The sequence below is a fragment of the Cucumis melo genome, chromosome 4 (assembly GCF_025177605.1).
Source record: "Cucumis melo cultivar AY chromosome 4, USDA_Cmelo_AY_1.0, whole genome shotgun sequence".
In the NCBI taxonomy this organism is placed as follows: Eukaryota; Viridiplantae; Streptophyta; class Magnoliopsida; order Cucurbitales; family Cucurbitaceae; genus Cucumis; species Cucumis melo.
Window position 1 is genome coordinate 4,521,291 of NC_066860.1, and position 67,744 is coordinate 4,589,034.

The 67,744-nt window shown below is 33.8% G+C and overlaps 1 protein-coding gene, 2 long non-coding RNA genes and 1 pseudogene across 4 annotated transcripts; 3 read left to right on the plus strand and 1 right to left on the minus strand.

Moving 5' to 3' along the window:
* The first annotated feature begins 25,814 nt into the window (after nucleotides 1-25,814).
* Nucleotides 25,815-33,541, plus strand: LOC103503915 (AP-4 complex subunit mu). The gene is made up of 13 exons (XM_008468302.3): nucleotides 25,815-25,996; nucleotides 26,260-26,354; nucleotides 26,903-27,106; nucleotides 27,332-27,448; nucleotides 27,534-27,662; nucleotides 29,934-30,060; nucleotides 31,390-31,493; nucleotides 31,584-31,688; nucleotides 31,763-31,857; nucleotides 32,005-32,092; nucleotides 32,743-32,803; nucleotides 32,884-32,957; nucleotides 33,036-33,541. The coding sequence occupies exons 1-13, from the start codon at nucleotides 25,939-25,941 to the stop codon at nucleotides 33,132-33,134; spliced, it is 1,356 nt and encodes a 451-aa protein (XP_008466524.2). The 5' UTR covers nucleotides 25,815-25,938; the 3' UTR covers nucleotides 33,135-33,541.
* Nucleotides 31,215-31,300, plus strand: LOC127149152 (U6atac minor spliceosomal RNA; annotated as a pseudogene).
* A 2,670-nt stretch (nucleotides 33,542-36,211) lies between the features above and the next one.
* LOC107992231 (uncharacterized) lies at nucleotides 36,212-52,887 on the minus strand. 2 transcript variants are annotated; one of them, XR_007820052.1, is made up of 7 exons: nucleotides 52,666-52,887; nucleotides 52,261-52,388; nucleotides 48,776-48,938; nucleotides 41,705-41,799; nucleotides 36,797-36,884; nucleotides 36,486-36,689; nucleotides 36,212-36,408 (listed from the first exon to the last, which is right to left on the minus strand). It is a non-coding gene; the product is annotated as an uncharacterized LOC107992231 (long non-coding RNA). The 2 variants fall into 2 exon arrangements; XR_007820051.1 differs by lacking the exon at nucleotides 41,705-41,799.
* On the plus strand, nucleotides 47,498-52,038 carry LOC127148863 (uncharacterized). The gene is made up of 5 exons (XR_007820053.1): nucleotides 47,498-47,718; nucleotides 47,825-47,909; nucleotides 47,996-48,095; nucleotides 48,342-48,391; nucleotides 49,196-52,038. It is a non-coding gene; the product is annotated as an uncharacterized LOC127148863 (long non-coding RNA).
* Nucleotides 52,888-67,744: the final 14,857 nt, after the last annotated feature.

Sequence of the window (67,744 nt, forward strand, 5' to 3'; positions counted from 1 at the left end):
TCTTCAGAGTGCTCGGCCATCTTCAGATGTAGGCTATCAACAGTTTGATGCAAAGAATGATTGTGTACTTCCAAATCCAGTATTTGCATTTCTCATTTTCCAATTGATGTATTCTAATCATTGACAAGCTCGAGAAAATATTCCTTTTCAATTTCTAAATCTTTAATATATTCATCTTGCGACCCCACTGTTGCTTGTAATGTTGTCTTTTCATTTTTCAAATTTCTATTTGCTTTATTCATTCGCATCATCTCCTTATCTAGCGTCTCAAGATTCTTTTGTAACTTATCTTGATTTCTCAAGAAACTTTTGGTCTTTTCAAGTTCTTTTTGCAAATAAGTCGTATGATCCATCCATTGACTTGTCTCTTTACGAAGTTTCTCGTTCTCTTGCTTTAGCAGTCAATTTTTCTCTTTTAGTTCTATGCTCTTCTCAGCCCACTGTTTTGGTTTTTCGAAGCTTGTCTTTTTTACCCTTTCAACTACTCCCTTGAGATAACTATTATAATCTTCTTTCTATTTGCCTACCTTGCCTCGTACCCACTAGTAACTCCTTCGTAATGTCCTTTGTCTTTTATCTTCCTCACAAATTTCCATGTGCATACTGCTCGACGTTTTTTTCCTTGACAATCTTCAAGATTGTATGAAAAGTCAGACTCTTGTAGATTCTGAGTTGGTGGTATAAACTGTATGAGCCATACTTGATGCAAAACTAACAATTGTGTATAGTTAACACCTCCCCATGGTCCCAACAAAGCACACTGTGAAAATCTCCACATCTATATATCACCCCCTTCTAAGGCATCCATTAAGCCTTCCATATGACATTTTCAAAAGTCATTTTTACAAAGAAAGACACTCAAGCCTCCTTCCTCGGATATGTTGGATCCCAAACTACCACACCAAACTCATTGATTGTGTTGAGCATTAAGTTCCATGGAATACTAAAATCTAACCTTGGACACCTAAACTCTACGAGAAATTTGATATGGCTATGTATCCAAATATATAATAAAGGAAAACAACAATTCAATTTTCCTTCCCCTTTATTTCTAAAATAGTTAAGAGATCAAAAAGTTTAAGCTAGTACAGGTATAGGATTGACTCCTCATTCTATTTCAAAAAACAATTTGACCACTTTCCCATCAACATAACCCTCTGCCTTAGGAAAAATCACCGCTCCATAAATGCAAAATGTCAAGAGAGTAAGACCTTTGTTTTCATCAATGTATGTTTGCGCCATCTTTATTAGATAATCAAATGGCACATTCTCTTCCCCACCCTTAAATTTTATATGCTTTTGAATTTCTGTGGCATGGACGGTTTCTAAAAACTTTGACAAAGTCCTTTTTGTTGTTTGCTTAGGGTTAAAGAAATAAATAATTTCCCTTTCTTTTTTAGGCATGCTAAGCATAGCTTGATATTCTTCTATGGTTAGCAGTAAATCACATGACCCAAATGTGAAACAACCATATGCTGGGTCCCAAAAATTAATTATGGCTCTTAAGGCAAAATGATTCACCGGTATGTACATCAACTCTACTATATGTCCATACTTCTTCGAGAACATGAATCTACGCTGAGGTGTCAATGCTTCTCAGATCATCTTTGGATTCGCTAAATCATTTTGTGTAAAAGAGAGTTAACACCAGGATAGTACTGATACTTGAGAAGAACTGTTTATACTGTCCCCAAAGTTTTGTTGCATCTTTTCAGCCCAGTTAATAACATCACTTGGCTCATCAAACTTAGACTCAAAAGATGAATGCATCGACATAGTGGACATCTTTGTGTTTTCCAATTGTTTCTTTTTTGCACAATTATGACGGAAAGATAAATTGTAAAATCTTAATGTGACTAAAACTATTTTCGATTTAAATAGATCATTATATACCCCTGTATATTTAACATAATATTAGATAACAATGTATGTGTGCGTATATATTTTACATTGTATTTTAATTTTGTAACAAATTTTACATTATATAAAAGTACAAATTTATATCAAGGAAAAGGAAGAGGTTGAATGAGGATAGAACAAGAAAAAAAGAAAATAAATCAAAAAAGAAGGAAACTAAAAGGAAAAAATAAACAAGTGGAAAGAAAGGAGGAAATAGAGAGAGGACTTTAAATCGATCACGAAGAAACTGAATGATATACATCATATACTATATAATATATCATATATTATATTTATCATACTTGTAGATATACTTTGTAATATTTAAAATATATGCGGGTATTATTTAAAAAGCTAAAATTGAGAAGAAAAGTGGGGAAAGCATATCTGCTATGGAGGATATGTATGAGGTATTGCTGATGATATTTTATATATACCATATAATATCATGATATATTATGTGTCTACTGCTTAATGATATATCTTGTGTGTAATGATTAATGCTTAATGCTTAATAATTAATCTTTAGTATATTACGTGTATGTTGCTTAATTATATATTATGTGTGTGATGCTTAAGCTTAATGCTTAATGATATACGATATATACAGTAAACTATATAATTTTTTTTATGTTGTATGTTCGCAGGGTGCATCATTGATCCTAAAAAGGAATAAATGGTTTATAGTCTATATCGCGATGTGATTGCAACGCGGAGTGGCCGGCGTTCTCAATCATTTAATCTTTAATATTTAAAAGGTTCGGAGTTGCCACCAACCATATTAAGGTGTGAGTGGTCACAAAAAACATCGGTCTACGTAAATTCAGATTGAAGGTTCGGAAGTTACTTGTGTGTAGGGAAGGTGTTAGCACCCTACATCACCCATAAAAATGGTTACTAAAATTTTATCTTTTAATCTAAATTAAAGGGGTTCACAAAATAAAGTTCTTTATGTGGTGTTTTTTAAATGTCTCATGGTTGTCAATTCATATTTATAAAAAGAAGCTAAGCATGAATTGATGATTATATAGGTGGTATGAGAACCATTAGAAAAATTGAATTTAATTTTTGTTTAAAAAGATTTTTTATTTACCTCAAGAATATTAAAATATCAAACCTAACAAATTTAGAGCACATTGAAATCAATTAGCCTAAATCTGTTAAATTTGATGCAACAATAAAATCAATTGGCCTAAACCAGCACAGTACAACAAACAAAATTTGATGCACAATACAAGTTAAAACACAGTAAAGTAAAGGCAAAATTTGATGCAACAATACATTCAAATTAAAACAAAAAGCAAAGACATAATTTGATGTGACAGTATTCAATTGGCCTAAACCTAACAAAATTAAAACACATAGCAAAGGCATAATTTGATGCAATATCATTCAATTGGCCTAAACCTAACAAAAATTAAAACATAGTAAAATAGAGCAGAGGTAAAATTTGATGCATCAACACATTCAAATAGACTAAATCTAACAAAAATTTAAGGCACTTAAAATCAATTCAACGAATTAAAAACAAAAACAAATTTGAAAAAAATCTGCAATATAATCAAAAGGGAAAGGAAGGAAAAGAAAAAAAAATACTTTTAAAGACCAAATTGGCAGAATAGTTTATTAGCTTTTCTTTTAACCCTTTCAATTGATCTCCCTTTCTAACGTCTCACAAAAAAAAATCAATCTAACGTACCTTCCAAGAAAATCTCCTCCCAAGGGAAATCTCCTCTTTTGTTTTTATAGGATACTGGGATGGTAGTTTTTTAGACTGCTGAGAAGAAGAGGATCGAGTTTGTGAGAGTGGAGAAGGTGGGGAGAAGTGTACTAAATAATAATTAAATCTAAACGATCGTGTACCGAATATTATGCATGTTGTTGACGGAATGGTTGACAAGACATTTTTGGTATTTTTCATTGTGGGCCTGTGGGCTTTTTCCATCTTCGGAATTGTTCTATACATTGTAAATATTTTACCACTTTGTTATACTTTTGAAAAGACCCCAAAAATTAATTTAATTATGGCTAAGCATGCTGAAAACTAGATTATAGAAAATTACAGATAATTAAGAACACTTACGTAGTTGACGACTCTAAATCTACTAAAACTCCAAATAGAGGCACCACCACTTGGAAATCTCCCTATTCTCCGGGTTGAGATTTTGGCTTGTGGGAACCAAAATTGGAAAGAATTCATTTTTAGAGAGAATTTTTCTGAGAGAAGTCAAAATACGATAATCACATAACTCATTTGTTCTAACGTACCAGTATCTTCGGGAAGTTAGAGAGTGAAATGGGGACCGTAGGAAAATCATCCATGTTCCCTATTAATTTGACCAATTAAATTAATATTAAACTTAAACTTAAAATAATTAATTAATTAAACCAAATTTAATTCTTATTTCATTTAAATCATATTTAAATAAATATCTCTCACATAACATGTAGTTTTAATTTAATTAATTTAATTTAATTAATTTAATTTAATCAAATTAAACTAAACTATTAAGATATTTAATTTAATCCAAATTTAAATCATATTCAAATATAAATTTCTTTCGTAACATATAGTTTTAATATGTATCATATACATATTAAATTTTAACTTATAGTTTTAACATGAATCTAATTCACATTAAATTAATATTTGAACTCATTCAAATATTTTATTCGGTCATAAATTAATTTTGAATCATATCCAGAATTAAATTTATATAATAAAGTTTAATTAAAATATAAACTTTATATTATAATGTATCATCATACATTATATTAATTCTCAAAGTAAATTAGAACATTTCAAATTACAACTAGTACAAATAAATCTAATTACCTTTTACGAGCTAGGAAGGGGACTTAATGGACCTACGGATGAGAAGCTACAACGATATGAAATTAACTGGCTAAACTCATTAATCACATTAATACATATTTGTTAACTGTGTGTACACTCTACTAAAGACTCAGAAGTGAACTCTTCTCACTGTAGATATATTTCTATGTCCACGGATATAGACCAATAACAGTAAGTTCGTTCTTCACAAGTGTTCATAACACCAGTTGGGTCAAATTACTGTTTTACCTCTAGGTTACTTCTAGTCCTTAAATACCAGTGCTTCTCTAATGAACAACCTGTTTATGATCCAACCATTAAACAGAAACCCCTCTCGTGCCATAGAGATGCTACGACCATTGTTCAAGTCCCGGAGACACCATTTAAGGGAATACTTATCTACTTACCCTAAAGTCAGGAAGGAGTGAATTCCATCTTGTGTGATTACGTTCACAGCTCCCCACTCGGTCTTGTCCCCAAAATGAACATATTGAGTCGCCAATCTAGCCACTCTCACCCGTACAAATCAAAAGACAATCTCTTGCGAACAAGAGTTCATAATACACTCAGAATTAAGACTAAGTTACCTAGGTCATCTTAATGAACACTAGAAAAAATCTGGCCTTTAATATCGGTTATAGTGTGTTTTGCAGGTGAAATAGAATGCCTACTACTTGGTGGCAAACCTTATATTTCTATTTCACCTGCAAAGCACACAAGATCCAACACCTAAAATACCAGCATAAACTTTTCCACACTCCCATAAAGAACTACAATAAATACACATCATCTAATACCTATAGATAATCACATATCAATAAGCACAACTATATTCAATACCATAAGACCAACTACTCCAAATCTTCCAATATATCTACCTATATATAATCACATAACAAACAACGCATGTTGTCCTCAATGGCAAACTAATAATAAACACCTGCAATGCCCAAGATCCAACACCTAAAATACCAGTACACTTTGTCACACTTCCATATAGTCTACACAACAAATACAATCATCCAACACCTAAAATACAAGCACACTTGTCCACACTTCCATAGAGTACTACAATAAATACAATCATCCAACACCTATATATAATCACATATTTGAATAAACACACTATATCTAACCACTATAAGTGAAAACTCAAAATCTAAAGATAATATGTAAGATCGTGATTAATAACTAAAGTATATGTACAACAGTAAGTTCCTCCACTAACTAAAGTATAAGTACAAACTATATAACAAAAAACAATTAGTACGGGACCGCCCACCCTTGCAAAAACTATAGGACCGCCCGTCCCTACAAAAACTTAGTTCAAAACTTCAAGTAGAAAAACCCAAAACTGAAGTATATACAACAACCAGTTCCTTCACAAACTAAAGTCAACTACTAACTTAACTCGACAAAAAAAAAAAAAACATGTAAAAGCTTACACAAATCAGGCAACAAAACTTGCCCATTTTGTTCAAATCTCGTCAATCTCCTCTTGCCTATATGCATTTTTTGTATTGAACTACACACAAATAGAAAGATACGGAAAGAATGAGTTTAGATCATAAGTTTAACATATAAAAAGTGAAAGTAGAAACTTACAAGACTAGTAATAGGAAAACTAGAATTATGCACTATCTCGTGTATGTACGTTTGCACATACTACCCACACCCTACAGAATCCAATTGACGAGGGCACTGCATGTATATAAATTGGATACAAATTATTCTTATGTTTCATCAAAAATAATTATGTGTCATATTTGCAGGTTTTCATTTTGGAGTTGACCAATAGCATTGTAGATCATGTTTAGCTTGTCATGTCTTCAACCCTCTAAATATTTTGAAACATTAGAAGACAATAAAGTGAAATAAGAAGTAATAAAGTGAATACACTTCCACATTTATGACTCCATGAATGTCTTCATTGACTTTACTTCGAAGAGAGTCCAAGACATAAACGGAATTTTCTTGAAGATCAATGACATTCAAAATCCAATGAAAACTACAATAAGCAACATCTTCAATGTGAGTACACATTTAAGCTCAATGGAAAAAAAATAATGTGTTCCTCTTATTTATTTACCTGGTATTATATGGAATTAGAATTATATGTTCCAAGCTAGCTGCTTTTAACTGGTTGGCTAGATTTATGTATCGAAGATCACGATCCTTGATTTATGATAATATTTTTGATTGGTCAATAACAAAAAACTTTCTTGCACAGTCACATTCATCCCAAAGATATCTAAGTAAAAGCAACCATAGTTAAAATATGAGCAAAATAACTATAATAGTGGTATTGAAGATAAACATGAGTAAAAGATATTTTATACTGACGTAATGTATGCTAGTATACACATATAGCCTATTGCAACCATGCCGCAGTAATGCAACAAGTCTTCACGAGCTAAATAAACAAATTTGTCTCTTCCAAATATTATCTCGTTCATTAGGATGTAAATCATGTCTACATCCTTCATGTTGTTCACAGTAAGTCTATTTAAGAGCTTAATAGTCCGGTTAACATCCGTGTAATTTGAAGAATACACGACATCCTTCATGGTTGAATGCTTCTACCACAACTAAGGTTATAAATTCAAAATACAACCACAAATAAAATTAAAACTTAAATAGTGAAAAAAAGACACACTTGTTTATCATCGATCATAGAAATAAGTAGATGAGGCCATTCAATAATGTTTACCCAATGCTTGATTTAAGGTCTCTATCTTGCCTTTCATTGATTTGGGTATATTCAAATTTTCTCTCGTAACCACATCTACTAAAACTTTAACATTGGGACAGCCAATGTTATCATCGACTACAGTGGCTACTACGACGATATTATTAATGGATCATATAGCCAATTGGCGTGGTGTTCCATTTTTAAATATTAAAAGCATCATTAAGAACAATTGATCCTATATCGTTAAAAAATTAAAAGTGACAACAAAGTCAATTACCTTCACTCCTTTGCTGCTAGATGTGTTGCCCATATCCTTATCGGCATCACGATCTATGTTATTACTTCCGATGGACGACCTTGAGTGATTACTTCTCTTCTTGTAACGTTTGCATCTTGAGTCACCCTCTTCCTTATGACATATTTCAACTTCAGAAGTTATCATTTTCTCCTTCCTTTTTACTGTGTTGAAATATTGTGATTGAGAGACAAAACCACCCACGCCTTTTACACGTCCATCGTGTTCCTTGGAACCCAATGCTTCAGTCAAGATGTTCTCATATTTAAGTGTTGCAACTAATTTATTCTATAAAACAATACAAGTATTTTCATCACCAGTTGTTTAACAAAAGATTATGTATTGTAATCATAAGTACACTTACAATCTGAGAGGTACAATCTCGAGTAGCATCATCAAAATAATCAATTTCTTTCTTTCTGTGCTTATTTCCAAAGAGTTGAACAATAGGAAACATCACACGTTATATTCTACAACCAAAGATATATATCTAATTAACATAAACATATTAAGATAAATTCTTTAATTTAATTAGAAAGACTCACTAGTTCATTGAGAAGACTCACATATCCCTTACGAGACATGTGGTGATTGTATACTCATTTCAACCTTCTTTCCCTTTGAATACGACTATAATCCTGTACAACGCATTAGTTTGTAGTTAGATACCAAAACAATATTAAAGTGAACATGTAATTAAAATTATTTACCTCTCATTCTTCACTTAGTCTAGCATCCATAAACGATTTTCAATCTTCTTTATTTATATGAGAATAAAGTTTAGGAGGAAACTGCAAGAGTGATGGTTAATCCATAAACGATTCCCAATCTTCTGAGTCAACATGGTCTTGAAAGTTTGAAACTTTCTTAAATAAAATAAAAGATAATTGATGGTAATCCATCTCTCATATCTCTTGTATTACGCCATAAAATGTCATATTTGACATGATAAGGTTTTTGTCTTTAGAACTAGAGACTTGCATCGTAGTGGCTGTTATACTGACTCCACTATTTTGAACTCTCCTAATATCATCACACCTTTTTGTGTGGTAGTAATAATCATTAATCATGTAACTAGAATAAGTTACCACATCTGGAGAATTTCTGTGAGTTATCCATCTTAAAGAAGACATGATGGAATTTTTGGGAACTTCGAGAGCAAGTGTAACCTACAAAATATGTTAGATTTAGTTAGATCTAAAACAAACATTAAAGAGTATGATTCTAATGATTACCTGTATGGACATCCACCGCCTGAATGTGTGATTATGCTATTCTTGAACCTACTTTTTACTTCGAGCTTTACTAGAGTTAAGCTTACGCAAACTCTCCATATGTTATCTGTCATAAATGATAAGTAATTAACTAATTACACAACCAACTTACGTAGTATGGGAATAGATAGGGTTTAGCGCGTACTCGACGTATGTTAGAACATCATTTATATTTTGAATGACGTAAGGATAAGTTTGATCTAACTTCTTCTTCCTTGGTTTGATAAAAGAAGAAGCTGATAATGCTCTATCCACGTTTGAATCCCTTTTTATTGCAGATGAATTAAGTCCAATAGAACCAACTCCAACAATAAATTCATAACTTTATAGCCTCTTCAATATTATAATTTTCTACCATACATCCTTCTGAACAATTTCTATTTTGCATATAAGTTTTCAAGATTTTCATATATCGTTCAAAAGGATACATCCACCTTAGATGAACAGGTCCACAAAACTCAAAGTTTCTTTTGAACACTACAAGGAATACCATTATAGTGAAAAATGATTGTGGAAAATACTTCTCCAATAGGCATAAAGTGACAACTACATCTTCTTGCATTCTTTTTAAGTGTGATGAATCAATTGTCTTCTTACATATAGCATTAAAAAAGAAGCATAACCGAATAATTGCAAGTCTTATATGTTTTGGTAGAATACCAGGAATTGCCACAAGTAGCAATTGTTGCACAAAAACGTGATGGTCATGCGACTTAAGTCCGTACAGTTTCAAATCTGTGAGTGACACTAAACTTTGAATATTTGATGAATAGCCTTCATGTACTTTAAGTTCAGGTGTATTACAAAAACTGAATTTCTCTGCTTGAGATAATGTATAACAGTTAACTTCCTATTAAGGGGTACCCCACATAAAACGGTCTAGTGGTTCCGTAGAGCGCACACATCAATCAGTCTAGCGATTCCGAAGGATACACGTATCAATCTAGTGATCCTATCAGATTCACATATCAGTATAGTGATCCCGTTGAATTCACATATCAATCTAGTGATCCCGTCGGATTCACATATCAGTCTAGTGATCCCGAAGGACACCGTGCCTGCAAGGTACACTACCCCATAGATAAAGTTAACCATTACCCCTCAGTCCATACTAAATCGTCTACAACGGTCACATCACAATATCGTTCAACTAGCAATTCACTTTATAAGCTTAGTCAGTCAGACAATTTAGGTTTAGCCAACAGTCTCATCTGTCACTATACATATATCTAATCCACACAATACTGTTACATTACCTAAATCCAATCAACGAGTCAAATCATCACTTTATAAATCTACTTGACAATCACGTCGTCTCAGTCCAAACCCTAGCACAACTACAAGTAATCTATATGGTGCATAACGTCCATATTCAGTCTACAACACAACCCATCAGCAAATACACAACCTACACATGGGGTCTCGAACCCTTAGTCCATCAACGACATAACTCAATAATATGCAGCCCAACAACATAATTCAGCTATATATAACATCAAGATTTTCTTACTGAAGGAATGGAATTCCTAAAGCGAAAGCTTATGAACGCCCGTGCGAGTGAAATTCAATTTATGAAACCAATAAATTCAAAGAAAAATAATAAACATGCTTTTCATGGAAAAGGTGAAAATAAACTGACCTTTGTAGAACCAATTCTTCTTCCAAGCTTCGTGGCACCACAAAATCTTCCTCGTTATTCTCCAAGTAAAGAATCACAGAGAGTTGTGGGCTTCTGTAATTTTGGTGAGGGAAGAAGCTTTTGAGAGAATTTTGTTTTGTTGGGATACAGAGAGAGTTCGTAAGATTGTGTTGTGTTGTTCTAAAAAAAAAAACTTTCTCCCTTTTTTTTTTCTTTTAAAACAAATCTCAACAATGGAGGGGGAAGTTATCAAATAACTTCCCCATCCTTCCCACGTACAACAAGGGAGTTATTCTATTCTATTTAAATATATTAATATATATATATGTATTAATTAAATTAAATAAAATCAATATAAATTTAATTAATATATATTATATCTCATATAATATAAACTTTATATTATATCATATATAATATAACCAATGATTTAGATCTCTCATATAATCTATAGTTCTAATATGAATCGAATTCAATTTTAACCTATAGTTTATTTATGAATCTCATTCATATTATTATTATTATTTGAATCATATTCAAATATTAACTTCTCTCATAAAAAACTTTACATTATAATGTATCAAATACATTATATTAATTGTATCAAATACATTATATTAATTGTATCATATACAATTTATTCCCTTTAATCAATTTGAACAATTCAAATTAAACCAAAATAAATTTGATTCTCATTTATCCTTATTGAGCTAACAAGGGGACCTTATGGACCTACAGATTGAAGCTCTAATGAAATGAGATTAATTAATTAAACTCTTTAATTAAATTTAATCTCTATTCATTAACTATTAGTCATTCCACTAAAGACTAATAGTTGCACTCTTCTAACTGTAGATATATTTTTGTGTCCATTAGATATAACCAATCAACAGTGCAATGACCCTTCACAAATTGCTCGTAAATACAGCTAGGCCAAAAATTACCGTTTTGCCCCTGTAGTTACATCTAACTCCTTAAGTACCATTGATTCCTCTAATGAACAATAATTATAGTCCTACTATAACTGAACTCCTCTCAGGCCAAGAGAGGGTGTGGCGCCACATTGTTCAAGCCCTGAAATCAACCCTTAAGAGAGCAAAGTCTCTACTTACTCTATCTATAGAGAATGAGTGAATTCCTTCTTGTGTAGCTGCGTTCCCAGCTCCCCAATCAGACGAATCCCCAAAATGGTAGGCATATTGAGTCGGCTACATAGGCCACTCTCACCCATACAAATCAAAGGATCGCCTACATAGGCAGGAGTTCACAACTCACTCAAGATTCAGGTCAAGTCACCTATAGTCATCCTGGTGAAATGTAGTCTCAACTAGTAACGGTGTTAATAAGAGAGACTATTCATTTCATGGTCCGGTCTTATACAAACTCTTTGTATAGAATACCTCCGCTCTAATGTCTCGACATAAATGATTAGGATCAAATCATTTGTAGCACTTTAGAACAATTGTAACAACTACAAAGCAGACCGTATTCGTAGTGTCACCAGGATAAGGTATCCAGCCTTATCCATTTACTACAGACCATTTAGGTTATCACTTAAACATGATCCAGTTGTATGTCTCCACATACATGTTTAGGTTACAGAAGATAACCTTGGATGTTAGTTTATTGGTTTTATGAGTTAATGCAACTAAATATCAAATAAAATAAAACACTTTATTTTATTAGATAAATAAAAAGTTTGTATTATATATACAATTACAAACTACAAGACCACGAGATTTAGGGCATCAACCCCAACATTTACTCCAGCGACCTGACTATTTCAGTTAACAGTACGACCCATCCATATAACTATATTACACAGAACATCCGGGCATCCGTACTCCATCAACAGAACAACCCATTCACATATATATAAACTACGCATAACATTTTAGGCATTCAAGCCTCTTCATCAGAATAACCCATTCACATCTATATATGTATAAGCTACAACTAACAATCATGTCACCTTTAATCAGTCAAGAGTGCATACTAGTGATGTTTTCTAGGCATACATGCATCAATCAATTCAGTATAGTCACTATTGTATAATCTTCATATGAGTTACTACTTTTCTGTCTCAGTTTGGAGTCCAGTAGTAAGAAATCCCTTACCTGAGATTTAGCTACAATCCTTGTTCAAGTCAACGTCCAAACGAATCCACCCAAGTATAGGAGAGTTGACTCCAAACTAAACTTGTTGTATAACCCAAGAATTCGAGTGTCACCTCTTTAACACCGTGAATTATCGTGGAGGGAAACAACTTAAGTGGCTTGGTGAACAGGAAGATCGGCTTGGAAAATCGACTTGGCTTGGGAGGTAACTCGACTCGAGTCAGCTCGGCTCGGCTTGGTTTATAGCTCGGGTCGACTCGCGGCTCAACTCGGTTCATGGCTTAGCTCAGCTTGAAGAAGAACGACGGTTGTGTTCTCGCGAGGCTACAGTGGGCGATCGAAAGAGGGAGACTGAGGTGGTCGGCGACAGGGAAGCAACGTAACCTTGTTGCACTACGTGCGACTGCCAAACTTCGCAACAGAGATTGATCAGGTCGACGGATCTATAGGTGGGGTGGGGCGAGCTTGGTCGACGGTCGATCGAACGTGTGAAATGGAGAGAGAGAGAGAGAGAGAGAAAGAGTCAGAGATGGGCTGCTACGAACGAAAAGATGCTGACGACAGCGGCGGAGCTTGCTAACAGAGGCTGACGTAGCGACTGGCGGTGACTAGGCGGAGAAGAAGAAGAGAAGACGGGCCAGAGTGTGGCGGACGATGTTTGTCGGGAGAAGGAAGAAAGAAAAAGAAAAACTGGGGGGTTGCTGTGCGGCGCGCGATGAGGGGGTTTGAAATTAGGTTAAAAAATATAATAGATAAATAACTAAATAAATGATGATGATGATGATGATGATGATGATGATGATGATGATGATGATGATGATGATGATGATGATGATGATGATGATGATGATGATGATGATGATGATATAATTTATATTCTATTATTACTATATTATATTATATTATATTATTAAAATTTATACCCTTCCTTTTTCTTTTTCTTTTCTCTTCTAAACCAAATAAATTTTAACACCCAATTTTTTTTAAATCCTCAAAATTAATATAAAGTGTTGAAATTTACCTCAAAAATTTGGGGCGTTACAGAAATAAACTCAAAACCTACATTGTCAAAGCTTTATAATGAACTTATCCACAACAATTTGTTTGGTTGCTAAGAAAACTTAAGGAAAAAATTGAGAAAACAAAGGAAATTGAAGATTTAAAATTTTCTATCCAATGAATTAGGAAACATACCCTAAAAACAATTAAAAAAAAAAAAAAAAAAAAAACCTTTAAGACAAACATGAACATTAGACAAAACCAAAAGAAAAGCTTACATTTAACTTCTTTTGTCTCCTAAAACGAAAAACACAAAGAAAAATCTTATGACTTTTTTTCCTTGATAGCCAAATAGAAACTTCCCTAAGAAACTCTTCACACTCTGACAGAAGAAAAATCTGAAGAATTTAGACAAATATAGACAAATGAGTATAAAAGATGTTAAAGAATCATAAGAATCAGATAAAAATAAACAAATGAGAAAAAAAATAGGTCCATATCCCAGTATTTATTAGAATCTTCATAATATCCACAATAAAAACAAAACAAAAAAAGGCTTCTTCTTCTAAAACTTATCAAACAAACAAACAAAAAACAAGAAATATACGCCTCCTCACACCAATTATCCCTCGATAGTTAGTACTATATTCAAGAAAACATTAATCATTTTAGTTTTAATGTTTTCATTTGGGTTGTCTGAACATTGGTGGAAGAAGAAATCAACAAACTAATTATAACAATAATCATGCTAATTTTGAACTTATACTAGATGGGTGAACATAATAAATCAATGAAACAACAAAAAGAGAAAAAGAAAGAAGGAAAACATTAGGGTGGATATGAAAAATGAGCGGTGACACGATCTTACCAACAACAAGGATTAGAGAATGAATAACTGTGATTTCACAAAGAGGTGAGAATGTGAGAGGGAGGGAGATACGGGCGAGTTTGTTTAGAAGTTGAGTGCAGATGTTGTGACTATTTCAGGTAGGAGCGACAGTGGCTAACTATTGCGTGCTGTGGAGGGGATGCAATAGCTGGGGAGGGAGGCTGAAGTAGAAATAGATATAGCCACGAGTAAAGAGATGCGGACGTGCGGTGGTGGTGAGCACAATGACGGTGGTGGCGAGCACAACGATAGTGGTGGCGGCGGTGATGGTTATTCGGAGAAGAAAGGGAAGAGTGAGATGAGATTGAGAAGAAAAGAAGAAATTGGGAGAAAGAAATCTTGTGGGTCATATTGAGAAAGAGCAAAGTATGAGAGAGAAATAGTTATTTTTTTACAAAATAAAAAAATTAAAATTAAAATTAAAAAGGAGCTTTAAAGTCAATTTAAAACCGACATTAAACATCCGCCTTTTGAAAAGCGCATCAATGATCATTTTTTATTTTTTCCAACCGACATTAAAGGCTAAATTTCTTCTAGTGGAAATAGAAACCTAACTAGTTAACGGAGTTACATCTATTGGTTATTATTTCGCTGTCCGATCTTATACAAAGTCATTGCATAGGATACCGTCACTCGCATGTCACCTACAAAAACACGTTGGATCATTGTGTTTGTATCAAATACAAAGTGAGTCGTATCCATAGTATTACCAGGATAAGGTACTCAACCTTATCTCTATACTATAGACCCTTTAAGTTGATCTCGAACATCGATCCCTATATGTCTCTATATACTGTTGAAGACTCATCAAACAATTTAGGATGTTAGTTTGTTGGATTTGAGTTATTAAGACAAAACTAATAATATAATCAATAACACTTATTGAAATTATAATAATAACACTTTATTAATAACGGTCAATGAAATATATTTACTATTTATGAGTTTTAGGATATAAAACTCAAGAGAAATATGCATGAGTATCTAATGATCAATAACAATACTTGAAATTTGCATTGGTATATAATAAATATGTGTCACTACTTATATATTCTTATAAAAATGAAAGTGTACATAATGAGCACAATATAGAATCATTTTAATAATGCAATCATATATGCTAAGAAAGGGACAAGAAGTTCTTTATATACTGTATATTATATTTAAAAAAGAGGTTTATTAACCGTACACAAGTATTTAAATAAAAAAGGGAAAAAAAGTTCATTATATATTGTATACTATATTCCACAATTCAATAAAGAAAATCAATAACATGAAACTAATAGTTTTGAAGGAGATGACTGAAAAGTTCAAGTGAAATTTTTTTATAGGAAACTTGAACGGATAAATAAACTGAAATATGCACTCATTGGATAAGTGGATGGAAAAATGGTGAAGACGTCAAATAGGAGAAGATTGGAAAAATATATATTGATCGGTGAGATATAAATCGAACGAAAATCGGGTGAAAGACAACAAAAAGTAGACGAAAAAATGTTGAAAGACGGCGGAAGTAGTAAACCGTAGATAGAAAACCTTTATTCAATGTACAATTAAGACAAATATGTTACTTTTGTGGAAAATATTCAATATACTATTACTAAATTTGACTAAAATATACATCGTGATTAAATTGCATATTTAATAAATGATATAATATAAGAAAATAAAATAAAATTATTATATATTTAACTTATTAAATAGGTAAGTTTTAAGATTCATGATAAATGTGTGATATAAGTTAACTATGGTATATATTATTATTTAATTTTGAAAATATATATTATTTGTAATTAATGTAAGGGATAAAATGAGCATTAAAGTTCTTGAAATCTTAGTTTAGAAAATTAATGAGATTTTTTAAGATATTTGTATAAATCATGTGTAAAGTGGGTCTTTTGTCTAAATTTTTCTTAATTTTTTAAAGTTTGGTGATCTAAATGTTTTCTTCCTAATGATTTAGTTTGTGGGCTTGTAAATAGTCATTTTCGCAAGTACTTTTCAGTTTAATAGTTTAATTAAATAGGTCAAATTGTAAAAACGGTTAAAATACATCATTTTTTTTCTAGATAGGAATACTTTTCTTTTTTATTGAATGTAAAATTTTTTATTTCTTCCCTAATTGGCCTTACAAATCTTGAATTTTGACTTAAAATTCAAAATCTACGATACAATGAATTGCACTTAATACATAACTATAAGGGAAATTGTGAAAAACAAAACATTTGACAAAATATTTACATTCTACAGAAAAATTAAATGTAATAAATTTTGTCTTTTACTAGTTTTGTTACATTGAGTATAAATTGTTTTTTAATTTTTTCTATTTTCGAAAAAAATCTTTAATTATAATATCAAATCTTTGTTCTTAAATATATACCAGGTTTATTTTAAATATATTCTAAAGTAAACAAGTTTCAAGTATATTTATAACAATCACAAATTTAAGTTTTATATATAATATATACCATATATTATAATTTTGGCTGTTTTTTATTAAAATATATATTGAACTTGGTTTATTACATATATTTAGGTATATTTAGATATTTAGTAAATATATACCCCATATTAGATAATGATAGGACAATGTAAATACAAAGTTGAAATATGGTAATTGAATTTCTAAATTAAAGACATAAATACGATATAAATCAAAGGATAAAATACTAGTAATTTATTCATAACCTCAAATATTAATTAGAAGATATATTGTATTAATTTCTAATTTGAATTTTTTAATATTTAATTAAATTTTCGATCGAATTTTTAATAAAATTAAATTGTAAGAATTTTAAATTTTAAATCTAAGAAAAAATGAATATTAAAGTTAAATTCGTCCAAAAGTTAGGTAAAAATTAAAATAGGTATAGAATAGGTTGCTTTTCATAAATATAATATAACAAAACACCAAAATATTTACAGCCCGTGTAACAATAAAAAAGCTCATCAAGTTGGTAGAAATTTTTCATAAATTCCAGATTTGCCTTTGATATTGCGGACGAATCGTCACTTTTCTTTCTTTTTCTTTGTGATTTATTCATCTTTTCTTCTAGATTTCTGCAGCCCTTTCTTCTTTTATTTTTATTTTTATTCAATATTTCTTTAGCTCCTTCATTCATCTTCTTTTTGGTAAATAAGATACAGATTTCTTCCAAGATTTTCTTTCTTTTATTTTTATTGTTCTTCTTTTTCTTTCTTTCTTTCTTCATCTTCTCTTTCTTTCTTACGGCTCCTCTTCCAAAATATTAAGATTGTTTAAATATCACTTTGATATGATCTAAACGATCGTTTAGATTTGAAGCATTTCCTACACGATCATGTATCAATTTCCTATACGATTGTATAACATGATCATTTTAAAGAAGAATTACACGAAGTATTTTTTTCCATCATTAAAAAGAACTACACGATCGTGTATCATTTCCTACAAGATAGTGTATAATGATGTTTTGAAGAATAATTACACAAAACATTTTTCCCATCGTTAAAAAGAATTACATGATCGTGTATCATTTTCTTGAAGATCGCGTATCATAATCGTTTAGAAAAAGAATTACATACACGTATGTGGCCGATTAATCGAGTGTTGATTGGGACATGGTATTTTTCATTTTGGGCCTATAGGCTTTTTTCGTTTTATCTATTCTGCTTTTGTGTTGTTTCATTGTTCTTATTTAGCTTCTTTGTTGTTTATTGTCTAACACGTGATCAGCATGAGTCTCTACAATTTTATCATTTACAAAAGGTAGGCTATAATATTAGTTGTTTGTTTTTCTGTATTTGTAAACATTGCATGAAATATTCCATGTATAGTTTGAGAATGTAATCTTTTATGTCTATTGACATGTAATTTTACATATTATATTTACAAAATTATTGTTTGTTAAAAATATTGTTACTTCATAATAAGTTTATGGTTTGGTTCATCTTAATTTCTTTATAATTTATGTGTTGTTTACGTTTGGTTCTTATTTCAATTATTTTAAGATCTATGTATAGTTTATGGATTTTTTATTATTTGTGTCTATAATTTAATTGTCTACTTTCTATTAGTATAAGTTTTGTAATTGTTTTTATGATCTAAATGTTTTTATCAATTTACCTAAGCATGTTGTTTTAATATGTTATGTATAAGTATGTTGTAAAATTAACATTTTTGTGTGTATTGTCACTATTTTCCATAATATGTATATATATAATTTTTATTTGTAACTTTAATTATTGTGCATTAATTAACATGCATGTTTTGAATTATTATAACTTGGTCGCATTGAATTTTGTATCATGAGCATAATATGATATTTATCTAAGTTGTTTTAGAATGCATGTTTGACCTATTTATTAAATTTTTAATATAAGTAAATTTCTTTGTTATAGTTTTACCATGTCAAATCTTACTAAATTAGAATTTCTAGCTCTTGATATCAATGGTGATAATTATTTATCATGGGTGTTTGATGCTGAAATTTATTTGGATGCCATGAATCTTGGAGAAACGATTAAATAAGGAAACACGACTTTAAGTCAAGAAAAGGCAAAAACCATGATTCTCCTTCGACATCATCTTCATGAGGGACTAAAAATTAAACATCTCACAGTAAAAAATTCCTATAAACTATGACAAAGTTTAAAAAAAATGTATGATCATAAAAAAAAGTGTGATTCTTTCTAAAATTTGATATGATTAGATGCACTAAATGTTGCAAGATTTTAAATCAGTAAGTGATTCTAATTCCGCATTATTTAAACTTTGTTTAAAAGTATTGTTATGCGGAGAAAAAGTTACTGATGAAGATTTGTTAGAGAAAATCTTTTCAATATTTCATGTCTCGAATATGCTCCTGTAGCAGCAATCACTACAAAAAAATGGAGGTCTTCCGACGCACAAAAGAGTCGAGAGATATATGAAAAGCATCGAAAAATCCTTTTCAGACGCATAAATCTGCGTCAGGAGAAATGAGTCGGGAGAGGCTCTCCTGACGCACAAAATATAGCGTTGGGAGATCCCTTGACATCTTCCGACGCACAAAATAGAGCATCGGGAGATGTCGAGGGATCTCCCGATGCTATATTTGTGTGTCAGAAGATCCTCTATTTTTTTTTTAAAAAAATACCTTCCATTATTAAATGGAATGTTCTTCTTTTTTTTTTTTTTTTTTTGCAAAATCGAGAATGAGATCTAAACAAACGAATGGAAAAATTAGCAATCAACATTATTGATACATAGTTTAAACGTAAAGAACATAAAGAACAATAAAAACAATAACAAAATCAACAACAATAACAAAAAATTACACTAGAAGGGAGGACTTAGAACATAAAGAACAATAACAAAAAATCAACACAATAAAAACAAAATTTATACAATCAACAACAAATCCATAACAAAATGAACATAGTTTAAACATTATTGATACAAATCCATAAAACAATCTCAAGTTTAATTATATTTCTAATACCTAAACCAAAATAAAGAAGAAAAAAAAAAGAGAAGGACGGCGAGGGGCGGCGGGCGAATGTGAAGATTGGACGACCAAGATTGACGGCGAAGACCGAATGGTAGATGGTGACAGAAATCTTCTTCCTCTTTTGGAAGTTTAAAATCTCTCTCTCTCCCTCTCTCATTTTTTGGCTTCCTTTTAGACCAGTCAAACATATCTAAAAAGTGGTTTTAGAGGAGAACTCCCGACGTCATTACTCATGGCATCGGGAGAAGTTAAATATATTTAAATTTTTTTATAAACTTCTTATGATGTTGTTATGTACAGCGTCGAAAGAAGTTAAATATATTTAAAAATTATAAGCCTTTCCCGACGCCGTTATGTACGACGTCGACAAAAGTTAAATAAATTGAAAAAAAATTATAAACGTCTTCTGACGTCATACACAACGACATCAGGAGAAGTTAAATATATTTAAAAAATTATAAACATCTCCCGACGCCATTCTTGATAAATCACCAATGGCGTCGGAATCTCCGATTACTCCCGACGACATCACCATGTAGGATGCATCGAAAAAACCTATATGACATAATTAATGTATGAAAATTTCTGACTGATAGTTCCCGACGCGTGCATGGGGCATTGAGATAAGTTGTTATTCCCGATGCTATTCATCCCGACGTCGAGAAAAGTTCTTTTGCCCGACGTGTAAAAAGTGACATCGGGATAAGGCTTATTTCTCGACGTCGTTTCTTCCATGCCTTTTTGTGCGTCGAAAAAACCTTGATTTCTTGTAGTGAATATCGAGAAAGAGGTTTTAAAAAGTATTCTGAACTCATATCATGTCTTCTTGTAGCTAAACAAAATATAATGAGTTATTAATGAAAAACCATGAATCTCGATGAACTAGAGCAACAGCATTCTCTGAAGTGAATGCTGTAATTTCAAACAATAATGGTCAAGGTTGAAGTCGAAGTCGTGACCTTGGTAAAGGAAGAAGTAATTATACTTTTCGTGGTAATAATAATTCATATTTCAAGAAAATCATAAATGATGATCATAGAGGGAAGACTCCACAAAATAAGAAATTAAAAAGTGGTGAAAATCAATGCTTTCATTGTGGTATGAATGGTCATTGGACTCGTACTTGTCATATATCTAAGCACTTAGTCGACATCTATTAAGCCCCATTAAAGGAAAAAGGGAAGAATGTGGAAGTAAACTTTGCCAATCAAGATGATGTATTTGACCCTTCTAACATGACACACATGTGGATGTTGATGACTTCTTTGAGTCTCCTGAAGAGAAAACTGATGTTAATGAAGAAATAACAAATACATCATTTAATTATGATAATGTCCAAAACTAATATTTATATTATGTTTTAGTATTTTCTTTATTCAACATTTACTAGTTTATTTATATTTCATGGTTAGTTTTGTTTCTTTTTAATCGAGAGACTTGTAATTTTTTTTAATGAAGAGTTATGGACATTCCCCATATTTTCGCGGACTCAAAGATGCATAATGAAGACTTATGATTGACATATAGTGCAACTACGCATACAATACTTAAAAGTAAAAAATATTTTTCTACATTAACAATGGTTAAAGTAAATGTCAATACAATATTAGGTTGTACATACTTGATTGAAGGTTTTGGTAAAGCAAACCTTATTTTACCTAGAGGAACAAAATTCACAATTAATAATGTTTTGTTCTCTAATAAGTAAAAAAGAAACTTATTGAGTTTAAAAGATATATGTCAAAATGGTCATCATGTTGAAACTAATAATAAAAAATAATATAGAATATCTTTATATTACATTTATTGTTTCACATGAAAAACGTATATTGGAAACACTACCTAGTTTTTCTATACGAGTAATTGAAACATTTGTAACCATGAACCGGTAGTTCATGAATTTAAATATGTTTACTGTTTGACATGATCGATTGGGTCATCCTAGGTCAATATTGATGAGAATAATTATTGAAAATTCTCATGGACGGAATCCACTAAAGAACTAGAAAATTCTCCAATCTAATAAATTATAATGTATTACTTGCTCTGAAGGAAAATTGATTATTAGGCTATCACAAGCCAAAGTGGGAGTTGAGTCATCTACGTTTTTTGAACGAATTCATGGTGACATACGTGGATTCATTAATCCACCAAGTGGACCATTCAGAAACTTCATGGTTTTAATCTATGCATTAAGTAGATGGTCACATTGTATTTATTATCAAGTCGAAACCTTGCATTTGCAAGATTACTTATTGAAATAATCAAATTAAGAGCACAGTTTCATGATTATACAATAAAAAACATTCAACTTAATAATGCTGGTGAGTTTACATCCCAAGCATTTAATAATTATTGCATGTCAATTGGGATAAATATTGCACATCCAATAGCTTATGTTCATACACAAAATGGTTTGGCAGAATCATTTATCAAGCGTTTACAATTGATTGCTAGACCATTACTTATGAGAGCAACATTATCTGTATGGGGTTATGATATTCTACATACAGCATCACTTATACGCATAAGACCGACATCTTATCATAAGTACTCCCAAGTATAATTAACTTATGGCCAGGAGCCAAATATTTCTCATTTCTCAAAAGATAATTCATTTACATACTGTAGCAAAGCAAATGTTAGATGCATTTACAAATACTAAGAAAGTGACCAAATCATATATTTCAACTACAAGTGCTCTATCTAAAATTGAAATCCCAACTCAGCAAGTTGCTACAATTAATGAATCAACATTGCACCAAAAGCATGGTAGACCAATAGGTTCAAATGATAAAAATCCTCGAAAAATAAAAGTGATCAATAGTCAAAATGACTTAATTGACAATAGGAACATTCAAGAAGAAGTCATCGACACGACTAATGGTAAAAATATTGAAGAGACTTAAATATATGAATATAAGAATGAGATCTCGAAAAATTATACCATGACAAGAAAAAGATGGAATAAAACTGATGTAGTTGTAGATAACATTTTTGCGTACAATGTTGCACATAATATTATTCATGAAAATGAGGATTCTGAACCTAAATCTGCTGATAAATGTGGTAATAGAAAGGATTGATCCAAGTGGAAAGAAGCCATCCAAACGAAGTTGAACTCACTTTCGAAACATGAAGTTTTTAGACTTGTAGTTCATACACCTAAAGATGTAAAACCTATGAGGTTTAATTGGGTGTTTGTGCGTAAAAGAAATGAAAATAATGAGGTCACTAGATATAAATCACGACTTGTTGCACAAGGAATTTCTCAAAGATCGAGCATTGGTTAGAAGAAACATATTCTTCTATGGTGGTGATGATATTATATTAAGATATTTAATTAGTCCAACTGTATGTAAAAAGCTTGACATGCATCTTATTGATGTAGTTACAACATACTTGTATGGATGGATCTTTGGAAAATGAATCTATATAAAAATCCCTAAAAGATTTAAGATACCTAAATCATATAAATCCCTAAAGGATTTAAGATACCTGAATCATATAATTCAAACCCTAGAGAATTATATTCAATCAAAGTACAAAGTTCATTATATGGATTGAAACAATATAGACGAATGTGGTACAATCGCTTAAGTGAATATTTATTAAAAGAAGGTTATCAAAATAATCCAATTTGTCCCATGTGTTTTTATTAAGAAATCACAAATAGGATTTGATATTATCGCTATATATGTTGATGATTTAAATATAATTGGAAATCCTGAAGAGCTTTCAAAGACAATAGAATATCTCAAAAAAGAATATGAGATGAAAGACATTGACAAAACAAAATTTTATCTTCATTTGCAAATCAAGTATTTAGCCGATGAAATTTTTATTCATCAATCGACATATACGTAAAAGATTTTAAAAAGATTCTACATGGACAAAACACACCCATTGAACATTCCAACGATAGTTCCGATCACTAGATGTGGAAAATGATATCTTTCAACCTCGAGAATATAATGAAGAATTACTTGGTTCTAAAGTACCATACCTTAATGCAATATGTGCATTAATGTATCTTGCTTATAACACGAGACCAGATATAACATTTTTAGTAAATTTATTAGCAAGATATAGTTCTTCTCCAACAAAAAGACATTGGAATGAAGTTAAGCAGATACCTCGTTATCTTCGAGTGATGATTGATATAAGTTTGTTTTATTCAAACAAATCAAACTTTAATCTAGTTGGTTATGCAGATGCTAGATATTTATCTGACCTACACAAAGCGAAATCTCAAACAGGTTATCTGTTTACATGTGAAGAAACTACTACATCTTGGCAGTCTGTAAAGCAAACCATTACGGCCACTTCATCGAATCATGCAGAAATTCTTGCAATTCATGAAACTAGTAGAGAATGTCTATGGTTGAGGTCAATGACTCATCATATTCGAGAAACATGTGTGTTGTCTTTTAGTAAAAATTTACCAACAATATTATTTGAAGACAATACCGCATGTATAGAATAAATCAAATGAGAGTATATAAAAGGAGATCAAGATAGAACAAAACATATCTCACAAAAACTCTTATATACACTTGACCTTGAAGAAAATGGTGACATCAGTGTTCAGTAAATTTTTTCAAAAGACAATTTGGCGGACTTATTCACAAAGGCATTGCCCACTTCAACATTTGAATAGATGATGCACAACATTGCAATGTGACGACTCAGGAAACTCAAATGATGTATTTATAAGGGGAGTAGAAATATTGTCATTAAGAAATAAAAATACTGCATTATTTTTCCCTTGACTATGATTTTTTTATTGGGTTTTCCTAGCAAGGTTTTTAATGAGACAGTTATTAATGTATAAAAACGATGTACTCTTTTTCCTTCACTTGATTTTCGGGTTTTTTCCTAGTAAGGTTTTAACGAGATATTTTTTTTTTATGATATGGATATCTATAGGGGAGTATTGTAAATATAATTACAGATATCCATAACCTATAAATAGGTTACTAATTTTCATATAACTCTCATTCAATTTTATATGTTATCACATTCATTCCATTGAATTCCATAATGTAACCTATACAATGGTATGTCCTATAAATAGAGGTATGTGGTGCCTTTGTAAGATACACCACAATTGAGTTCAATTGTTCTCTACTTCCTCTCTTTTCTATTCTTCTTTTGTGTTGTTTCATTGTTTTTATTTAGCTTGTTTGTTCGTTATATAACATATTACAATTTTGTTAATATTTGTGAAATCACAAATATGATTTGTGAGGTATATATGTTAAATCTTTAAAACTTGGGTAATTATAATAGGTAGCAATTTCTTGAATAATTATTAAGTACATAGCAATATTTTAAAAAAATTGCAAATATAGCAAAATCTATCAGTGATACACTTCTATCGTTGATACTCTTATGATTTATCAGTGATAGACCAACATTTGCTACATAGACTATCAGTGATAGAGCCCTATCATCGATAGATTTTGACAGATTTTGCTATATTTGCAATTTTTTTAAAATGTTGCTATATACTTAATTATTTTGAATATAATTGCTAAATTTGCAACTATCCCTTAAAACTTTCTTCTTGCAAAGTTTTAGTCTAAACGGCCCACAGTGATAAAATGGGCTGGGGAGAGAAAATTTTGGGCCCAATTTTATTTTGTTGGTCACGTGATTTGCACGTGACGTGGCAAACGGTAAGCAGGTTCGAGTCTAATTTCTTCCCGAGGGAGTGCTCGGAAAGTCTCCCATCCGGTTGAGTTCCTTCACGCTCCGTTGTCTCTGTGAATCGGAGACTTACTGGTTTTTTATATTCTCAACAGCCGTTGCAGAGTTATCGGCCATGATTTCCCAGTTCTTCGTGCTCTCGCAGAGAGGCGACAATATCGTATTCCGAGATTGTAAGTTTTTTTTTTCTCCAGATCTGATGTGTTTTAGATTTTTCTCCTCCCGTTCTTTGAATTGCATCGTTTTTCATTTCGATTTTCATACTGCTTTCTTTCACGTTTTGTATTCTAAATCAGAACGGTGTAACGTGCTAAATAAGTCTAAAACCTTGTGGTTAAGGATGCTATTTTTGTTGTTTGAATTGATATTTGTCTACAATCTGATGCGGTGAATCATTTTTCTTCAATATGTCGTGGTTATTGTTAAATGCATGCAGATCGTGGCGAAGTTCCGAAAGGAAGTGCTGAGATCTTTTTCCGGAAAGTGAAATTCTGGAAGGAAGATGGAGAAGGAGATGCGCCACCTGTCTTTGTAGGTATTTTCTTGGGTTGACTGCGTGATAGTCTACTCGCATCTTGTCTGCTGCATACTCACTGGAATATTAGAATTTGGAATTAATTAAAAGCAGTTGTTAAACTTTTTCTGATTTTCTCAATAGGAGGCAGTGTTTCCTACCTTCTGTTTTGTAGCTTTTATGATATCTATGATATACATTCATCTGTTCCCTGCATTCCACCAGCTTTTTTTGTAAGCTATTGACTGTCTTTCGGATCGGACATAGAGTGCAATGTATGTGGAAACGATTGTTGCAACCCATTAGGTTTTATGTTTTACTTAGTAGGCAGTAAATGAATGATATCTTTGTGCATGTAGTTCCTAGATTTCACTAGTTTGTGCAGGCCATGGGCTTTTTGCTTCACACTAGGACATTGTGTTCAATGTATGCCAAAATATTCATTACAATAAACACAGTATTATATATTAAAGCTATTGACTTGTATTAGGTTGATCATACAACTTCTTTCTCATATTTTTTGAGTTTTTACATTTTTTTTGGCATCATCTTTCTTTGATGGCAGAATTTGGATGGTGTAAACTACTTTCACGTGAAGGTTGTAGGACTGTTATTTGTTGCTACAACAAGAATTAATGCATCACCTTCTCTTGTTCTTGAACTTCTTCAAAGAATTGCACGTGTCATCAAAGATTACCTTGGGGTTCTCAATGAAGATTCCCTCAGGAGAAATTTTGTTCTTGTGTACGAGTTGCTAGATGAAGTTATTGTAAGTTTGTTATCCTTTCCCTATTCCTTTTCAGGATTTGACAAATCAACCACTAGATTTGCTCTAGCATATTTTGTTGAAAATCATTTATTTTTTTCTATCTGCTGGTTAAGTTTTTCTTTTAAATGCCTCATGGCCTCATTACAGCTGTTTAGAAAATATGTTCTGTAATAGTAAACACTAATTTTTAAACACGTGCACTGTTATATGGTTTTCAATTGTTAGGATTTTGGTTATGTACAAACAACTTCAACTGAGGTTTTGAAGTCATATGTATTTAATGAGCCAATTGTGGTTGATGCTGCACGCTTGCCTCCCCTTGGTCCTGCTTCCATTTTTGTGGTATTTTCTACACTATGTGACAATCTTTCTCGGTTTTATGCCTTACTGTTTCTTTATTAGTCTTTTTCTACTTGTCTCTTTGAAGCAAGGGAGCAAACGGATGCCAGGTACAGCTGTTACTAAGTCTGTGGTTGCAAATGAGCCTGGAGGTAGAAAAAGAGAGGAAATTTTTGTTGACATAATCGAGAAGATTAGTGTCACATTCAGCTCAAGTGTGAGTATTTCTTGTTATTCCTTTTCAGCTTCAGTTATTCCTGTTTGTTATCTTCAACTCTGTTAAACTTATCAAAATATTCATACGGGTGTTTCCAATATATATATAATGTGGAGTTGTTGACTGGTCTATTTTGAATTACTTTTTGTCTTACGGCATTTGATGCCTGTCTAGTTTTGACTGCTGGAATTGGAGAGAAGGATATTTTTCATGTGTTTTTCTACTCATGTACAATTGAATAGATGGACAATCCCTTATTTTTCGTAACTATTTATTACCTTCTGGACCTCGCCCTGGGGGTAACTCCTTCCCTCCCCTCGACCTCTACAACAGCCCCTGATCCCATAGAAAGAGAAGTGTGTTTGTGTTCTGACTCATGGGTCTTAGGAGTGATTGAAGAGCGAAATCTTGTATGCAAGACCGAAAAAGGAGTTCAAATCATACATTTCCTACTAAACCAGTAAAGTAAGATTACGAGAAGGGCAAGGTGAATCATTAAGCCTTTGAATGAAGAAATACACACCTTGGGACGGAAACAGATGCTAATTCAACCGGAATGGAAGAAGTATGGAATCAGGGTAGCATTCTCATGAGTCACTCTAAGAGTCGGAAAGGGGGAATTTTAAGTGGGGTGAAGCAGCCCATTTGGGTGTGGGGCTCAGTTCTTTGATCAGGTTTCATGATTAGTAGGGGATTCAGAAGATAAAGGAAGAAGTCCCACTCAGTTGAATCAGAGTCCGTGGCAGCCGCTGTATCTGTGAGTCTTGAGTCAGAGTCTGTCTCAGTTGACAAAGCGAGGGAATTACCAGTTTCTTTAGTAGTCTCGATCTCGGGTTTAGAATATGCTCCCCAGAGCAGAGGTCTTATTCCGGTTGGTATTTCATTGTTGAATGAGACACTGAGTAAAGAAATGAGTCACTCATAGAGTAAATCATTTCATTAACTGTTTTGATTCTTCGTTGAGGCAGAAGCTCGGAAGCTAGGGAACGATCATAGGAAGAGGCAGGCAGTTTCTATTGTGAGACAAGGAAAAGACTGAGTCAGTGGTCCCAGTTGAGGATAAGTAGCGTCATGTTCGGGTTGGCTGGTGTAGGGTCGGTGGTATGAGATCTTGCGGGATCGGCAAAAGTCTATTCTGTATTATCACTTTCTCCTGAATGAGCCCCATCCGTTGCTGAAGCTAGGTAAGATCCTGATTTAGTAGGGGCATTCGAGTCAGTAACATCAAGCTACTGAGTTGACAAGAAGAATGAAGAAATCCTTGGGGAAGGTTATCAATAGAAAAAATAGGATAGGAATAAGGGTTTCGGTGAGTAAGGAATTGATTCACTCAATGAGTAACAAGGGTTTGCGGCTGGAAAGGGGAATTCAGAGTTGAGGAGAAAGGAAAGACCAGAGGGAGAGGAGTGAAGAAGCTATTGATAAAGAATGAGATTCTCATCGAGCTAAATCTCTTCCTACGAAAAAAATTCTTTCTATAAAATCACTAAGAAAAGAACAATGAACACAGATTCCCCATTTCCCAATATCGTATATAATGGAACTCGATTCAACTTTAGTCTTTTTTAGTAGTTGCTTTCTTTCTTCCTCTTAGTCATTAGTTTATTGAGAAACGTCCGCCAGATAGTGCTCTCCAATAGTGGACTGTAAAATATAGGTGCCCAGAGAAGCCAGTAACCGGTAGGCTAAGAACTCTGACAATAGGTTGAGGAAAGCATTAACCTTCTCAAAATTTGTGTGAATTAAAGATGCACCCTGCATAATTCTATCTGATTGAAAAGCTTTCCCTGTATTGCTGATACTGGATTTAAATAACATGGTTTGCATGGTGGACAGGTGGAGTAGTTAGTAGTTGGTTAATTTGCGTTGTTGGAGACAGAGCTGGGGTCACTGGGCCAGTTATTGTGGCAGACTATTACTTTTTTAACACTTAAAAGTGGGAGTCATTAGAAAAGCTTTGGGAGGGTTCTAAGATTTATCGATTTCAATGACGACACAAGTTCTTACATGTTTGGAGAAAATGAGGGAGAAAACGTTATTTCTAAGAATTGATATTCTTTAATTTGAATTTGATGGGCACATTTTTTATGCATCTTGCTAAATGCTACCACACTTTGAACTTATAATTCTACTAGGGGAAAGCATCAAACGTCAATAGGATATCTGAAATTATCTGACAATGTGCTGTAATAGTTCTTGTTAAATGCTTATCTTTTTTTTTTTTTTTTTTTGCCTTGGTATTTTCATAATGACTACAATTGTTAACTGCAGGGGTATATACTTACTTCAGAGATTGATGGTACCATTCAAATGAAGAGCTATCTAACGGGTAACCCAGAAATTCGGCTTGCTCTTAATGAGGACTTGAGCATTGGAAGAGGTGGAAGGTCAATCTATGGTAAGAGTCCGTATTTTGTTTGGTCCTTGATGTATATCCAAGAAGTGATTTAAGGCTCCTGAACATCAAGTCTGAGTTACCTTCCATAGATGCTCTCTGTGTGTCTGGGTGAGAGTGGTGGTGTTTGAGGGGGGTTGTAAGTTGTAACTTGATGGCGACTGTTTGGGGAAGTAGAGAAGTCTTGGAGTATATTGGCACGTTTAGTAGGCAATCTGGAAATAGAATTTTGGAAACAAAGGATTTATAGAAACAAAGTTGTATTTTATGTTTTCAGATATGCGTTTGGTAGCATAGTCAGAAATTAAATTCCAATTTAAACAACTTTTCAAAATGTATTTGAATATATATTTATGAACTATCAAACTAATTATACTTGCTCGCTAAATGTTAAGTTAAATATAAATTATTGCTAACTAATTTATGAACTTGTTTTATGTTAAATTTTTTGTATAATTATTATTTTGTGATATCATATAATATATAATATATTACATATTTTAATTTAACCAAAATAATTGGGTTAACATGAAATACAATATTTGTTATTGTTTTTAACCTCTTAAATTTAATTCTGCATTTTTTAGTTTTGAAATCAAAATCTGGATATATTGAAAACATAAAAAGTTGGTTTCCATAATCCATAACAGTCCTTGAAACAGAATCCAAACACATACTCCTTGAACTTAGTGAATCCGATAAACATAAAACAGGATTTCGAGTTGCCTACCTAGCAGCCCTAAGGGTTTGAAACCTTTTGACTACGACATTTGCGAGAGTGGGGGATCAAACCTTTAACCTTTAATGAGAGTTGATGCCAATTAATGTTGAGCTAAGCTTACTTTGGCCAAGGGTTCAAATTTTTATTTTTTATTATATTTTCTAATTAAAGTTGACTTCTATCATGTTTATGGGTTTTCTTTATCATTTCTCTCTTTTATTTGTTTATGGTTCTGTGTGTATTTTAATCATTTATGCTCTCCTGTCGTTGTCTTTTATCTTCTACAAAGATATATTATTGATGATTATATGTGTTCTATAAATTGCTATCTCAATATTTGAATTTGAGTTCTTTTAGTTATTGATATCTATTGGCACCAAAATTTTATGTTTTTGTTCTCTAGAAATAGAAAGTAAGTTGATAAATCCTTTTATTTGTGTTCAATTAAAGGAGAGATGGTTGTCATATACCACAACAGGGTCGGGAACAGCCTTTCCCTGTTAATAATACGGATATTTTTTTTCCCTATTTAGTGTATTTCTTTTGATTTAGTGCTTACTATTTTTCATGACGTAATCTGGGACTCATCCTGATTCAGCCTGTGGTGACAGATTATAGCAGTTCATCTGGTGGAGGGACAGTGATCCTTGATGATTGTAATTTTCACGAATCTGTGCATCTTGATAATTTTGACACTGACAGAACTTTGGTCTTGGTTAGTAAAAGAAAGGAGATATAGACTAGTTATTTTCTTTGGCTTATTTGTGGATTAAATCGAGACTCATTCTTGATTCAATTTTTAAAGGTACCACCAGAAGGTGAATTTCCTGTCATGAATTATCGAATGACTCAAGAATTCAAGCCTCCCTTTCGTATTAATGCCTTAATTGAAGAAGCAGGGTCCCTTAAGGTTGAATGAACTTCCCTCCTGTGTGTTAATGTTCTTTGTGGTTTTTGTTATTAAATAGTACTGATCTCTTGCAGGCTGAAGTAATTCTCAAAGTTCGTGCTGAATTTGCCTCCAGCATCACAGCAAACACAATTATGATTCAGATGCCCCTTCCAACTTTCACAACAAGGTACGTGTAGTGTAGCACAGAAGAAGTCACTAGTAAATGGTTATCGTTTTTGGTTATCGTGTAGACTCATTTCTTGAATTTCAGTTGAATAATCTCTGTTGTCTTTATCACTCTTCTAAACTAAACTTATATTTATGATATTTTCAGGGTCAGTTTTGAATTGGAACCTGGAGCAGTTGGAAATACAACTGATTTTAAAGAGGCGAACAAGAGACTAGAATGGGGTTTGAAGAAGGTAAGTAAGACATTTCCCTCAACTTTTTTCCTCTTTAAGGAGCTGTTGTTTGTCAAGGATTTTCGAGAGGAGTGGCAAGTTATCCTGAGCTTATTAATTTTCTTTACTTTCATCTTTTATCATTGAATTCTCAGTTTATACATTAGCCAACCAACACTTTGTAAGTTAGCTTGCTACCTAGAACTCCTCATTTTTATAGCATGTCTTATATATGTGATTGTGGAGCCCTTAAGTAACCCCTTTCTGTAGTAGGGTATTTCCCTCTTCCATTTCACTAATTCAAAGAAAACTACTTGCCGTTTTTTTTTTTAAAATATTAACTGAATTTGTTAGATATTAATTCTGTATTATTTGACTATCCATTAGCGGGAGAGAGCTACAAGCTCAGTTATGCTCACTAGTCCAATTTGGTAAGATCAGTTTTTCATATCGTAACTTCCACGTCTTATCCTTCCCTCACTTGTGCATCCCTCTCCCATAAAAGTACCTGGAGAACCCAACATAACTAACTGCCTTGCTTTTACCCTTTTCGTCAGTCCTGTCATTTTATCTTTAGCTATTGGGGGCCAGAACAGTATGTCAGTCTCTTATTCTCTTATCATTAGACATCTGCATTAAATTTATTGTTACTAATAGCTGTAACACGGCAGATTGTTGGTGGATCTGAACATACTTTACGTGCGAGGCTCACATTTTCACAAGAATCACATGGTAAATATGTTGTACATCGACGAACCAGATTCTTTTATAAGGAAGTAATGTATGCATTTAAAATATATTTTTCATGGCAGGAAACATCGTGAAAGAAGCTGGACCTGTTAGTATGACATTCACTATTCCAATGTACAACGCTTCAAGGCTCCAGGCATGTTATCTAAACAGCTCCAAGTCATCTTCTTCATTAATCCATTACGTGATGCTAACATCTTCCCTTTACGCTCAGGTTAAGTACTTGCAGATTGCAAAGAAGTCTAAAACCTATAATCCATATAGGTGGGTAAGATATGTGACACAAGCAAATTCATATGTTGCTCGGTTGTGAATGTAGCCTTCCTCGATCTAGTTTCTCTCTTTTATTATTTTGAGCTGCTCTATCAGTAAGCAAAATAAACACTTGTGGGTTGTGGTTTATCTGAGGCTGTGTTTGGTGCATGATATGGAGTTATTTTTATCTTGTGGAGTTTCGAGTGTTGCTTATTCATCCTTCAAGTGCACCTCTCATAATAGCTGTGGTCTACAGTGTTCATAGTGTGGAATGCTTTAAAGTTATCAAAATTGTCAAAAACGGCATTGTAAACTAGTAATTAGGAAACTACGGCATATGGGCTAATAGACATATTCAGTCAGAGTGGTGGTCTACATTCTAGTAGGTCAGGTCGGTGCTTTGAAATTTAATTTCATGTATTTAATTTGAACCTTTGAACTTAATGATGATTAGGTATTAGGATATAGAGTTTTGAGTTCCATCGTTTTATAGTGGTTCTTTCTTTACTCCATAGTGTATTCTATCTGTAGGATTCAAATATTTGGTTTACAAGTTTGAGTTTTGAGAATATGTTTGAAGAGTGGCAATAGAAGAAGATAATGGAATTGGAAAAGAACAATAAAAGGAATAGTAGCGAATTAATGAAATATTTATTGAGGAAAAATGAGAAGGGACGCATTCAATGGTGAATAAAGTGATGGGGAGGTGGGGGATTAATGTTATAAACCTTCTGGTTAGCGTATAAATGCATTGAAGAATATTGGATGATGCGTTTTGAATAGAGCCTAGATTTAAGTTTTGAGAATCCTATATTGATAAAATTGAGGAACTTTGCTTTTCGGTTAATTTTATTGGCAATTGATTTTGAGATGAAATTTTATGCTATTCTATATAGTATTATACCTATATAGTATTATTGGTATAATACTATAACAGAAGAGATGTATATGCAAATGGTAAAATGCTCCATAAAACTGTTTTCATTGTCTTAAATTCTATATGGTTTTCCCTCGTTTCAGACAAATATGATAAGAAATTTTTTTCCACTTCAAGCCAAAAAATGGGTCTTATCATTTCGATCACAAAAAAGTTGATTGTTTTTGAAAAGGTCGATTAGAGATTGAGTGCACATTTGAAGTAAAATGCATCAAATTGGTTTGATTCTTGTTTGATTCTATAGGAAGATGAGCATTTTCCTGAGTGTGAATACACCTTTCAAATCATGAAATTTTATTGTTGGGTAAGGATAAGATTTCATCTCATTGGCCAAACTGTCCTTGGCATCGTAGGCTCGTAGCTTTGGATAAAGAAGGCAAATGAGTTAGCTTGCTAAAATTAGACATTGGTGGCATCCATCGGCAATTACTTAGAAATGGTTAAAAGCAATTCTTAGTGATATAAAATCTACTTTCATGGCATAACAGAGGCTCTTTTTTGGGGGTGAGGTTTATTGAATCTCATATCGTTCCACGTACTTAGATGGGTTTTTGAAAATACTCCGAGTAAAAAATTAGACTATTTTATAATTTATGGGCAAAAGAAAAAAAATGATTTCATCAGATTAAAGAGTTTGTTTATTTATTTTTTCTAGTATAGCAAGTTTTCAAATTATTTAGAGAAACATTATAATTCTTGAAAAAAAAAACATTTTGAAGATGGGACATCCGTAGAAAATTCAAGAGAAAATTTTTGATTCCAACAATAACAATAAGCCTTCACTTGAAAGATAAAAGTATGGACCAAGATGCGTTTGTTTGGTGGTATATGATATTTCAATTTCTGTTTTATTTTATTTTATTTTATTTTTTAAAATAATAGCTAGTTTTCCTTTATTTTTGGGAATGATATTTCTAAAAATATTGCATGTTGAGTACATGCAGCAATAAAATAAAATAAAATAAAATAAAATAAAATAAAATAAAATAAAATAAAATAAAATAAAATAAAACAAAACATGCAACCTTCTTAAAATCTTCTATACTAATTTGAAATAGTATATATGTTTATATACTTTTTAGAATTTGCAATATAAAAAAAAAAATTGATTGAAAGGGGAAAATAAAGGAGTAATAAATGGCCTAAATTAACTAAAGGTTGAATTTGGTTTTAGTCGCTTCTGCAAAAGTTTACTTCTTGAATATCACTGGCAATCTACTTGTTTATTTTAGTTCATTTACCTTTTTTGTTTGTCCAACATAATTTTGTGAAGGAGTTATCCGTTAAGTGAAGTTTGTCATAACTTGTGGCCAAAAATAAAAATTCGTTGCTATAGTAATTAGACAAGGCATCAATCATATAATCATGCAAATCCTTGTGATAAGATTTTACTTTCATTCCATGGAAAGACCAAGGATTTCACTTCAAGTGTGGACCACAATTTGAAACACAAAAAGACTTGCTTTCTTTTATTCGCAATCACGCTGTGTTGTCGTTAAGGTTAAAAAACACTTTTGATTTTGAATGGTTGAACTATTTAAAAAAATAATATATCTTTTTGTAGTAATGATAAAAATAGGGTAGGTTGAAAAGAAATCATAAAAATGGGGTATAACCACTTGAAGGAAATCATATATTGGGTACACAACTTCCATTAATCCTAGTCACCCATTAAAAGAAGTCATGTACTGTACACGAGTTCCTTACAAAAACACATAAAAACAAAAAAGACTATTTTTTTGACTTTCAAGTGTCACATTTTCCAGGACATATTTTTGTAAATATTTGTGACTCTACACATAATCTTTATGATTATGATTTGGTATTAGAGGTGTTTGTGGATCGGGTATAATTTTTTTTTTAGATCCATCCCAATTGTTACATGTGATACTTGGAGTAATAGGTAATACTTTTGCACATTTCTTGACCATTTTTATTTTTAGTACCCGTTACACGACTTCCTTCGAACAAAACTAATTCATTAGAACATTTGGTTGTACATTTTAAGTTATTGGAGTTTAACAAATTTTGAAAAAAAAAGTTTGTATATCTTTAGGTGACCTTTTTCTTTAAGCTTTCAAGGATTATTTTTTACCTTAAGTTTGTACTATGACTATAGTTTTGGTGCAAATAAAAATGCATTTTCGTATAATTGTACATTTAAAATGAAATTTATATGAATTAAAATTTTGATTTATAAACTAATCATTATCCTGATCTCTCTCTGCAATATCATCGTCTTGTCCTCTTGTACATCGAATGCATTTTTCGATCTATCTCTGCAACATTGAGTCATTTGGTCTATTGAATAATCCAAGGTTTGATTACACATTGAGCTAAAATCTTGTAAATTGTGTTCCATCGAGTAAGCATATACGTCTTGAACAAAATTATTCTGGACGATTACAAATAATATAATTAAATAATGTACATGCTATAAAACTATAAAACAAATCATATTATAATGCTTACCATGCAATAATAGTAAGTGTCATCAGGTGTCAATCTTGATTGTGTTTGCATCTTAAATCAATTTGGTGCAGTGTCGGGTCTATAAAGCATAATGATGGTTGGATTTGAAGCACATCGAACTATCGCAACAATACACGATTTGGTAGACGAAACTCAACGATATAGAAGCATATCATAGAACCCACGTAAGTCTAAACCTTTTCACTATTATGACAGCAATCAGGAAGCAATGCCATAATATTAGCTGTGTATGGTATCTAATTAATCTATTAAAAAAATAAACATAAGTACAAAACAAAAAATAAGTATACCTAAGTGTGCGTCAATTGATCAAATATCTGTCGATACTTCAACAATGTAGTTACTGATTGTTCCGATGCAGATGGGACATCACTCCATCTAATGTGTGAAAAATTAATATTAAGTTATATATAGTTCAATTTTTATTAAAAGATAATATATGAATGAAATAATATCTGAAACTCATTGGTCGAGCAGCTGGAGCCTGTAATGAAACTTTTGGTACTATAATAGGAACACTACAAGAATACGGGATATCCCGACGTGTTTTTTTGCATTAGGATAGATAACGTCGGGAATAGAAACTTGCTGACACAGTGATGTCTGTGTCGGTAGTTGTCATCTTTCTTGACGTCTTGAATACAACATTGGGAATGAGTACACCTTTCCCATGTCATGCATGTAAACGTCAAAGAAACATAATATTTAAATAATAATTTCTATTTTTTCAATGCCATGCACACCTACGTCGGGAATGAGGTGGCTATGCCCAACGTGGAAGTCTGTGGCATCGAGGAAAAGGAAAATTATTATTTAAATATTTTGTTTTTCCCAATCTCTTGCATGCACACGTCGGAAATTTGGTCATTATTCTCAACGTCTACATTAGCCACATTAAGGAAGAGGTAACATTTTAGTAATAATTTCACTTTTCCTCGACATCGTAAGTGAAACTACGAGACTGATCCCCACTAATCCCTACATTTCACTTATGGCATCAGGAGAAGTGGGGATCTCGCGATGTTTACAAGTTGTGTCGGGAGATCCCCTATAAATATGACTTCTGTGTTCCCAGAACCCAAAACTCAAAACGAAAGAAAAAGAAAGAGTTAGAGACCAAGAAAGAGATCCATCTGTCCGCCTTTGTCGTCGTTGTCTGTTGTCTATTCATCGTCTCCGCCGGCTTGCTCCATTGCTCACTGTCCTTTGTTCGTTGTCCTATTTCGCCGTCGCCACTCTATGTTTGTCGGTAAACTTTTGTTGTTTTTTTTGTTTTTGTTTTTAAGTTAAATAAATGTATGTTTTAAATGTATATTGATTTTTTTTGCATGGATAGAGTTAAAATTGTTAAAATGTATGTTTAAATGTATTGAAATTGTTTAAATTTTAGGAATTCAATTGTATGTTAAAAATGATTGGTTCCGGGTTGATATTGTTAGAGTTTTAGGGTTGAAATTGTTAGGTTTGTATTTGAAATTGTTGAATTGTTGAAATTGAAAATTTTTAAATTGTTGAAATAGTTTAAATATTTGAAATTGTTGAGAGGAGGGTTCAGTTGAGTCACTTTGATTGATTTGTTGTGGCCATCTTGCAGTTATGTAGCCTTTAGTTTTTAATTTGTTAGAATGCTTTGTTTGTTGGAATCAAGTGTTAGTTAGAATTATGGTAGCCTTTTGTAGTTTATAATTTGTTGGAAGTGTTAGGTACATGTACAAATTTGGGTTTTAATGACACTAGTAATCAAATTATTGTGTTGTTAAAAATAAAAAAAGGGTGGGGTGGAAGAAAAATGTGTCGTTAAAAATGACAAATGCAGAATTTTTAACGACACATTTTTTGCGTCGTTATTTAATGTTTCTTGACAAAAATTTTACGTCGGTAATTAACGACATAATTTATGTCATTAAAAAGTTATTCAAATAAAAAAATAATTTTATTAATTCTTGACACAAATTTCCTTGACAAAAATTTTGCATCGCTAATTAACGACATAATTAAAGTGTCATTAAAAAGTTATTCAAATAAATAAAAAAAAATATTATTTCTTGACATAAATTACAAGTGTAAAAAAAATCCCTAACTTGACCATTTGCGCCACCTCCCTGCCTTCGACGCCGTCTCTCTCAATCCAATCTCTACCGTCGTCTCCCTCCGCCTTCCACCACTTGCATACCTTAGCTGTCGTCTCCGTCCGCCACCCACCACTCAAAGCCCTCCGACCTCAGCCGTTTTCTCCCTCCACCATCCACCATCGTTGCCATTTTCTCCCTCCACCAACCGATCGACCTCAGCCGTTTTCTCCCTCCACCATCCACCATCGTTGCCGTTTTCTCCCTCCACCATCCACCGCTTGCATTTGATTTCCGACTGCCAACGTCGTCTCTCTCAATCCAATCTCTGCCATCGTTCAGCGAGGTAATTCCGTCGTCTGCCTACTGATTTTGTGTTTTTGTTTTTATTCAATTTATGGTGTTTTGGGATATGGGTATTGTTCTTTGACCTCTCTTTTTGGTCTTATGATACGATACCATTTTTTGGGAATTCTAACATGAATTTGATTCTCTGTTTTCCTAATCTATTGGGTTTCTTCTTCCCCTTTGTTGGAATATTGGGAATTTGGTTGGTTGTTATTCAGTTGTTTTTTGGCCCCCTTGTTCAAGAAAATTCTATTGGGTGTAAACTGAAGTTGGTGACTGATCTTGGTTTTTTCTATTTCTTGTTTTGATTGTTTTTCTCCTGTTTATTGAACTTTTTTTAATCCCTTGAATCATGGAGCTATTTTGTTATATAACTACAAAGGAGTGAGCTTATTGTCTATGGAACAATGAAGAATCACTTGGAACCTATACAATTTAGAATTATAGACAGAAAATTTTCAATGTATAATTGAAAAGTGATTGATACTTTTGAGATACAAACTCTTCAAGTGAGGGAAAAAAGAACTTAATGGAACGCAATAAGAGAACCATAAAAAAAGTTGTCTAGTGGAATTGAGAGCTAAGACATTTTTGTGGTGGCCTTTTTCTGTCGTTGAACTTGTTGGGTTTTTTTTTTTTTCTTTTTTAACTTAAGACTGATAGTGTTTGTTTATTTTGGTTGTAACTTTGGGGTTCTTCTCGTTCGAGTTGTTTTTGAAATCTTGTAGATTTGTGTGTATTTACTGCACATTGAGCTGTTAAGGCTTCCTTGGAATGTATAGTGTTTGGTTGCATTAGATCATCACTCATCTTTAGTGGATCAATTGTGGTTGTCATCTCTTATTTTGGCTTCATCCTTTGGGTCTGTTATTTTGTTTTCTATGATCCAAGTTCGAAGATTATGCTAAAGCTTTGTCACACATTCATTGTATTTTGGTTTAATGTGTTATTGAATTTACCATCACCAAAAAGGCAAAAATTTACTTGGTTGTTACATTTGTCAAAGTGTCGTTAAGATGGATATGGTTTTTATGCTTATATAGTGTACAAAAGGGTGTGAGTGGTTCAATTAGCTTGGTTCCTAGCTATAAACTAAAATATTCTCGGTTTAAACTTGTATAGTTAACTTAACCATCACTTATTAACCGTAACTACGCTAATTTGGGGTTTTTTTCAGTTTTAAATTTACCGATCTACTTCTATGGGAACTTTCTTTATATAGTTTCTTATAGTTTCCCAGCATCCAAGGAAACTCTAATTTTCCATCCAAGAGAAAGTAACTGCCAAGATCATGCTCATCAGCTCATGCATTAGACACATTTTTTTTATTTGATGTTATATTGAACTTACCATCTTGGAAACTAATGTGATTGATGCATGCATTGATTATTTTCTCTTCTGTATGAAGAATAAGACTATTGGAACTTTTCTAAACTTTGGTGCTTCAGTGTGAACTTTTCATAGTATTCTAAAATGCGTGTTTTATTTTTCCTTTCATTTTTAAAAGTAAGATGGCAATATGTGAAGGTATAATTGCTATCTTTTAACTTCCTCGCGCTTCATAATCTCATTTGATCTTCCATGTCCAGCTCGTGTTGTGGCGTTTCAACATTATTCTCGCTATTTTCCAAAGCTGCCTTGTTAGAATTCCAAAGGTTAAATGGTTGATATAGATATTGTTTGTAGAATGATTGAAGTCATATCTATATATGATCCTCGATTCCTATGCATGAAACAACAAATACAAAAGGAATATTTTTTATTATACTTTCGATTTCACAGGCTGCACTTGACACAAAAATAGTGAGGAGCGCAAATGTTTCTGCAAAAATAAAACAATCAAGATTCAGTCCGTAATGAAAGCTATTTGAGGTAATTCGTGAGCCCTAACTTATTTGGTTATTTAATTTAGAGGTAGTTAAAGAGTTTTGTATAAGAAATTCGTGTGGTTTTGAGGCTGGATTAGATGAAATGGTTGTTTAAAATTTTGAATGCAACTGCCAAAAAACAGAGTATAACAAAAAGCATAGATAAGTGAGGAAGAAGATGAAGTCTGACATAGTTTTCCGTCATAAAATGCTTATTTTTGGGATTTAAGGTTGTTTAAGCAATTTGAAGCTATTCTTTAACAATATGGGAAGTATTAGATACTTTAACTTGAAAAATGGACACTAAAATGAGTTTGGAGGACTTAAGGTTCGCTATTGACTTTATTAGAATCTCGTTTTTTACACTTGCAAGTCTTTGTGTTATAGGAATAGTTGTTGAAGCGCAGCACATTTGCAACACCATCAAAATAAATTTCTGGTTACCTCCACGAAGTTGTCTTACATTGTTTATTGCTTCTCCTCGCTCCCTCCTCCATTCGCTCCGTTCTCCATTCATTCGTATTCGTTCCTTCTCCAGTTCGCTCCCTTCACTCTCTTTTCTTCCATTCATATTTTTTGGCTAAAATTTGAGTTCTTTGATTGCTATTTTGGATAATGCTCAAATTATAAACTTAAATATATTTGAAGAAATTGATTTTGACTGTAACAGAGAACTTGTGGGATTAACCCAGCATTGCCTGCTTGGAATGTTGCAAAATTGACTTGAAATATTTGGCAATTAGAGCATTTTGAGTACAAAGGTGACATAGTTTATGTGAGGATTAAAGCATGCATGAATACCTTTTCTTTTAAAGTAAAATTCTGAACTGCAATGAAATATAATTTTCAAAAGCAGTTACTGGATATAAACTTCAAGACAAGACAAGGCTCCTAGCTCCTATACAATACTGACCTGGTTCTTTGAAGCTTATTTTAGTGTTCCATCATCACCAGCAACAGTTTTGATGTGACCACATTAGAAACTTAAGTGCAAAATAGCTTAGCAACCTGTTCAGCAAATATTTCTCTGCTTTTCATCATTGATAGCTTTCTCATAAATGTATAAATATTTAAGATAAGACTCATAAGAGGCACCCCTATATTGTTCGTTTTTGCTTAGTCATACATTGAAGTAGAACAAAATCAATAGCTTTGAGTTTGATTGAGTTAACAAAAACTTGGAACAACACCTGAGAACTTCTACCACATCTTCTTTGACAAGATCTAGTGATTATTCATATCATTTTGAATGGTTTATGCACTTCATTTGTGTTTTATGTGGACCAAAGTTATAAATTGAATAGAATAACCTTCTAGACTTGTATCCTAACTTTTACTAGTCAACGTTGAATTTCACTATCAACTATCATCTTTTTAGGGAGCTTTGTCTTGCTCATATTTACATAAAAACACAATAAACTAATCATCATTAGATACAAAAAATCATTCAAACATGTTTCCTATCAGAATACCAAGCTATGTCTAATCGCTTGGATTACTAACTAATACCAAGTTTGCTTGGCTAGTTCATTGTCTGCTTCGTAGGCTGCTTGCATTGTGGTTCTAATTCTTTGAACTGTTTGTTTTGTTTTGTTACTGTTAGATTGAGAGGGATTTTTTCTGTTTTGTTACTGTTAGATTGAGAGAGATACTTTATGGTCGTAGGGCCTGGTTGGAGTTTCTTATCTTTCAGTTTTATGGTTTGTAAGACATGAGTATTCTTTAACGAAGGTTTAAAATATCAAGTTGTATGGTAGCCATTAGTTAGCTCCATTTTGAAACTAATTTTTGACACTTGCAAGTCTTTGTGTTTTAGGAATAGTTGTTGAAGCGCATCACATTTGCAACACCGTCAAAATCAATTTCTGGTTACCTCCGTGAAGTTGTCTTCCACTGTTGATTGATTCTCCTTGCTCCCTCCTTCGTCCGCTTCGTTCTCCGTTCATTCCGGTTCGCTCACTTCACTCTCTTTTCTTCCATTCACATTTTTGGCTGAAATTTGAGTTCTTTGATTGCTATTTTGAATCCTATGTTATTTTTTACTGTCCACTGCTGCCATTCCTTGCAAATTTATCATCCAGTTTAGTTTATCAATGCACACTAATGACAAGCATGCAACCATGTGCATGTTAGCTTACCTTCAGACGAGTAAGATTGAAGATGACTTATTAGTAACAAGGGGTAATCAGTTGTATGTCCCTAGCGTAAGGGACCTAAGGAAGAAATTGTTACACGGGTGTTACGACACTCTGTGAGTTGGCCATCCAGGATGGAAAAGGACGTATGCTTTGTTGAAAAATGGCTACTTTTGGCCAAACATGATAGATGACGTCATGTAGTACACAAAGACATGTCTCATCTGTCAACCGAATAAAATTGAGAAAGCAAATATTATTGGACTTCTCGAACCTCTGCCAGTTCCAACAAGAATTTGGGAGAGTGTTTCTATGGACTTCATCACTCATCTTCCCAAGGTAGGCGACTTTGAGGTCATCTTGGTCATCATTGATCGATTTTCAAAATATGCCACATTCATTCCCATTACCAAGCTGTGTTCAGCTGAATTGACGGCCCAATTGTTCTTCAGACATGTTGTTAATTTGAGAGGAGTTCCAACAAGTATAATGAGCGACAGGGATGGTAAATTCATTTACTCTTTCTGGACAGAGTTATTTACTTTCCTGAGGACGAGTCTGAACAAGTAAACCCGATATTTTCTTGGTTTATTTTCTTTAAATGTGAAAAGAATAAAAGAAAAATGGAAATTAAATATATATATATATATATATATATATAATGTTTTTTTATTAAATAAGATAAAGGGAAGAAACGAAAAGAGAAAGTAATAAGAAAAGAAGAGAAAAAGAAAGGGTGGGTTTTGGTTTTGGTGTTTCAAAACCCACCACCGCTACACCATTTTCTTCAATTTTTGCACCAAAATTTCAGAGGGCTTCCAGGGAAGAAGGTTGAGAAAAGAAGAAGAAGAAGTTCAAGAATTTTTGTTGAAGAAAGACAAGGGAATTGCAAGCAAAGCTTCATCCTTGGCAGAAATTGATTCACATAGCACACCTCTAATGTTCTGTTGTTTTCGAGCTACAAACAAAGAATTAAGAGGTGAGGTTTACATTTACTAAAATCTAATTCATTTTTAAATAAATTTTAAGAAGAAAGCTTGAGCAAATTCTGATGTTCATTTGGTGATTTTTGACGAAGAAAACAGGGCAGCTGGTTTTCACGTAAATTCAGGAGGTCTCTGGTTTTTCTTGTATTGCCGAGAGTATCAGTGGAGTTAGGATCTCTATTTGCTATGGTTGAAAATATTATTTAATTTAATACAATATTCATGATGAAATCATGAACCAAAAACGACTAAAAATAAGTTAAAGGGGTCGTGTGCGCACGATTATTGAAGTTGTTCTATTTCGAGGGTTATCTGAGATTGTTCACAGGGAATTAGATTTACATGTCTTGAGGTAAGTTTTAGAGGACCTAGAAATGAAGATTTTGATATAAAGAAATCTCATATTGGTTAAGTATTGGAAGTGTTATGATCATTTGAATTTCGTGCTGCAAATGTGGGAAATTCTGAGAAGTGTGTGGAGTATGGTTTATTGTTTTTAAAGATGGACTTCTTTAGCATTATCCTTAGTGAGCCATGTTAAGCATAAAATTTAAAAATTGTAATATTTAGGTTTCTAATACTCAGTTCTGGTTGTTTGATAGTGTCACACCCCCTCTCGGACTACCTGTTAGCTTAGACCGAAAGATGGCATGAACCTCCGCTGCTCACGACCTTTAAATCCACTAGCTGTTGAAGTCCCACGACTAAGCTCCACTGCTAATTTGTTATACTCTGCTCCACACGAAGGGCAGTCTCTACTAACTGAGAAAAATTCATCCATTTAGCAATGGCTGTAACTGGGGTACGTATTTCAAAACACAACCCTCTTTCAAACCTTCGGCACCTGTCACTCTCAGAAGACACAATAACGTCAACATACTGTGAAAGCTCGGTATACTTCCTCTCATACTCAGCCACTGAAAGTGATCCTTGTTTCAACCCCAAAAATTCATCCCTCTTGGCTTCGCAGTATGTGTTGGGATAATACTTATCTTCGAATATGCTTTTAAAAGTCTGCTAGTCTAAAGCACGTGCATCATTCCGCCTAGCTAATATAGATTTCCACCATCCTTCAGCCTCCTTTTGCAACAAAAATGTGGCCAATCTAACCTTTCGCTCCTCAGGACAATTCATCACATCAAAACACTTTTCAAGCATATTCAACCAGTTCTTTGCATCAGCTGGATCTGTGGAACCCTCAAACACTGTAGCCCCTAACTTCTTTAGCCGTTCAATTTCGTATGCCTTTTGTGGATCACTAGGCTCTGCTCTCTCAGGCCTTCCTATCTCCTGTGTAGTTCTTGCAAACTGCTTGTTTCCTGTCCCACCTCGAACTCTTAGGGTACTAGATTCCCCTACAGATGGACCTTGGGTAGGACCTTGCATCCCGTCCTGATTCTACCGGCGTCATCTGCCAGTACGTGGTGGCATGACTCCTATAATATGTCAACACATTAGACATAATATAGATACTTAACTCAAATGCATGATACTAAATGTCTACTCACATATTAATAATAATTTGACTTACTTCTACCCTTACCTAGACCATACTCCACTAGTTCCCTTTAAGCTAACTTGACTTTCAATTATTTACTTTCCAGTTTCTTCTTAGAGCTAACCGCTCTACCTTAATTTCCATGTACTCCATACTGACTCACAATCTTATCGACATATAATCTAGCTAGCTGGTCTAATGTAGATGTCACTTTAACCGGTATAAATCGTGCCGTCTTGGTGAGTCTGTCTACTATTACCCATATACCATCATGTCCATTTAATGTACGAGGTAATCCAAACAGAAAATCTATAGTAATATGCTTCTATTTCCACTCTGGCACTGGCAAAGGATTAAGAAATCCTCTTGGCCTCTGTCTTACTGGTTTAACCTGTTGACAAATCAAACATCTATCAACATATTCAGCTATCTCTTGCTTCATTCCAGGCCACCAATAAGTATTCTTTAAAGTTATGTACATCTTGGTGCTACCTGGATGCATAGCGTAACCTGAATTGTGAGCTTCTTCTAGAATAGCATTCTTAAGCTCACTGATATTCGGTACACATTGACAAGTAAAACGTCACCAACTGGAGTGTATATAGCTAACCCTTTAGATAAAGGCTCTAGCATCCTATTCAGCTTAGTCAGAAATATACTAGAAACAAAGGAATGCGTAGCATTTGGATCAAATAAAACATCTGCAGGTACATTACAAATAAGAATCGTACCAGTAATAACGTCTGGTGCATCCTCCGCTTCTTGTTGAGTTATAGAATAGACTTTTCCCTGTTGCCTAGGTCTTCTAACAACTCCATTTTGCCTTGCACTACTGATGCCCTCTGTTGGAACCACTGAAACTCTCGATTGCTCAACTGTCTGGGACCCAACTCCCTGATCTCTCTGAACTGTCATGTTCAACTGTGGACAATCTTTCTTGAAATGTCCTGGCTGTTCGCACTGCTAACATACACCGGCACCCATCAAACACTGACCCCGATGGTTCCTGCCACAACTCGTGCATGGTGTTTGCCTGAGTGTACTAGCAACGGACTCCTGACCTGGTTGCGATCTTACTGTTGATCTAGTGGGTTGACTAGGTATTCTCTGACTTTGTCTTTGAAAAACACTACTATAACTCACGTTCCTCGATGCTTATAATAATAGCTATCAGTCTAGTATCGGTATGGCACCATATGAGGCCTTATATGGGAGACCATGTAGAACTCCTGTATGTTGGAATGCAGTGCGAGAGCGGAAGTTAGTAGGTCCTGAGTTGGTTCAGATTACGACAAACAATATTAAGTTAATCAGAGAAAATCTGAGGATAGCCCAAGATCGACAGAAAAGTTATGCGGATAAGCGACGAAGAAACCTAGAATTCCAAGTTGGAGATCAAGCTTTCTTGAAAATATCTCCATGACAAGGTGTTATTCGTTTTAGAAGAAAAGGTAGGTTAAGTCCTAGATATATTGGGCCATATCAGATAACGGAAGGAGTGGGACCAACAACGTATAAACTCTAGTTACCAATACAACTTGCACGAACACATGATGTTTTCCATGTATCCATGTTAAGAAAATATATACCAAATCCATCACATGTGTTGTAAGAGCAACCAGTTGAATTAAAAGAAGATTTGAGTTATGTTGAAGAACCAGTTCAGATTCTCGACAGAAAGGAACAAGTTTTGAGAAACAAAACGATTCCACTCATAAAGGTTTTGTGGAAACATCATGGAGTGGAGGAGGCAACTTGGGAACCGGAAGATTAGATGAAGAAGAGATACCCGATACTTTTCAGTTAAGGACATTCTAAATTTCGAGGACGAAATTTTCTAAGGGAAGGGTAAGTTATAAACCCGATATTTTCTTGGTTTAATTTCTTTAAATGTGGAAAAAAAAACAAAAGAAAAGAAAATGAAAATCAAGGGTAAATATATATATATATTTATATATTTAATGGTTTTATTAAGTAAAATAAAGGAAAAAAGGAAAAGGAAGGATAAAAGAAAAAAAAAAAGAAGAAGAAAACTTTCATTTTTTTCTTTTCTTCTTCTTCTCTTTCCTTCACTGCCAAACTTTTTCTTCTTAGGTTCTTGTCCATCTTCTTTTTTTTTTCTTTCTTCATTTTATAGAGAACATTTAAGAGAGTGTTTGGAAGGAAGAAGAAGAGGAATTTTACTAGAATTTTGAGGTTGAAGAAGAGAAGGAGAACTCAAGCAAAGTGTATTCATAGCTGAATCTTGGTTCATTCTGCACATCACTGGTTTTTAATTCGGTTTAAACTCTTCAAAAGGAATTAGGAGGTGAGGTTTAAATTTACTGAAAGTTAACTCATTTTCAAACAAATATTATGAAGAAAGTTGGAGCAAACTCTGATATTCATTGGGTGCTTTTTGATGAAGAAAACAGGGCAGTTGAATTTCACGCGAAATCAGAAGGTCTATTGTTTTTCTTGTATTTCAGATTGTACCAGTGGAGTTAGGATCTTTATTTGGTATGGCTGGAAAGATTATTCACTTTACTGCAACTCTTATGAAGAAATTGTAAACTAAAAACGACTAAAAATAAGTTAAATTGTAGGGACAAGTTAAAGAGGTCTTGTGCGCGCGATTCTTGAAGGTTTTCTGTTTCGAGGGTTATCTGAGTTTATTCACAGGGAATCAGATTTACATGTCTTCAGGTATGTTTTAGAGGGCCTCAAAATGAAGATTTTGATATAAAGAACACTCATTTTGGTTAAGTATTGAGGAAGTTATAGTCATTTGAAATTTATGTTAGAAATCTAGAAATTTCAGAGAGTTGTTGAAATAGGATTTTATTTCTTAAGCTTTGTTTTCGTGAGCGTCATCTTTAGTGAAACATGTTATGTATATCTTTAGAAAACCATAATGTTTAGAGATCTAATACTCGATTGGGTTGTTGGCAGGTCGAGAAGAATTAAGCCGAGCTTATAGACCAAGAATCTAGCCCAAGACTGTGAGTGACAAAACCAATTTTGAAATCTTTTCCAAAACTGTTATTTATGATTGGATGCGATAAATGTTTATTTATGAAGCCATGAAAAGTATTTGAATTTCATGACTATTTTCAAGTATACATTTGGAGATTAGATTTCTTAATAAAATTTATGCTAGCACGTGGATATTAAATGTTTGGAAAGTATTTAAACCACAATGTTTTAAGCAAAGCATGAATTAGAAAGAAGTTTTTTTTAAGAACTACAGTTTTCCACGAAAGAGCTGAGTAAAGTTTGATCTCTGTGTAAGATTTATAAGCAGACATGTTTTAATATTTTTAGATGATTTATGAAATTTTCATTAACTACATGACTGAGATCTTGAGCTTGAGACTAGAGATTACCATGTGCACACTGGTTAGATTATGTTGTTGACGTTGAGTGTACTCTGTAACAACGATGTTGTCGTGAGTGCTGAGCGGGCCCCACTACGACAAAGACGATGGGAGTGCTGGGCGGGCCTCACTATATCGTTGAGCTTGTAAACGTTGTTGTACTGGGTGTACCCTACACAACGTAGATTTGTCATGTTAGTTAAAATGCTTCGATATACTTGATATGCCTTGCTAGAATTCAATATCGTACATGCTGAGTATTTGAGAAAGTTATTCTTACTACTACACGTTTACATTTACGACTTGTATAAACAGATTTATATGTGTAAAGTTTTCACCTGCTCTTATCTTTAAATTTATAGTTTTAAATTGAGTCACTCACTAAGCTTTATAGCTCACCCTTTCAAAAATGTTTTACCCATTTTCCAGGTAGAGATCGAGTTTCCAGTGCCTAATAGACTGCCTTAGTCTGCTGAAGCTCCGTTATCGATTGCTAGTACGTGTTTCGAGTTGGGCATAGAGTCTGATGTGTTATGATGTATATACACCCTTGTATGTTATAGATACTCCACAGTTTGTATAAGCTTTAGAAGCTGCAGTTGTGTAAATTTTTGTTGGTTATATTTTGATTAAGGTGTCTTTAGGTTTACTCGTGAAATCAGTTAATTTCGAAGTACACTTCATGTATGTGTTTGACTAGCCTAGGATTCGTTGTGTTTTGTTGCATGTATAATAGTTTATATACTAGATTGGCAAGTTTATCACATTAAAGTTTTAAGCAGAGTCGATAGATACAGGTAAAGAAAAGCATGACAGATAAGCCAAGAGGAAATAGGTTGGATTTACACATCGGGAAACTAGTCCAAGATTGTGAGTGACCAAAACCAGTTTTTAAAAATATTTTCTTTCTCCTAAATATTAACTATGGTTGACTGATCTACACGTTTATTTACAAAGCATTGAAAATCATTTGAAGTCCATGATTATTTTCAAGTATAAGTTTTGAGACTAGAATTCTTACTGAATGTTTATGCTAGCACGTGATTATTGAATGTCTGGAAATTATTTGAACCACTATGTTTCAAACAAAGTATGAGTTACCAAGTTTTGTTTTAAGAACTACAGCTTTTCACGAATAATCTAACTAAGTTTAAGCTTTACGAAAGAAAAGGATAGAAGACATGTTTTAATGTTTTCATACGATTTTTTTGATGTTTCTATTAACTACATGACTGAGGTGTTGAGCCCGAGGCTATATGGTACCGTGTGCACACATGTTAGATTTCGTTGTTGATGTTGAGTGTACTCTGTAACAACGATGCTCGTGAGTGCTGGGCGGACCCCACTACATCGTAGAGCTTGTAAACGTTGTTGTACTGGGTGTACCCTACACAACGTAGATTTGTCATGTTAGTTAAAATATTTCGATATACTTGGTAGGCCTTGCTAGATTTCGATGACATATATACTGAGTATTTAAGCAAGCTATTCTTACTACTATACGTCTATATTTACAACTTATATAAACAGATTTATAAGTGTAAGCTTTCACGTGCTCTTACTTTTAAATTTCTAGTTTTAAACTGAGTCACTCACTGAGCTTTATAGCTTACCCTTCCAAAATGTTTTACACACTTTCCAGGTAGAGATCGAGTTCCTGGTGCTTGATAAACTGCCTTAGTCTACTGAAGCTCTGTTATCGATTGCTAGTACGTGTTTAGAGTTGGGCATAAAATCTGTTGTGTTATGATGTATATACATCCTTGTATGTTATAGATACTCCACAGTTTGTATAAGCTTTAGGAGCTGCGGTTGTGCGAACCTTTGTTGGTTATATTTTGGTTAAGGTGTCTCTAGGTTTACTTGTGAAATTAGTTATTTCCGAGATACATTTCATGCATGTATATGATTAGTCTAGGATTCGCTGTGTTGTGTGCATGTATAATAGTTTATATACTAGATTTGTCACACCCCCTCCCGGACTACTTGCTACCTTAGACTGAAAGATGGCGTGAAGCCGACAAATAACGCTTTTCTGTACCTGTATCTGTCGACTCTGCTTAAAACTTTCATGTGATGAACTTGTCAATCTAGTATATAAACTATTATACATGCAACAAAACACAGCGGATCCCAGGCTAGTCAAACATAGCTTGTCAAACACATACATGAGGTGTACCTCAAAATTTACCGATTTCACGAGTAAACCTAAAGACACCTTAATGAAAATATAACCAACAAAATTTACACAACTACAGCTCCTAAAGCTTATACAAACTGTGGAGTATCTATAACATACAAGGGTGTATATACATCACAACACAACAGACTCTATGCCTAACTCAAAACACGTACTGGCAAGCGATAATGGAGCTTCAGCAGACTAAGGCAGTCTATCAGGCACCGGGAACTCGATCGCTACCTAGAAAATGGGTAAAACATTTTGGAAAGGGTGAGCTATGAAGTTCAGTGAGTGACTCAGTTTAAAACTATGAATTTAAAGATAAGAGCACGTGAAAACTTTACACATATAAATCTGTTTATACAAGTCGTAAATGTAAACGTGTAGTAGTAAGAATAGCTTCCTTAAATACTCAGCATGTTCATCATTGAAATCTAGCAATGCATATCAAGTATATCGAAGAATTTTAACTAACATGACAAATCTACGTTGTGTAGGGTCCACTCAGTACAACAACGTTTACAAGCTCTACGATGTAGTGGGGCCCGCCCAGCACTCCCATCATCTTTGTCGTAGTGGGGCCCGCCCAACACTCATGACGGCATCGTTGTTAGGGAGTACACTCAACGTCAACAACGAAATCTAACCAATGTGCACACGGTAATCTCTAGCCTCAGGCTCAAGATCTCAGTCATGTAGTTAATGAAAATTTCATAAATCATCTAAAAATATTAAAAAATGCTTGCTTATAAATTTTACACAAACCTCGAACTTTACTCAGCTCTTTTGTGGAAAACTGTAGTTCTTAAAACAAAACTTCTTACTAATTCATGCTTTGCTTAAGACATTGTGGTTTAAATACTTTCCAAACATTTAATATCTACGTGCTAGCATAAATTTCTTTAAGAAATCTAGTCTCCAAATGTATACTTGAAAATAGTCATGAAATTCAAATACCTTTCATGGCTTCGTAAATAAACATTTATCGCATTCAATCATAATAACAGTTATGGAAAATATTTCAAAGTTGGTTTTGTCACTCACCGTCTTGGGCTAGATCCTTGGTCTATAAGCTCGGTTTAATTCTTCTCGACCTGCCAACAACCCAACCAAGATTTAAAACTCTAAACATTCTGGTTTCCTAAAGATATACATAACATGTCGCACCAAAGATGACGCTCACGAAAACAAAGCTTAAGAAATAAAATCCTATTTCAACAACTCTCTGAAATTTCCACATATCTAACATAAACTTCAAAGGACTATAACTTTCTCAATACTTAACCAAAATGAGTTTTCTTTATATAAAAACCTTCATTTTGAGATCCTCTAAAAGTTACTTGAAGACATGTAAATCTGATTCTCCGTGCATAAACTCAAATAACCCTCGAAACAGAACCACTTCCAGAATCGCGCGCACACGATCTCTTTAACTTGTCCCTACAATATAACTGATTTTTAGTCATTTTTGGTTCATGATTGCTTCATGAAATTTGTAGTAAATTGAATAAGCTTTCCAACCATATCAAATAGAGATTCTAAGTTCACCGGTACACTCTGAAATACAAGAAAAACCAAAGACCTCCTGATTTCGAGTAAAAACCAACTACCCTATTTTCTTCATCAAAAATCACCCAATGAATATCCGAATTTGCTCCAACTTTCTTCATAACATTTGTTTGAAAATGAGTTAACTTTCAGTAAATGTAAATCTCACCTCTTAATTCCTTTTGAAGAGTTCAAAACGAATTAAAAACCAGTGATGTGTAGAATGAACCAAGATTCAGCCATGGATACACTTTGCTTGAGTTCTCCTCCTCTTCTTCAACCTCAAAATTCTAGTAAAATTCCTCTTCTTCTTCCAAACTCTCTCTTAGAAGTTCTCTGCAAATTGAAGAAGGAAAAAAAATGGAAGTTGGATGTCTTCAAAATATTTGGCGGTGAAGGGAAGAGAAGAAGAAGAAGAAAAGAAAAAATGAAATTTTCTTCTCTTTTGCTTCTTTTTATCCTTTCTTTTCTTTCTTTTCTTTAATTTATTTAATAAAACTATTTAATATATAAATATATATATATATATATATCTTTACACTTAATTTCCATTTTTTTTCCACATTTAAAGAAATTAAACCAAGAAAATATCGGGTTTACAAGATTGGCAAGTTCATCACATTAAAATTTTAAGCAGAGTCGACAGATACAGGTAAAGTAAAGCGTTGTCTGTTGGCTTCACGCCATCTTTCAGTCTAAGCTAGCAAGTAGTATGGGACGGGGTGTGACAAAACATATCCTCAAGCTACCATCCCCAAACCGACGGTCAAACCAAGCGATTCAACTGTATACTCGAAGAATATTTGTATCATTTTGTAAACGCAAGGCAAAAGAATTGGGTTCAGTTGTTGGGTGTAGCCTAATTCTGTTTCAACACTCAAACAAGTTCATCTACCGGGAGAATTTCGTTTGAAATTGTTTGTGGTAGGCAATCTGCATTGTCGCACCTTGTTGATCATTCTTATGTAGGTAAGAACCCCCAAGCCCACAACTTTACGAAGGAGTGGAAGCAGACAATAAACATCGCCCAAGCGTACCTAGAGAAGGCCTCGAGGTAGATGAAGAAGTGGGCAGATAAGAAGCGACGCCCTCTTGAGTTTCGAGTGGGGAACCAGGTCCTCATTAAGCTACGAATAGAATAGATTAGATTTCAAGGACGCAAAGAGCAACACCTCGTTAGAAAGTATGAAAGACCAGTAGAAGTGCTAAAAAGGGTAGGGAATACATCTTAAAGAGTAGCATTACCCACATGGATGAAAATCTACTCAATAATTCATGTGAGTAACCTGAAGCGCTGCCATTAAGATCCAAAGACGTGCAATGGAATGTCGTAGTTTGCCTAATCATCGACCTCAGTCAGAAAGAAGACAAAGATGAAGAAATTCTGGCTGGGCGAATAAGAAAGGGCAAAAGACCTACAAGAAGGATCCACGAGTATCAGGTAAAGTGGAAGAACCTTCCTGTGGAAGAGACTAGTTGGGAACCTATCGAAGATCTAGAATCCTTGACGTAGAAGATAGAAGAATTCAAGCTTTTCCAGTCAACAGGGACGTCAACTATTTAAGTGGGGAAGAATGTCACGAACATGCTTGGCCAGGGCATTGTTTGCCTATCACCGCATGTCCAAATACTCCCAAATCATCTTGTCTTTATGTTTTCTTCTTTGTTTAATCTATTGCTTTCATTTTCATGTCGCCGACCTAAGGTGTGACGTTTCGACATTTTCATATGCAAGCCTACCAAGGTTAAAATTGTTCAAAATGTACTATAGGGGAGATATAGTAGTTGAGTCCTCAACTAAGCCTTGTCGCACTCTTTGCAAGCTAAGTTTTTCTTTGGAATTGACAGTCTTCGATGCTTTCATTTATGATGTTTTCAATGATTTCCTTTCTTTTTCACATTTTATAAAACAATTCTCAAGAACGTGAAGAGAGGCTACATCATACTGTGAGTTTGTTCACAATTTTCAAATTTTATACGGCTGACTTGTTGGCCGAGCATAACAAGTGTTGCACAATCGTGTTTCAAAGGTTATGATTGTGACATACGACACCCTGTGACACTCCACAAACCTCTCGAAGCTCCTAGGGCCCAGACGTGTCTATGGCCTAGACAACCCCAAAAAGCTCTAGAAGGCTTAAGATAGCGCCAAAATGTGCTAGAAGTGTCCGGATCACCCAAGAAAGCCACAAAATGTGCTGAAAGGTGCTAGGCAATGCCAAAACATTTCGTGACAGTACTTTTAATGACGATCAAAGTACAATGACAGTCCAGAAGCGTCATGGTAACTCTAGAAGTGTGTAAAAAGTTCTAGGCTTATTTGTAAGAGGTAAAATGTACATGATTACTCTAGAAGAGTCCATGGTCAACCTCCTAAGGCCCGTACATCATTGGGCTTGTCTATATAATACTTCAAAGGGGGCTCATTTGTACATGAGACTCACTTCGTAGTTATTCTAACAAATCGAAGAAGGGTTAACTCAAACTCTCTCTTGCCTATCTACATCTAAAATCTTTTGCTGCCAAATTCATCTAAAGTGCTTTGTGCACTAACCTTTAAAGGCTTACTTGGCTTCTTTGGCATTAAGATTGTCCAAGTGCCGCTCATTTGGTTAGTTGAAAATTTTAACCACGTGACAACTATTTCAACACTAACCCAATTTTGATAATCTTTTCTCCAAACAACAACGAGTTCTTTAATCCTAAATTTTTAGTCCTATGCCACCAATAAAAAACTCTCTTATCCGAACTTTTTTATGCCATCTATAGTCACCCATGTTGGCCTTTTCCAATTTTATTTGTATAGTCAAACGTTTTTTTCTATATCCATGTCCAAGGATAATTACCTCATACCTCGAATATAAATTTAATCTAATATATTTATCTCACTACCAATGCCACATTTCAATCTAAAACTCTCATATTCTAAGTTATCTTTTTGCGCCGCCTATAGTCCTCCGTGTGTCTTTTCACAATTTCATTTGTATAGCGAAACCATTTTTTTTTTGTATCCATGTCCATGAAAAATCACCTTATACCTTAAATAAAAACTTAATCAGATTGGCTAATCTCACTTTTAGTGCAATATCTCAACACTAATCCAACTTAATAAACATTTCTCAAAACAATGCGAAAGTTATTTACTTCTAAACTTGAATTCTGATCCCACACTTCCATCCCAAACTCTCATATACTAAACTTTTCTTTTTGGGCCATCTATAGTCCACCATGTGTTTTTTCAATTTCCTTTTTATAGCGAACTTTTTTTTTCTATATCCATGTCTACGGAAAATAACCTAGACCCTTAAATTAAAACTTAATCCAATTGGTTAGACACAGTCTTAGTGCATTACCAACACTTAATCCAATTTGATAATTCTTTTTCCAAACAATGGCAACTGTTCCTCCTTAATCAAAAACTTGAAGTTCATACCACACTTCATTCCAAACAAAAGCACCATTTGAATTCCAAGCATCACTAAACAAAAAAAGCTGGGAATTCAGAAGGTATAGTCTCAAAAAGCCAGTACATCCCGTTAGATCCTAAGAGTAGTCGTAGTCCGGCTCTAGGACTACACCTAGGATCTGATGGGATATAAAGACTTTTTGGGATGCAGCCTATGAATTCCTAGCTTTTCTTGTTGAGCGATGCATCGACTTCATAGGGTTCATGTTTTAACTCACATATCTTTAGCTTTCTTTTAGTGCCGTTATAGTCTACCATGTGTTTTTTTTTCCAATTACATTTGTATAGCCAAACTTTATTTGTATATCCATTTCACGATAAATCACCTCGTCCCTTGAATAAAATTTTAATCCAATTGGCTAATCACACTCCGAAAACACTATCATAACACTAATCCAATTTAATAATCCTTTCTCCAAACAATGGCAAAGAGTTCTTTAATATCAAATTTATAGTCCAATAGTACACTTCAATAAAAAAAACTCTTATATCCTAACTTTTCGTTTTGTGTCGTTTATAGCCAAACGTTATTTCCTATATCCATATCAAAGGCAAATTTCACTAACATTGCAATATCTCAACATTTAGTCAAATTGAATAGTTCATTCTTAAAACAATGGCAAGAATTATTTGTTTCTTAACTTCTTGTCCAATACCACACTTTAATCCAAAACTCTCATATCCTAAGTTATCTTTTTTTAGCTTCCTATAGTGCTCCATGTGTCTTTACCCAATTTGATTTATATAGACAAACTTTTTTTCTCATATTCATGTCCATGACAAATAACCTTATCCCTTAAATAAAAACTTAATCCAGTTGGCTAATCTCACTTTTAGTGCACTATCTCAACACTAATCCAACTTGATAAACTTTTCTCCAAACAATGGAAAAAGTTATTTACTCCTAAACTTAAATTCCAATGTCACACTTCAATCCAAAACTCTCATATGCTAAGTTTTATTCTTGTGTCGCCTATAGTGCTCAATGTGTCTTTTCCCAATTTGATTTATATAGCCAAACCATTTTTCGTGTATCCAAGTCCATGCCAAATCACCTTATCCCATAAATAAAATTCTATTCCAATAGGTTAACCTCACTTTTAGAGCATTATCTCAACATAATCCAACTTGATAAATCTTTCTCCAAACAATAGCAAGAGTTATTTACTCTTAATAAACTCAAAGTGCAATACCACACTTCAATCCAAAACTCTCATATTCTAAATTATCTTTTTGTGCCACCTATAGTGCTCAATCACCTTATCCTTTAAACAAAAACTTAATCCAATTGGCTAATCTCACTTTTAGTGCACTATCTTGATGTTAATCCAACTTTATAAACTTTCACCAAACAATGACAAAAGTTATTTACTCCTAAACTTAAAGTCCATTGCCACACTTCAATCCAGAACTCCCATATCTGAAGTTATCTTTTTATGCCACCTATATTGTTCCATGTGTCTTTTCTCAATTTGATTTATATATCCAAACCGTTTTTCTTGTATCCATCACCATGAAAAATCACCTTATCCCTTATGTAAAAACTTAATCTAATTAGATAATCTCACTTTTAGTGCACTATCTCAACGCTAATCCAACTTGATAAACCTGTCTCCAAACAATAGTAAAAGTTAGTTACTCCTAAACTTAAAGTCCAATGTCACTCTTCCATCCTAAACTCTCATATCCTAAACTTTTCTTTTTGGTTCATCTATAGTCCTCTACATGTTCATTTAAAATTTCATTAGTACAGCTAAACACTTTTTTCGATATGTATGTCCATAGAAAATCACCTAATCCTTTAAATTAAAATTTATTCCAATTGGTTAGTCTCACTCTTTGTGTACTATCAACAAATAATCCAATTTGATAATCCCTTCTCCAAGTAATGGCAAAGAGTTCTTTAATTTAAAATTTGTAGTCCAATGACACACTTCAATAAAAAACTCTTATATCCTAAATTTTTGTTTTATGTCTTTTATAGGCAAACGTTTTTTCTTATATCGACGTACAAGACAAATCATATCAACCCTCAAACAATGAGTTAATCCAGTTTGATAATCTCACTAACAGTGTGATATCTCAACATTTAATCAAATTAAATAATTCATTCTCCAAATAATGGTAGAGTTATTTGATTTTTAACTTCTAGTCCAATGCCTCAATTCAACCCAAAACTCTCATATCCTAAATTATCTTTTTGTGCCGCCTATAATGCTTCATGTGTCTTTTCCCAATTTGATTTATATAGTCAAATTTGTTTTCTTGTATCCATGTCAATTACAAATCATCTTACCGATTAAATAAAAACTTAATCCAATTTGCTAATCTCACTTTTGGTGTACTATCTCAACGTTAATCCAACTTGATAAACTTTCTCCAAACAATGAAAAAAGTTATTTACTCATAAACTTAAAGTCCAATACCACACTTCACTCAAAAACTTTCATATCCTAAGTTGTCTTTTTGTGCCGCTAATAATGTTCCATGCGTCTTTGCCCAATTTGATTTATATAGCCAAAACATTTTTCTTGTATCCATGTCCATGCAAATCATATTATCCCTTAAATAAAAACTTAATCGAATTGACTAATCTCACTTTTAGTGCACTATCTCAACAGTCATCAAACTTGATAAACCTCTCTCCAAACAATGACAAAAGTTATTTACTACTAAACTTAAAGTCCAACACCACACTTCAATCCAAAATTCTCATATCCTAAGTTATCTTTTTGTGCCGTCTATAGTGCTCCATGGGTCTTTTCCCAATTTGATTTATATAGCCAAATCTTTTTCATGAATCCATGTCCATGGCAAATTACCTTATCCTTAATATAAAAACTTAATCTAATTGGCTAATCTCACTTTTAGTGCACTATCTAAACGCTAATCCAACTTGATAAAACTTTCTTCAAACAATGGTAAAAGTTTTTTACTCCTGAACTTAAAGTTCAAAGTCATACTTTAATCCAAAACTTTGATATACTAAGTGTTAGAATTAGTGGGCTTGGCCCTTAGAGTATTTTTGCAAAGAATATGAAAGATTTTATTTCCTAAATCTTTTCCTTTCTTACTCCTATTGTGTTCTATTTATTCTCCCCCTTTGTACTTATTGTACTCATTCATTAGAAAAATAATAAAACTAAAATATCGTGGTTTTTCTTCCATTTCTCATATTGGTTTCCACGTAAGCCTCGTATTGGTGTTAATTGTTTTCAATATGGTATCAGAGCAAAACAATAACAAAATCCTAGAAACTAACCTAGGAGAAACCCAGATCAAAATTGAACCCGTTATCGCCGTCGAAATCGTCGTTGCCATGGAAAAATTGCTCCAAAGCCTACAGGGATCGTCGATCTATCCAACGGGAGTAGTTTGACAGCCATACGCGCCGTTGTCTGATCAAAAAATGCCTCACGCGTCGCTCTTGTCCGCCGTGTAGGCCCACATGTTGATGTCGTTTCATCTCACTGCCCCATTCCACTCTATGCGTCGTATGTCTAATTGCCATAACCTTCCAGCCATCCACATTCCCACCTGTCACCTATGCCTTTCGGACAGCAACCCTCAACTGTAAATCTATCAAATCTGTACAGTAAGAATCTGCTGTATGTTGACCCTTTACAGCAACCGTTCTTTTCTGGTAACAGGACTGACCAATCCCAGAACAGATCTGACATTGAAGTAGACGAGTCTTCGACGCATTACAAAATGATCGAGTTGTCGATGCATTCCAAGAACTCGATAACTTCATTCCCTAATTTGTTGTCAAACTATATAACTAGCTCTTTGGGTTCGTCTATAGGAACTTATTAGTTAAAAAATTATATGGGTAAAATTATTTCTCTTGATCCTAATCAGTAAAGATGTTCCTCGAAGGTTGCCACCAGTTCAACTTCTTAACTGGAGAGACTATACGTCTTCCACCAGGTGACGTCTTGGAAAAACTCTGGAAAGGGAAGGACTTACTTATTCGGTCCATGTTGATTAATAGTATGGAACCTTAGATCGGCAAGCCTCTACGATATGCAACCACAATAAAAGATTTGTGGGATACAACTCAGACCCTTTACTCGAAATGACAGAATGTCTCTCGGTTGTATATACTGAGAAAACATGTTCATGATTGCAAACAAGGGACTCTAGACGTGACTACCTATTTTTCTCTCTCTTCTATGGCAAGAGATAGATTTGTGTAGAGAGACAGTTTGGGACACACCAATGACGATAGACAATATGTAACGCCCCGAATTTTCGAGGTAAACTTTTATCGTTTTGCGTAAATTTTTTTTTTCGGAAATTTTAAATTTTGGAGTAATTTTTGAAATCCTTAAATTAATATTTGTAAATTTATATAATAATAATATAATATTAATTATATTATTATTATTATTATTAATTATTATAATCTTTATATATAATTTAATATTAATATTATCTTCTACTATTATTATTATTATTATTATTATTATTATTATTATTAATTATTATAAGTTAATATATATATATATATAATAATATTTTTTTTTTAAAAAACCCTAAGGCGCGCGACACCCCCCTTCATCCCCTTCGTCTTCTCCCTTGCGCCGCCGCAGCCGTGTTTCAGCGCCAACCCTCTCCGTGCTTCACCCGACGATTTTCGTTGGCCGCCTTCGTCTCTTCGCCATCCATTCTCTCCGTCTCCCTCTCTCGGTGGTAGTACCGTTTCCGTCTCCGTCGTCGGAATCTCACCGCTCCAGCTTTCGTCCGCCGCGACCCATCCATTCCGAACTCCCTCTCGATCTCACGCACCCGGACGCCGCCGTGCGTCTTTCATCCCACCGTGTCCGCCGACGCCCAGTCGCTCTCCGCCGCATTGAAGCGGAGCCGGTCGTCGAACGCCTCCAAGCTGCGATTCATCACGGTCGTCGAACGTCGGAGATCCGTCGCTCGTGGTTGCCCCGTTTCGCACTGCAAACCCGACCCGACCCGAGCTAGCCGAGCTACCATCCATACCCGAGCCGAGCCGCGAGCCGAGCCGCAAGTCGAGTTGAGCCGAGCCGCAAGCCGAGCCACAAGTCGAGTTGAGCCGAGCCGCAAGCCGAGCCGAGCCGAGCTGTGAGCCGAGCCGAGCCGAGGGCGAGCTAAGCCGAGCCGAGCCGAGCCGAGCCGAACACCTCCAAGCCGAGCCGAGCTCCCTGTTCACCGAGCAACCTAAGCCTTCCTTCCTCCACTTCGGGTCACGGTGCGTCTTCGGTAAGGATTATTTTGATGAATTTGCTAATGTTGCTACATCCGATTCAAATTTGAATATTGGAATAAGATTTGGTCTGACCTTTCATCCCTTGAAGGTATTAAGGAGTTGACGTTTAAGTTCTCGGGTTCCGCGGCAGGCTTATTTGGAGATAGTTTTCCTTTCCTCGGGTAAGTCAACGGTTGTTGCTTAGGGCCATTTAAAATGACTTCTACTAGTATCATCGTTTAAAAACCCTTGTGTTTTCGTTTAGGCGGATCCGTTGAGCGTGGACTCGATCGAGGGGCATAACCAAGTTTCAGGTAAGGGTTTTCCTACTACTGGACCTCGGATCGAGGCTGGAAACGTAGAAATCCACAGGGGATTTCACGTTAGTAACTGTACCGAATAAATGTATGTGTGTTTGACTTTTAAGTATTGTTGCTATACTTTTGTCTGATGTAAAGGTAACGCGACCGTTAGTTGTAGCTTGTGTGCTATCGGGTGTAAGGAGTTGCTTGCGGATAGACCCCGATGCCGGATGTTCGGTATAGTGTGGTTATGTTAATGGGCTACGTTGTAGATTGGAATTGTATGTCGATGGACCTTGAAGTTTACAGTTAGGTACGTGGTAGTCATTGGTCTGGACATTGATCATGGAGTTTGGTCGGGGAAGGACGTTGAGCCCGATTTTGATTGATTAGTTGATTGGGTCTAGGGGTTACCATAATGGTGTGCGAATTGGAAACGCGTATAGCAACTGAGGGTGTAGTTGTTTAAACCTATACTATCTGACTGGCAAAGCCGATAGTGGAACTGTAATATGAATGTTGTTGGGGTATGACTGTTGTAGACGGTTTAGTATGGATGGAGGGGTAACGGTTAGCTTCATCTATGGGGTAGTGTACCTTACGGATATGCGCATCCTTCGGGAGCACTAGACTGATATGTGCATCCTTCGGGAGCACTAGACTGATATGTGCATCCTTTGGGAGCACTAGACTGATATGTGCATCCTTTGAGAGCACTAGACTGATATGTGCATCCCTCGGGATCGCTAGACTGATAGGTGTATCCTTCGGGATCACGGGACTGATATGTGTGTTCTACGGAACCACTAGACTGTTATGTAGGGTACCCCTGAATAGGAAGTTAACTGTTGTTCCCTAACGGGCCCAGTAGTGGGTCCCTTACTGGGTATGTTTATACTCACCCTTTTCTCTTCTTAAATTTTCAGGTAAGGGTACAGTGAGGGGCAAACCGACGAGAGGCAGGAAGGATGCGTGAAGGCCATATGGACGCGTCTGGTTTTCTTTATTCTTCCGCTGATGTATTTTGTGAGAATATTTGGTTTTGTGATTTCGAGTTGATGACTTGAGTATTTTATTTGAAACTTTGGTGACTGTGATTTAAAATAGGGCCCGAAACTATTTTTGTAATATTTCTAACGTTTTTAATGAATCGTACCCGGTCCGTTATGAATTTTGTGTTTTGTGGTCGAGTCTTAGTATTGAGTAGTGACCTCAGCTTAGTCCGGAAAGTTGGGTCGTTACACAATATGCTAAACTTGAATAGGCTGGCCATATTTATAACTTTCTTGCAGGACTTAATCCTAAATTTGATATTGTTCATGGTCGTATACCTGAACAAATACCTCTTCCCTTTTTAATGGAAGTGTGTTTTGAAGTCCACCTTGAAAAGGATCGCACTAATGCCATGGGTGTACTGACTACCACTGCCACTGACTTCACTGCCTTTAACGCTTAATCCTCAGATCATGATAATGACAAGAATAATAGGAAACCAATCCATGTGTGTGAACACTACAAGAAACAATGACACACCAAGAATCAGTGTTGGAAACTCCACGGTCGTCCCTCAAAAGGTAAGAAACGGTCCTCTAATGAGAAATGAAACTCAGGACGTGCCTACATTAGTGAGACTACCCCTGCCAGCACTTCTCAATCAACTGGTCCTACTGCAAGCCAGACCAAGAGTCCTACTCTGGGTGTCATTGCTCAGTCAGGTATGCCTCAGTCCCATGGACTTATTAGCGTTTTTGGGAAGAATCCTTAGATTTTAGACTTGAGGGTGACAGATCACTTGACAGGTTCATCGGAGCACTCTATCTCTTATTCCTCATGGGCCGATAATGAAAAAATTTGGATAGTCAAGGGCTTTCAAGGCCCGATCGTTGGAAATGGACATTTACTCAAACCTATAATATTGACTATTCCGAAACTTTTTCTCTAGTTGCTAAGTTTAATACTGTTAAAATCTTGCTATCTGTTCCTGTGAACAAAGATTAGCCTCTATACCAGTTGGATGTTAATAATTCTTTTTTGAATGGAGACCTTATGAAGGAAGTCTACACGAGCCCCCGTCTGGACTTGAAGCCCAATTTGGTCAGCAAGTGTGTGAACTCCAGAAATTCTTATACGGTCTGAAACAGTCTCCCAAAGCATGGTTTGACAGATTCGCTGCCTTTGTCAAGTCCTAAGGGTACAATTAGGAGTACTATGATCATACTTTATTTACTAAAGTTTCCAGGACATAAAAGATTGTTGTTCTAATAGTTTATGTGGATGACATTGTTTTTATCGGAGATGATCAAGCAGAAATCAGTCAACTAAAGCAGAGAATAGATGATGAATTTGAAATTAAGGATTTGGAAAATCTAAAATATTTCCTTGGAATAGAGGTGGTTAAATCTAAAGAAGGTATCTCCGTGTCTCAGAGTAAATACACCTTGATTTGTTAACTGAGACAGGTATATAGGGATGTCACCCGACTGATACTCCTATTGAATTCAACGGTAAACTAGGAAACTTTGATGATCAAGTTCCAATTGATAAAGAACAATATTAACGCATTGTAGGTATATTTATTTAATTATCCCATACCCATCCTGATATTTCCTTTACTATGAGTGTTGTTAGGTAGTTTATGCAGGCTCCCTATGAGAAACATATAGAAGCTATTAATAGAATTCTGAGATACTTGAAACCTACACCTGGTAAAAGGCTGATGTTTAGAAAAACAGATAAAAAGACCATTGAGGCATATATTGACTCAAACTGAACAAGATCTATTGTTGACAGAAAGTTTACCTTCGGTTATTGTACCTTTGTTTGGGGCAATCTTGTAACTTGGAGGAGTAAGAAGCAAAATGTTGTGGTGAAGAGCAGTGTTGAGGCTTAGTACAGAGCTATGAGTTTGAGAATATGTGAGGAAATTTAGCACTAGAAAGTCCTATAAAATCTTCATCAGGAATGTGAGACACCATCGAAGCTTTTTTGTAATAATAAAGCCGCCATTAGTATTTCTAACAACCCAGTTCAACATGATAGAACTAAACATATTGACATTGATCGACATTTCATCTAAGAAAGACTTGATATTGGAAGCATATGCATTTCGTACATTCCTTCGAGCTAACAGGTTGCTGATATTCTCACCAAGGGGCTTCTCAGACCAAACTTCAACTTTTGTGTTAGCAAGTTGGACCTCATTGATATTTACGTCCCAACTTAAGGGAAAGTGTTAGAATTAGTGGGCTTGGCCCTTAAGAGTATTTTTTGAAAGAATATGAAAGATTTTATTTCCTAAATCTTTTTCTTTCTTACTTATATTGTATTCTATTTATTTTCTCCCTCTGTACCTATTTTATTCATTCATCAGAAAAATAATAAAACTAAAATATCGTGGTTTTTCTTTCGGTTCTTGGGTATCCATGTAAGTCTCATATTGGTGTTAATTACTTTCAATACTAAGTTATCTTTTTTTGCCGCCTATAATGCTCCATGGATCTTTCCCCATTTATATTTATCTAGCCAAACCTTTATTCTCATATCCATGTTCATGGCAAATCACCTTATTGCTTAAATAAAAACTTAATCCAAAGAGCTAATCTCACTTTTAATGCACAATCTGAACGCTAATCCAACTTGATAAACTTTTTCAAACAATGGAAAAATTTATTTACTCCTAAACTTAAAGTCCAATTTCACACTTCAATCCAAAACTCCTATATCTTAAGTTATCTTTTTGTGTTGCTTATAGGGCTCAAAGTGTGTTTTCCCAATTTGATTTATATAGTAAAACCTTTTTTCTTGTATTGCTAACCATGACAAATCACCTTATCGCTTAAATAAATTAAACGTAATCCAATTGGCTAATCTCACTTTTAGTGCATTATCTCAACGCTTATCCAACTTGATAAACTTTTCTCCAGACAATGGCAAAAAGTTATTTACTCTTAAACTTAACATCCAATGCAACACTTTCATCCAAAACTCTTATATCCTAAGTTAAGTTTTTGTGCCACCTATAGTGCTACCATGTGTCTTTTCCCAATTTGATTTATATAGCCAAAACCTTTTTCATGTATCAATGTCTATTGCAAATCACTTTATCCCTTAAATAAAAACTTAATCCAATTGGCTAATCTCACTTTTAATTCACTATCTCAACGCTAATCCAACTTGATAAACTTTTCTTCAAACAATGGTAAAAGTTATTTACTCCTAAACTTAAAATCAAATGCCACAATTAAATCCAAAACTCTCACATCCTAAGTTATGTTTTTGTGACGCTTAAAGTGCTCAATGTGTCTTTTCCCAATTTGTTTTATATAGTCAAACATTTTTTCTTGTATCCATGTCCATGGCAAATCATCTTATCCCTTAAATAAAAACTTAATCCAATTGGCTAATCTCACTTTTAGTGCACTATCTCAACGATAATATAATTGATAAACCTTTCTACAAACAATGGAAAAAGTTATTTACTCATAAACTTAAAGTCCAATGTCACACTTCAATCCAAAACTCTCATATCCTAAGTTATTTTTTTGTGCCGTCTATAATGCTCCATATGTCGTTTCCCAATTTGATTTATATAGCCAAACTTTTTTTCTTGTATCCATGTTCATGGAAAATCATCTTATTTCTAATATAAAATCTTAATCAAAGTGGATAATCTCACTTTTAGTGCACTATCTAAACGTTAATCCAACTTGATAAACCTTTTTTCAAACAATGGTAAAAGTTATTTATTCCTAAACTTAAAGTCCAATGTCACACTTTCAATCCAAAACTCTCATATTCTAAGTTATCTTTTTGTGTCGCCTATAATACTCTATGCGTCTTTTTCCAATTTGATTTATATAGCACACCTTTTTTCTTGTCTCAATGTCCATGTCAAATCACCTTATTGCTTTAATAAAAGCTTAATCCAATTGGTTAACCTCACTTTTAGTGCACTATCTCAACGATAATCCAACTTGATAAACCTTTCTTCAAACAATGGTAAAAGTTATTTACTCCTGAACTTAAAGTTCAATGTCACACTTTAATTCAAAACTCTCATATGCTAAGTTTTCTTCTTGTGCCGCCTATAGTGCTCCATGTGTCTTTTTCTAATTTGATTTATATAGCTAAAGTTTTTTTCTAATATCCATGTCTATGTCAAATCACCTTATCCATTAAATAAAAACTTATTCTAATTGGCTAATCTCACTTTTGGTACATTATCTCAACACTAATCCAACTTGATAAATCTTTCTCCAAACAATAGAAAAAGTTATTTACTCCTAATAAACTTAAAGTCCAATGCCACCCTTCAATTCAAAACTCTCATATTCTAAGTTATGTTTTTGTGCCGCCTATAGTGTTTCATGTATCTTTTTCCAAGTTGAATTATATAGCCAAACATTTATTCTCGTATCCATGTTCATGGCAAATCACCTTATTCTTTAAACAAAACTTAATCCAATTGGCTAATCTCACTTTTAGTGCACTATCTTAATGCTAATCATACTTGATAAACTTTCTCCAAACAATAGCAAAAGTTATTTACTTCTAAACTTAAAGTGCAATACCACACTTCAATTCAAAACTTTCATATCATAAGTTATCTTTTTGTATCACCTATAGAGCTCCATGTGTCTCCTTTCCCAATTTGATATATAGAGCCAAACCTTTTTTTTTCTTGTATCCATGTCCATGGCAAATCACCTTATCCTTCAGATAAAAACATAATCCTATTGGTTAATATCACTTTTAGTGCACTATCTCAACGCCAATCTAACTTGATAAACATTTCTCCTAACAATGACAAAAGTTATTTACTCCTAATAAACTTAAAGTCCAATGTCACACTTTAATCCAAAACTCTCATATCCTAAGTTATCTTTTTGTGCCACTTATAGTGCTTCATGTGTCTTTGCCCAATTTGATTTATATAACCAAACCTTTTTTCTTATATTCATGTCCATGGAAAATCACATTATCCCTTAAATAAAAACTTATTCCAATTGGCTAATCTCTCTGTTAGTCTACTATTTCAACAGTAATCCAACTTGATAAACCTTTCTCCGAATAATGGCAAAAGTTATTTACTCATAAACTTAAAGTCCAATGTCACACTTCAATTCAAAACTCTCTTATCCAACGTTATATTTCTGTGATGCCTAAAGTGCTTCGTGTGTCTTTTCCTAATTTGATTTATATAGCCAAACCTTTTTCCTTGTATCCATGACCGTGACAAATCACCTTATCCCTTATATAA

Excerpts from the sequence above, each read along its gene's own strand:
- LOC103503915 (XM_008468302.3), top strand. The coding sequence starts at position 25,939 with ATGATTTCCCAGTTCTTCGTGCTCTCGCAGAGAGGCGACAATATCGTA. Across the intron at positions 31,494-31,583 it reads CTGACAGAACTTTGGTCTTG|GTACCACCAGAAGGTGAATT; the intron begins GTTAGTAAAAGA and ends CAATTTTTAAAG. Across the intron at positions 32,804-32,883 it reads ATTTTCACAAGAATCACATG|GAAACATCGTGAAAGAAGCT; the intron begins GTAAATATGTTG and ends TTTTCATGGCAG.